General features: G+C 44.9%; 3 protein-coding genes across 9 annotated transcripts; 2 read left to right on the forward strand and 1 right to left on the reverse strand.

Moving 5' to 3' along the window:
- The first annotated feature begins 10,473 nt into the window (after positions 1 to 10,473).
- LOC123582701 (cytochrome c oxidase subunit 5A, mitochondrial) lies at positions 10,474 to 24,324 on the forward strand. Its single transcript, XM_045449055.1, has 5 exons — positions 10,474 to 10,668; positions 16,611 to 16,727; positions 19,066 to 19,187; positions 20,371 to 20,493; positions 24,158 to 24,324. Exons 1-4 carry the CDS (start codon positions 10,563 to 10,565, stop codon positions 20,482 to 20,484), a joined length of 459 nt encoding a protein of 152 aa, XP_045305011.1. The 5' UTR covers positions 10,474 to 10,562; the 3' UTR covers positions 20,485 to 20,493; positions 24,158 to 24,324.
- Positions 24,325 to 38,221: 13,897 nt separating this feature from the next.
- On the forward strand, positions 38,222 to 44,158 carry FAM219B (family with sequence similarity 219 member B). 4 transcript variants are annotated; one of them, XM_045449064.1, is made up of 5 exons: positions 38,222 to 38,623; positions 38,836 to 38,923; positions 39,619 to 39,696; positions 40,083 to 40,241; positions 41,642 to 44,158. In XM_045449064.1, the coding sequence occupies exons 1-5, from the start codon at positions 38,410 to 38,412 to the stop codon at positions 41,643 to 41,645; spliced, it is 543 nt and encodes a 180-aa protein (XP_045305020.1). In that variant the 5' UTR covers positions 38,222 to 38,409; the 3' UTR covers positions 41,646 to 44,158. The 4 variants fall into 4 exon arrangements, with proteins under 4 accessions (XP_045305020.1, XP_045305019.1, XP_045305018.1 ...); XM_045449063.1 differs by having other exon boundaries at positions 38,223 to 38,623; positions 41,639 to 44,158; XM_045449062.1 differs by having other exon boundaries at positions 38,335 to 38,623; positions 40,083 to 40,131.
- Positions 44,159 to 44,454: 296 nt separating this feature from the next.
- MPI (mannose phosphate isomerase) lies at positions 44,455 to 52,813 on the reverse strand. 4 transcript variants are annotated; one of them, XM_045449056.1, is made up of 8 exons: positions 52,709 to 52,813; positions 52,102 to 52,229; positions 51,196 to 51,396; positions 50,391 to 50,532; positions 49,649 to 49,831; positions 47,465 to 47,638; positions 46,492 to 46,694; positions 44,455 to 45,958 (listed from the first exon to the last, which is right to left on the reverse strand). In XM_045449056.1, exons 1-8 carry the CDS (start codon positions 52,722 to 52,724, stop codon positions 45,740 to 45,742), a joined length of 1,266 nt encoding a protein of 421 aa, XP_045305012.1. In that variant the 5' UTR covers positions 52,725 to 52,813; the 3' UTR covers positions 44,455 to 45,739. The 4 variants fall into 4 exon arrangements, with proteins under 4 accessions (XP_045305012.1, XP_045305013.1, XP_045305014.1 ...); XM_045449057.1 differs by having other exon boundaries at positions 52,633 to 52,753; XM_045449058.1 differs by lacking the exon at positions 52,102 to 52,229 and having other exon boundaries at positions 52,709 to 52,756.
- Positions 52,814 to 57,204: the final 4,391 nt, after the last annotated feature.

Consider the following 57,204-nt stretch of genomic DNA (forward strand, 5'->3'; position numbering starts at 1 on the left):
CTCAAAATGGAGCAAGAGGTCCAGTTTCTGGCTTCTCCCTCTCCCAGCCTTCCCTGGCTGGCTCTAGCCTCAGGGGCTTGTGGCCAGAAGGGGGCCTTTGTCCCTTGATGCATTACCTCTGAGAGTTGGTGCATTACCACATTGCTTTTCTGAGAAGGGAAGGAAGGCAAGCACCAATGAACTCTCCTGAGGGTCACTGCCAAGGGAAGCATACCCCACTGGGTTCCCTAAACCTGCAGCCTCCTGCCAATTGACAGCCTTATCCAGAAAACTGGCACAAAACCCCTCATCACCATCGGTAGGATCTCCCCTTCACTGCTCTCTCTCTCTCTCAGAAAGGACAGCACACCCTTGGGAGAGGGGGAGGAGTGAGAGTGAGGAGAAAGAATGAGCACAAATCCACTGCTGGAAATTACTATTCAGCAGAGAAGCTGGAACTTGGGCTGTGAATCACTGCAGGCTCCCTGATAAGCTGCTGCCTCCAGCCCTGCACAGCTGTCTGTTGAGAGATAACAGCCTCATAAGCCATTCTGCCCAACTCATAGTTGGGTGGGGGGAGGGATGCTGTGCACAGAAGGACTCTAGCAGGTGAGGGTGGGGGCGGCACAGAGCTCCAGGATCTCAGAAACAGACCCTACCACGTGCAACTCAACACCACCTCTGGAAAAGAGATGGGGAGAATATAAGTCAGTTCGCTGGCAGAATCCTGAATAAATTCTTCCGGTGACAAGAGGTGAGTTTCTGCAGCTGAGAGGAGGGGCTCTTCAGGTAGTTGTCCCCCACCTATATTTCTCCTTGAGCTTTGGATCAGTGAGCCCTGTCATCTAGACTCTGGCACGGTTTACCCTCCCCAATTTCTTGTTCTTGATGAGTCCCTGGGAAAGGCCAAGGGGTTTATGTGTACTTGTCTGACCCTCTCACAGGTGGTCCAAGAAAGCTGGAAAAAATGCACTAGGTGCCCTGGGCTGGTCCTGGGCTTTGTGCCTCTAAAGGAAATGATAAAACTTGGAGAGGCCCTGCATGGTAGAAGCTTACAGAAGACTGGTCTTGGTTCTGGAAAAGGGCCAACTTTCCAAAACCAGTATCTGAAGTCCTGATTGCCAGGTCACCAAGACTATGCAAGCAGAGGCTTGTCCGGGAGGGGAGGCTGCAGAGGCTTTCTTTTTTTTACGAAGTCCCTTTCCTGCCTAGAAACTCATCCTGTGGCATGGGGAGAGGGGCTTGTTTCCCCACCTTTAGGGCATTAACCTGCCCTGATGGTGGGCTGAGCTACGCCCCGTACCAGAAAGCAAGTAATGAAACACTTTCTTTTCTGCACCCCCACTCCACCCCAGCACATTCAGTTCCCAAGTTTTTGATAGGTGCTTATGGGTGCCAGTGGAACCCAGCACCCATGAGCACCCCATCCCCGCCTTACTGATCCTCTGGCCCTGCTGACCCAGGAGCAGGCTCCAAAGGAAGGTGACAGATATGCATATACACCCCCCCTCCCCCCCCTCCCCCCCCCCCCCCCCCCCCCGCCCCCAAGACTGAGGTGGGAACCTGAGAAGTGCTGGAATAAGGGGGGAGTGGCTACAGGAGCACTTCAGAGATGGCTCCCTGACTTGTGGCAGAACCAGAGGGAGCAGAAGCTCCTCTGAAAGACCCCATCTTTCCAACAGTGACCTCTATCCAGGAGCTTCCTGGGCCCTGGCTTGGGGCAGTTGGAGCTAGGGGTGGCAGTGAAGTCTCACATCCACAACATCATCAGGTCACACAGTCAAAATCCATTTGGGAACATAAATGTATATAATACAAGGACGGAGCATGTGGTCAATGGGCAGTGGACCTCCAGCTGGGCATTAAGGGACTTCATTATTGTTGTACCAGATCCCAGTCTAGGCACAGGGTGGGGCTAGGGCAGGGGGCTAGGGGAAAGAATCACAGTAAAATCAGACATTATTCCTGCCTCGAGGACGTCCCAGTTAGTGGAAAGAAAGAAAAGAAAGTTATAACACAATGCAATGGTAGTGGGAGAAGGTGGGAGCTCTGAGAAGGGGCACTTAATTCACCCACAGGTGCTGATGCAGCTGGTTCCCCAAAGACCAGAGGAGTTAGCCAGCTGAGTAGGACTGGTCTGGCAATTCCAGGCAGAGCACAGAGAGGTGATGCTCTGTCTCGTGTTGAGGCAGCCACAAGTATCTGAAGGATACAAGTATCTGAAGGATATCTGGTTTTGTTTGACATCTGCTGATTATCATAGATATTGTGGGTTGAAGTGTGTCTCCCCCGCCACCCCCCAAAAGATATTTTGAAGCCCTAATCCTGGTACCTGCGAATGTGACTATTTGGAAATAGGTCCTTACAGATGTAATTAATATGTAAGAAGGGGTCATACTGAAGTAGGATGGGTCCTTAATCCAATATGACTGGTGTCCTTATAAAAAGAGACAGACCTGCGGAGAGAAAAACAACATCTGAAGATGTAGTCAAAGATTGGAGTTACACAGCTGCAAGCCAAGGAATGCTGAGGATTGCCCGCAAACAATAGAAGCTAAGAAAAATGCATGGAAGATTCTTCCCCAGATCCTTCAGAGAGAGCATGGTCCTGCCGACAACTTGATTTTGGACTTCTAGCTTCCAGAACTATGAGAGAATAAATTTCTATTGTTTCAAGTCACCCTGTCTGTGGTAGTTTGTTACAGCAGACTTAGGAATCAAAAACAACAGGTATTCTCACCATATCCAGTGGAAACAGGGAAAAGGAATGTAGGGTGTTTGCCAAGGTCCTTGCTATCAGAATTCCCAGTCCTGCGTGGAGAGAGGCTCTCTATTCCGCAGGCCTGTGCTAGTAAATGTAATGCCTAGTGTCATATAGAACATACCATAGGCTTTGAAGAAAGTCAAGTTGACTGTGATTTGGGGCAACTTAATTCTTCACTGAGCCTCAGCTTTCTCCTCTGCAAAATGGGCCAGATTGCTGTGGAATAAAGGATATAATAATACCTTGCTTCCCAACCATGGTTCATCATCAGAATCACCTAAGGAAATTGTTAAAAAAATACAGAATGCCTGGGCCGAACTCCAAACCAACAGGGTCAGAATCTCCTACAAAGGACCTGGAAATAGGCATTGTAATAAGATCTTCATATGATTTTTGATGGTTAATCAGGTTGACTATTCCCTGAGCTAAAATGTAGAGAACAGCACTCACTGGTAGGAGAGACATGAAATTAAATCCTGTTTCTTTCCCTTCACATTCAGCCACAGTTTGAACCCTTTTCTGGGGAGAGAAACTTAACTGTTGAAGAACTGTTGTGAGCTGCCCCCTAGAGGTGGTTCTGGAAAAGAGAGACCAGGCTCAGAGAGCTGGGAGGTGGAGGGAGATCCCTGTTGAAGAGCAGGTAATGAATGGACTCAGAGCACAGGGCTCCCCTGCCGTAGGCCCTGTTTCCCAAAAGGAAATTGAGGGTGTGGGGCCCAGCTACAAAGACTGGGGCGCCTGGGTGGCTCAGTCCGTTGAGCATCCAACTTCAGCTCAGGTCATGATCTCACAGCTCGTGAGTTCGAGCCCCACGTCGGGCTCTGTGCTGACAGCTTGGAGCCTGGAGCCTGCTGTGGATTTTGTGCCTCCCTCTCTTTGCCCCAACCCACTTGCATTCTGTCTCTGTCTCTCTCAAAAATAAACATTAAAAAAAATTTTAAAACAGCTACAAAGACTTATCTTTTTTTGTAAACAAATAAATTATAAGGATGTAGAAAAACTGGAAACCTGCATACGTTGCTGGCGGGAATACAAAGTAGTACAGGCTACTTTGGAACAATTTGGTAATTCTTCAAAAAGTTAAACACAGAGTTACCACATGACCCATATCATACTACTAGATGTATACCCAAAAGAATTGAAAATATATGTCCATACAAAAACATCACAATGTTTTTACACAATATCCACAGCAGTCTTATTTATCATCGCCAAAAGGTAGAAACAACTCAAATGTCCATAAACTGATGAATGGGTAAACAAAATGTGGTATGTCCACCTAATGGAGTATAATTCTGCGATACTGAGGAATGAGGTACTGATTCATGTTACAACATGGATGAACCTTGAAAACATCATGTTAAGTGAAAGACCCCAGACACAAAAAAACCCACATAGCGTCTGATTCTATTTATATGACATGTCCAGAATAGGCAAATCCAGAGACAGAAGGTAGATTAGTAGTTGCTTAGGATGGGGTTGGTGGGTGCCACTGGGTAGAGAGATTCTTTTGGGGGTAATGAAAGTGTTCTGGAATTAGTGACAGTGATAACACAACATAGTGAATAAACTACAACTGAACTGCACACTTCAAAAGGGTGGATCTTGGGGAGCCTGGGTGGCTCAATTGGGTAAGCATCCAACTCTTGATTTCAGCTCAGGTCATGAACTCACACTTTTGTGAGTTCAAGCCCTGCATCAGGTTCTGTGCACTGACTTCACAGAGCCTGTTTGGGATTCTCCCTCTCTCCCTCTCTCTCTGCCCCTTCCCCACTCATGCTTTCTCTGTCTCTCTCAAAATAAATAAATAAATAAATAAATAAATAAATAAATAAATAAGGGGGGGGTGGGTCTTATGGTATATAAGTTATATCTCAATAAAAATTACATCTGATTATAAAAGTAATATTTTAGGGGACACCTGGATGGCTCAGTCAGTTAAGCATTGGACTTTGGTTCAGGTCATGATCTCGTGGTTTGTGGGTTCAAGCCCCACATTGGGCTCTGGGCTGACAGCTCAGAGCCTGGAGCCTGCTTTGGATCCTGTGTCTCCCTTTCTCTCTCTGTCCCTCCCCGATTTGTGCTCTCCCTCTCTCTCAAAAATAAATAACCATTAAAAATTTTTAAAGTAATATTTGAGGAAATTACATAATAGAAATAAGTAACTACATTGTGAAAAGGTACCACTAAAACCTCCTAATGGCAGCCTCACAGGATTACCTTTGAAGGCTATTTCCTTCCGCTACCCCTTCTCCCTGATTCTCAGGTGACCACGGTGGTGTATTTGTCCATATCACCTCCATGCCTTGTTACCCGTATCACAACCTGCCCTGCCCTGGGAAAAGAACTATAATTTTACAATAGGAAAATACTTTTTCTAGTTGCCATTTATTGAGCCCTTATTGGGTGCCAGCCAGGACAGTGTTTCACATGCATTATCTTATGTAATCTTCCCAATCTATTAGGTAGGTTCCATTATTATTCCCATTTTATAGATGAGGAAGCTATGGTTCAAGAAGTTGAAGTAACTTGTCTAAGGGCATGTGGCAGAGCTATAATTCAATAGCAGCAAGAATGTCACAGTCTCAGGCGCCTTCCCTTGTTCATCCCCAGCCCCCTAGTAGTGAGATCCTCATCACTGGAGGTGCTCAAGAAGGACCCAAGGAAATGGAAACAATGTGCAATTGGTGAGACTAATGGCCACAAGGGTGACTTCCAGCCTTGAAAGCATTCATTTCTTTTTCCAGTACATGCTTCATTCCCATCAGAGAAAACAAGAGCTCTTCTGGACTGTGATCTTCCCTTTACTAGACATTCACATGGTGGAACACTGCCTCTATCCTCACAAACTCCTCAATCGCCTCATCCCCCCTTCTCTGCACACATCAGAAGTGCCTTATCACAGCTCTTCCAGGATGAAGGCTCTGGGCTGCAGCAGGAAGCTGACAGGCTGGTGACTGACACCCTTGAGGCAACAGAAATCCAGCAGCTGCTTCTCCAGAGGGGCAGAAAAGGATTCAGGGCAAATGATGGTAGTAAGAGACAAAAGACTCTGATGGCTTGAGCAAGAGCCAGGATGTCTGGCCTCAACCTTTCTGGGAAGGAGCACCCACCAGAAGCAGCAGAATGGATTGGGGGCCTGGGAACATAGCTGGACGCAAACTTGGGAACAAGCAGCCCCCGTCAAGTGATGTGGTAGGCTGAATAGAATCTTACCTCGCCCCCTGATGTATATGCCTTGTATAATTGGGGCGGAATCTGTGAATGTTGATGGGGTATCATTTCCAAGATGAGGCTACTAATCCATTTACTTTGACTTAAAAGAAGAGGTTACTCTGGATGTACCTGACCTAATCAGAGGAGGTCTTTAAAAGAAAGTAAAGTATTAGAGACCCTCTCCTGCTGGCTTGAAGATACAAGCAGTGGTACTGTGAGAAGGCCTATGGAGAGGCCACGTAGTAAGGCCCTGAGGGTGGCCTCTCATAGCTGAGAGTGGTTCTATGCTAACAGTTAACAAGAAAAAACAGGGGCACTCAGTCCTACAACTGTGAGGAATTGAATTCTGCTAACCACCTGAACAAGCTCAGAAGAGGATTCTGAGCTCCAGATGAGACCACAGACCTAACTAACATCTTGATTTCAGTCTTCAGAGACCCTGAGCAGAGCACCAGTCATGCCATGCCTGGACTCCTGACCTACAGAAACTGGGGAATAATAAATGGGTATTGTTTTAAACTGCTTAGTTTGTGGTAAATTGCTATGCATCAATAAAAATCTAGTATAGGTGATGAGGGCTGAGAGCAGTCCTCAAGGTAGCAGGGGCTTCAGAATTCACTGAGAAGCCATCAAAGCCTCCCTTCAGGGGTGGTGGGTGAAAAAAAACCCACAACTTCTAGAATCAGACAAACCTGGGCTCGAATCTAAGCAGTACTATTTATTAGCTGTGTGATTCTTGGCCAAGCGCCCTTTGAGTCTATTCCTTTATCCATAAAATAGGGATAAGTACTTCTCTCACAAGGTTGTTATGAGACTTAGATGGGATAATAGTTTGCAGGAGTGCCTGGCTGGCTCTGTCAGTAGAGTGTGGGACTCTTGATCTCAGAACCTTAAGTTCGATGGGAATGCAAACTGGTGCAGCCACTCTGGAAAACAGTATGGAGGTTCCTCAAAAAATTAAAAATAGAACTACCCTACCACCCAGCAATTGCACTATTAGGTATTTATCCAAGGGACACAGGTGTGCTGTTTCAAACGGGCACATGCACCCCAATGTTTATAGCAGAGCTATCGACAATAGCCAAAGTATGGAAAGAGCCCAAATGTCCATCAACAGATGAATGGATAAAGAAGATGTGGTATATATATACAATGGAATATTACTCGGCAATCAAAAAGAATTAAATCTTGCCATTTGCAACTATGTGGACAGAACTAGCAGGTATTAGGTTAAGCGAAATTAGTCAGAGAAAGACAAATATATGACTTCACTCCTATGAGGAATCTAAGATACAAAATAGATGAACATAAGGGAAGGGAAGCAAAAATAATATAAAAACAAGGAGGGGGACAAAACATAAGAGACTCTTAAATATAGAGAACAAACTAAGGGTTGCTAAGGGGTTGTGGGGAGGGGGATGGGCTAAAATGGGTAAGGGGCATTAAGGAAGACACTTGCTGGGATGAGCACTGGGTGTTATACATAGGGGATGAATCACTGGAATCTACTCCTGAAATCACTATTGCACTACATGCTAACTAACTTGGATGTAAATTTAAATAAATGAATAAATAAATAAATAAAATTTTTAAAAATAAAAAACAAAGATGTTAATCACACATTGTTCTGAAGCCAGAAAATGACTCTATGTCAAAAAAAAAAACAAAAACATGAGTTTGCGCCCCACATTGGGGGTAGAGCTTACTTTAAAACACAAATAAAAAGGGGCACCTGGGTAGCTCAGTCAGTTAAGCATCTGACTTCAGCTCAGGTCATGATCTCACAGTTCGTGAGTTTGAGCTCCGCATCGGGCTCTGTGCTGACAGCTTAGAGCCTGGAGCCTGCTTCAAATTCTATGTCTCCCTCTCTCTCTGCTCCTCCCCTGCTCATGCTCTGTCTCTCCTTCAAAAATAAATAAAAACATTAAAAAAATTTTTTTTAAACACAAAAAAAAGTTTGCAGCATGCAGTGACACATAATAAATCATAACCATAATTGTATTAAACAACAATGCTCCATAGCCGATCCAAGGCACTGTAAGCAATGTGGAGAGACCGCCAGCAGAGAGACCAGTTGGGCCTAAGACTTTCTTAACTATGAGAGTCCCGACCTCATCCTGCGTTTCCAGCCCTTGGAGATTTGAAGAATACGAATTAAAACGCAAAGAGGTCAAAGCTTTTCCAAGTATCCTTTGGTTAGGCTGGTGGGAGAAGGTGAGGGCAGATGCTTTGAAAAGAAAAGCTTTTTTATCCTTTTGCCAGCCAGGTTCATACCCCCTAAAACCACACTGCTAGGGAGGGAAAAGAGAATGGTAGATGCTTCCGCCCTGAAGAAAGGGCCAGAGTGAGCAAGAGGAGCCTCAGTGTCCGTCTTTTCTTTCCTCAGTGAGTCCAGGGATAGAGCGTGAAGGATACCAAGAGACTATCTTATTGACTCTGGGTGGCGGCACAGTAATTCAGGCCTGGGGAAGTGGCCCAGACCACATGCTATGTCAGGATGTAGTCAGTAAGTCCATATTAGATGTTAAGAGCCTTGGAATTTAATCAACCCCATTTCAGAGCAGTCTGCTGTCGAAACCCTACTGTAGGGATTGGGGGCAGGCGTCTGGCCAGAGATATTGTTTTGTTTGAGGCATGCTCAGAGACTGGGACTGTCTTCGCCAACAATTTACTTAGCACAGGTTCACTGTTAGTTATAATATATAATAATAATATTTCATAAGCCAGTAGCATACAGGATAATGTCTTCCAAAGAGTCAATAAGAAATAACACACTCCAAACCAGTGACAGATTAATTACACTATTATTCCAGACAAACTGGAGATGAAAGAAACAAAGTCCATATTTAGTTGAGGTGTACCTTTTTATGAGTTCTTGGTAGAGTCTGTCCTTCCAACTAAAAGCTGGGTATCAGCTGCCTGCCTAGATCCCTCACTATTGGAGCACATAGTAAGCAGGCCGAGGCACTGCAAGGTAGGCTGCTCTAAAGGTTACTACTCCAGGGACAATTACATGGCTTGTGACACTGCCTACAAGGAGTGGCCTTGCCAAGGCAGGAACAGATGTCCCTTATCTACCTAAAACTGCTGTGTGCTTTAATACCACTGCCAGCCAAGAGCAGCCAGCCTGGCCACGGCAGAAGCAAGTGTCTCAAGTTCTTCCAAGAACAACAGAGGGTAGTGTTGTTCAGACACTCTGGTAAGTCCTCACAGATCCTTTTTTTTTTTTTTTTTTTTTTTAAGTTTATTATTTTGAGAGGGAGAGTGAGTGAGAGCACTCAAGTGGAGGAGGGGCAGCAAGAAAGAGGCAGAGAGAGAATCCCAAGCAGATTCTGCACTGTCAGCGTGGAACCCCGATGCAGGCCTTGAACTCAGAAACCGTGAGATCATGACCTGAGCCCAAAGTTGGACGCTTAACCAACTAAGCCACCCAGGCGCCCCCTCACAAATTCTCTATATTCAGAGTTTAAAAGTCCATCATGCCCTCACCGTGCTGCCAATGACCTAAGGGTCCCCTCCGCTCCAGGTGCCATTGCTCATTCCAAAGTCTTAATATCTGGGGCGCCTGGGTGGCTCAGTCAGTTAAGCATCTGCCTTCAGCTCAGGTCATGATCTCATGGTTCATGAGTTCAAGCCCCATATCCAGCTTTCTGCTCTAAGTGCAGAGCCCACCTAGGATCTTGTATCTCTCTCTCTGCCCCCGCCCCATCTCTCTCAAAATAAACATTAAAAAAAAGTCTTAATATCCAACTTCAAAGAAATTTCAACAAAATAAGTTATTCTAAACAGATTGAAACCGCAAACAACTTTGTCTAAAACAAACTTTCAAAACATGGATTTGAAATCGTTAAATCGGTACGCAACAAACACCCAGGTGAAGTCCTCAGAACTGGGGATTTGAGAGCCTTGATTGCCAACAAACAACCTACTTTCTGAGCTTATTTCTTAATCTGTAGTGAAGTGGCTGAACTCATTTTTTAATGCTTGCGGGTTTGTGATATAAGAATAGTTACTAATAAGATCCCTTATATGTAAGCAGTTGTGTTTTTTCCCATTCTCTTATTTTAGGCTCAAACGGGGACGTTAAACAAAGAAGGTCTTTTTATTACAACTTGACAATGTTATTATCGTTATCGGTTCCTTTTTTTTTTTCTTAAGTAATCCCTAAAACCAAAGTGGGGCTCAAACTCATGACCCTGAGACTCACGCTCGACTGACTAAGAAGGCCAGGAGCCCCTTATTGTTCCCATCTTGACGTGATGAAATCGCTTCCTGAGCGGACTTGAATCAGGATACCATCTACTGCCCACCGCTCACCTTCCTTACATCCTGGCTCCCGGAAGGCCGCTGCAAACAGAAACGCGGCAGCGCGGGACAGGACACAGCGTTGGAAATGGTTTGTCCTTAGCGCGCCGCCGTAGCCTCCCAACATCCTCGTGGTACCCCGCCCTCCCGCCAAGGCGCGAGCGGCTCAGTGGGCGGGACCTCACGCTCCGCCCTCCGTGCGTCGGTGCGTGAGTCCGGCCCCCACGAGCTCCCGAGCGGCCCTTGAGTTCACACCCGGCTTCCCTTCAGCCTTAGACTGCGCGCCGCCATAGCCGTCATGCTCGGCGCCGCTCTCCGCCGTTGCGCTGTAGCAGCAGCCGCAGCCCCCCGTGCCAGCCCCCGAGGCCTCCTGTACCCAGCTCCGGGTCCCGGCTCCGCCGCCGGTAAGGCCCCCGCCGCCGCTGTTCGCGCCCGCGTGTCCTTGCGGTGACCTGGGTCCCCGCCGCCACTCGAGGGCAGGCTCGCCCAGCGGCCTAGCCCCTGCCCTGCGGGCGTGCGGCGGAACCTGGTGACCGTTGGCAGCTCTCTGTGCGGCCTCCAGTTGTGGGGGACTGGAAGACGCGGTCCCCAGGCCCCCTGCCCCCGCCCCCAGCGCGACTTCCTGGTGCGGGCACCGCGGACCAGTCTGGTGTAGACCTGCTGCGGGCCCCAGTGAGGGGGCGCAGCGCACCTCTCATGCCCACTGGGACCCCTTCGGTCCCTGGGCTGTGACCGTTCCCTGGCGCTGACCCCTGCAGCCATCTGACTGGGAGTGTCCGCCGCTGGCCTACAGCGCTTCGGCGAAGGTGACATTGAGCCTCTAGGCGCGTCTCAGTGTAGGAGCAGGGGGTGGCCCTTCCGGAGACCCCAGCATGGATACTCACAGTGTCTTCTGCGAGCACTATATGCTTACTTGTAGGACACAATATACTTTTTTTTTATCAGGCCTTTCTCGGTTAGAGCTTTGTATGTCACCTTCACTGACCGTTCTGTCATTTTAGAGACTGCTATGCTACGTTTTAATTCCGTTTTTACGATGGATCGTTATGTATGGCTGCTTCTTGAGCTGTGGAAGAGAGCCTGAATATTGATAGGTCTTATGATAAGAATATTACTCTTTCTGGGCGCCTTGGTGGCTCAGTGGGTTAAACGTCCGACTTCAGCTCAGGTCATGATCTCAGGGTCTGTGGGTTTGAGCCAGGCCCTAATGCTGACAGCTCAGAGCCTGGAGCCTGCTTTGGATTCTGTGTCTCCCTCTTTCTGCCCCCCCCCCCCCCCCCCCCCCCGCTTGTGCTCTCTTTCTCTCTCAAAAATGAATAAATATTAAACAAATTTTTAATTAAAGAAGATAAAAAAATAAAAAATATTACTCTTTCGAAAATTGAGTACCACAGACTCAGGAATACTGTGTTCTGCAAACATAAGGGAACCTTTATTCCGTACTTCCAATTGGAAGTCTGATTGCTGGAGTATGAGATGTGCTGCTAATTCCTGTCTCTTATTTTGCCTTCCCCTTATGTGTTTGGGGAGATTTTGTGTCCAGCACTGTACTTTTACTTAGTGTAACTGCACTTTAATCTTGGTCCATGATGATTGTATATGCTGCATTATGAAATTTAGCCCCTAAGCATGCATATTTAAACATGAATTCAAACTCAAAACTAATAAGGTTGTTCTCTTGATTCTTGAGTGTTCTAACTAGACTCTTCAGAACCTAAGAAATGTATTTCTGTTCATTCAATTTAGACTTTATCTTCTCTCGTTTATAATAGGACAGAAAGGCTGGCATGCACTTTATGAAGACTATCTTATAGAGGAGGAAATTGAGGCCCAACTTGGAAAACAGATTCTTTTATTAGTGGTGGAACTGTTTCTGTTTCTTAGCCATAGTTACCTTTGGCCCATCCTGATGTTTGTCAGATTTTGTGTTTTTTTAATTTTTTCGTTACCTAAATGTTAAAGTACTACAATTTTTTCATATAGATACCTTTTAGGGAGTTTTCTTGTGGCCTCTTGAAAAGGATTGCTACCTTTTTTTTTAACGTTTATTTTTTGTTTTTGAGAGGGGGAAGGGACAGACAGTGGGGGGACAGAGGATCTGAAAACGGGCTCTGCACTGACAGCAGAGAGCCCGAGGTAGGGCTCAAACCCACAAACCATGAGATCATAACCTGAGCTGGTCAGAAGTTAAAGGAACTCAGCCACCCAGGTGCCCCAAGAATTGTTGCATTTTGTGGCACGCTGGGGAAGAGGCAGAGATTTTTGGCAGACTAGGTTAAGGGGATTCATCTTAGTAAGTTTGGGTATGTTGGTTTTTCTTCTAGGCATTCTATTCCCACACTTGACTATAATTTATAAACAAAAATCTTTATTTTAGGTGTCTGTCCCATAGACAACCTAAATATTTGCCACAAGGAGGTAGTATTGGTTACTTTTATGTTAGCTACTTTCTAGTTGCATGACCTTGGACATGTTAATTAACATAAAGACCCAAGTTGGCCATGGCGCACCTGGCTGGCTCAATGGGTAGAGCACTCAGACTCTTGATCTCAGTGGATGACTGACTATTGATCTCTGACTCTTGATCTCGGGGTGGGGGTGGTGAGTTTTGGCTCCACGTTGGGCGTGGATCCTACTTTAAAGGAAAAAGACTCAATTGCCTCATCTCTAAAATCAGGATATTTGGCAGTTGTGAGGTTTAAATGAAATAATGTAACTCTTAGCACCTTGCCTGGCACAAACAATATGCCTTTGCTTTATTATAGGGGATTTCATTTTTGCAAATTATACATCAGGGTTTGTTATTAGTATGAAACCAAACCAAACAGGTTGTATAAAATGAAAGTCAAAAGGATTAACATTATGGATGGGACTATTCAAGGTCAAATGAGAGCATACTTCAAAGAGCTCTGGAAGGGTTAACATGAGGGGCTTCAAGTTTGCTCTAGTTAAATGGCACCCTGAATTCCAGAAGCCTCCAACTTGAAACAATCGTTTTCCAGTAACTGCTGAATTAAAATGTTTTAAATAGTGGTTAGATTCTTTTAGTCAACCCTTAAAACTTAACACAACCCTAGCTCCTATAACCCTACCCTGATAACGTAGGAAAGTGAGTTTCTTGGCATAGGGCTGAATTGAGGTAGCGCTTATTTTTTAAGTTTATTTTGAGAAAGAGAGAGAGAGAGCGCACCTGCACTAATTGGGGGGGGGGGGTGCAGAGAGAGAATCCCAAGCAGGCTCTGCATTGTCAGTGCAGAGCCCAATTCAGGGCTCCATCCCACAACCATGAGATCATGATCTGAGCTGAAGTCCAGTGGTTCACCAACTGAGTCCCCCAGGCGCCCCTAGGTAGCATTTTTAATCACTTTCCAACCTTCTTTTCAGCACTGTTCCCACACTTCTAGATTTCCAGCCTTTGAGTCCCAAAGTCCATGCTGTTCTTCAGCCTTGCACCTCAACAACGCCACCTTTGAGCTTGTTCTAGTGCCCTTTGCCATTATTCGTTTCTTTCCATTTCTCCTAGAATTACCACCACCAAAATGTCCATTTTGGGGGCTTTATCCAAGCTGACTAGTTATTAGTGGAAAGCTATCTGATTTAACTAAATTTAAACTAAAGGGATTAATTTTTCTGAATATGTTAGCTTTTTTTTTCTTTTAAATAGCGTGCTTAACTGAATGCCAAAAAGTAGTGTTAGAAATACCTTTTTAGACTGAGTTTGTAGAAATGTCTCAGTTTTCAGGTACGTGCTTCTCTTTTCCTACTCTGGAACCTTCAGGTTGTATGAAAGCACTGCACAGTTGTTTTCCAAAATACTTTGCCTTGCAAACCTCAAACCTAAGTGGAAATGTTGTACGAAAGTTGGGTTAGTAGGGGAAGGAAAGAATGCCTATATAGTTTACTTAAAAATCAAAATGTTAAACATATGATAGGCATGTCCACAGTGAGGAGAATAGATCCTACTCCTACCCATTACTGAAATTAGGAATACAGTCTATTATTTATGTATGTATGTATGTATGTATGTATGTATGTATGTATGTACGTATTTATACATACTTCGAGAGGAATACAATTTAAACCATGTGGGAGAACCTGATTTTGCCATGCTAGAAGGGGGATGTATGTTCGCAGTGTGTGTTTGGTATTATAAATAGTTGTTACCCGTAAGGTTTTTTGGGAATACAACCAGTTTGTAATTTGGGACTTCCAGAAGGACGGTGAACAAATTATTGAAGGTGATCCATTGTTCTCCTTGACTAGGATGTGTAGTTGCTGATCATCTTTTTCTTTTGTTAGAAAACAAAACAAAGCTGCCAGCCATCTAGTGAAATCATGCCCAGCAGTGAGCAAAAGGAATTGATTATCATGAAACACTTCTGGGTGGTTGGAAAGGTACTTGTAATAATTACCTCCGGGGAAGGAATAGATATATTTCATTTGTCTTGAGTAAGTACTTAGAAATAGATTTACTAGGTGGTATGGTGAGTGTATTTAACTTGTCTTCCAAAGTGGTTGTAACATTTTATACTTGTGCTTTAAGTATTCAGCTAAGGATAATTTTAGTTTTTGAAAAAGATAGCTTCTAAATTTTTGATAACAGTGAGTTAGAGGATTGTTGTGACCTATACATTCTGATATATTAAATGTGAATATTAGTACTGTAAGAGTTATTAAGTATCCACATACTTTTGATGATGAAATGTTTGCACTTATCAAATATATTTAGGTCTAGAGATACATTATTTTTTCTTGTCATAGAAGTTAAAGCGTGGCCAATTCCAACCCATTTATATACATGTCCTACTTCATTCTGGGCTTGGATAATGGAGATATTTAGGTCTCTGGGAAGATTGGAACTTGTGCTGTGGTCCTCTGTGACTAATGGCAAGTATTTTGCTATAGGCTCAAATGGTAATTTAAGTGAGAATCTTTTCACTTGATATAGCAGTGACAGTCCCATCTCCAGAACTAGCTAGTCGTTCATATCTTCATCTTTTTCTGTTTTCTTTTATTTTTCTCTGCTTTCTCTGGCCATTTATTGCATTAAGGATGTATAGGAATAGGGGCCCCTGGCTGGTACAGTCCATAGAGCATGTTACTTGGGGTTGTGAGTTCAAACAACATATTGGGCATAGAGTTTACTTTAAAAAAAAAAAAAAATGTTCAAGATGTTCCTTACATTTGGGGTGCCTGGGTGGCTTAGTCTGTTAAGCATCCAACTCTTTGAGCTCAGGTCATGATCTCACAGTTTGTGAGATCAAGCTCCACTTCAGTTAATAAACGTCTGACTCTTGATTTCGGCCCAGGTCATAGTCGAGCCCTGCATCGTGCTATGCACTGACAGCATGGAGCCTGCTTGGGATTCTTTCTTTGCCCCTCTCCTGGTTGCACTTGTACTTTCTCTCTATACATAAATAAATTAAAAAAAAAAAAGAATTGGAATGGGCATCTTTTAAAATTAGGAATTAATACTGTGCTTATCATAAAAATTCAGACATTGTGGAAGTGTATAAAGAAATAGTTTTTCCTGGGGTGCCTGGGTGGTTAAGCATCTGACTCTTGATCTCAGTTCAGGTCGTGTGTGATCTCACAGTTTGTAAGTTCGAGCCCTGCATTGCTGACAGTGCAGAGCCCACTTGGGATTCTCTCTCTGCCCCCTCTCCTGATCTTTCTCTCTCTCTCTCTCTCTCTCTCTCTCTCTCTCTCTCCCCCCCCCCCCTCCCTCTCCCTCTCCCTCTCTCCCTCCCCCCTCCCCCCCAAAATAAATAAATAAACACAAAATAGTTTTTCCTTCCAAAGAACCACTTTTAGCAATTTGAAGCCAGCATTACACATTAGAGGGAAAAGATTTTTTTCATATCAATATATAAAATTGTTTCCAAATGTTTATTTTTGAGAGAGAGAGCAAGCACACAAGCAGGGGAGGGGTAGAGAAAGGGGGAGACAGGATCTAAAGCAGGTTCTGTACTGACAACAGAGCCCGATATGGGGCTTGAACTTGAGAACCTCGAGATCATGACCTGAGCCAAAGTCAGATGCTTAACTGACTGAGCCACCCAAATGCCCCATCGTATCAGTATAGAAGATTTGTTTCATTTGACCTGCTGAGTAATTGTCCTACCATAATGTATATACTTGATTCAGAATTTAATGCATTGAATATATTTACCACCACTGAACTGTGCACTTAAAAGTGGTTAAAATGGTAAATTTTTTGTATATATTTCAACACAATTTAAAAAAGAAAACCACCACCAACAAAAAAAACCCCAGTGTATTAACAGGATACATCAAGTAGTGTTTCTTTCTGAACATTGAACTCATTGCTCTTTTTTCATTGCAGCTGTCCAGTCAGTTCGCTGCTACTCCCATGGGTCACATGAAACAGATGAGGAGTTTGATGCTCGCTGGGTGACATACTTCAACAAGCCAGATATTGACGCCTGGGAATTGCGTAAAGGTAATTGGAACATAGGCATATTTGTCTACTTTGGCATAGAATTGGGAAATACTTCATAGTGTTTGACTACTCTGTTGAAAACAACTATTTGGAATATATGCATCATGTAAGCATAGGTATTATGCAGCTTTCAGTTGGGAAAGTTTATGACTTTTGGGGCCAGATAATTCTTTGTTGCAAGGGCTGTCCTTCGCATTATAGGATGTTTAGCAGCATCCTTGGCAACTGTCTGCTGGGAGACAAAATCACCCCTGATTGAAAGTCACTGTTAGGGGCGCCTGGGTGGCGCAGTCGGTTAAGCGTCCGACTTCAGCCAGGTCACGATCTCGCGGTCCGTGAGTTCGAGCCCCGCGTCAGGCTCTGGGCTGATGGCTCAGAGCCTGGAGCCTGTTTCCGATTCTGTGTCTCCCTCTCTCTCTGCCCCTCCCCCATTCATGCTCTGTCTCTCTCTGTCCCAAAAATAAATAAACATTGAAAAAAAAATTTAAAAAAAAAAAAAAAAAGAAAGTCACTGTTAAATGATAGGTCAATGTGAACAAGAGTTAACACTTTTGTCCTTTTTTTTTTTTTTAATTTTTTTTTTTTAACGTTTATTATTTTTGAGACAGAGAGAGACAGAGCATGAACGGGGGAGGGTCACAGAGAGAGGGAGACACAGAATCTGAAACAGGCTCCGGGCTCTGAGCTGTCAGCACAGAGCCCGATGCGGGGCTCGAACCCACGGACCATGAGATCATGACCTGAGCCGAAGTCGGACGCTTAACCGACTGCGCCACCCAGGCGCCCCAACACTTTTGTCCTTTATAGATAATTTAAGGAAGTAGTTATTTGGTTCTCCTCCCATCTCGGTAATAGTTTGGTTTTTTTGTTATTTTCTTCTAAGTTATGATTTGTCTCTTGCCCAGAATAAGTATTCAGTCTAAGTAAGCTAGAACTTGTTTTTCCTAATTGTAGATGTGTACTGAACACAAGTAGGTAACATTAATGATAACTAGTCTAATAGGTAGCTAAGTAATTTTAAGAATAGGTAATTTAGTTCAGTTTCCTGACCATATTCTTTTTTTTCTTTTTTGTTTTTAAGAGAGAGAGAGAGAGAGAGAGCACGCTTAAGTGAGAGAAGAGCAGAGAGGGGAGAGAGAGAAGTGGGGCTCATCCGAAATGGGGCTCATGCTCACCTGAAGCAGGGCTCACCCAATACAGGACTTGAACTCAGGAACGCTGAAATCACATGCTTAACTGACTGAGCCACCCAGGTGCCCCTCCGTGACTATATTCTACCATTGTAGTCACTGTGTCTTTTGTTTACGTATTTCAAAACAATTAAAAGCGAGAAACCTAAGTGATTCACACTTATCCACAGGAATAATAATCCTTATTTTGCTGCAACCAGGAAAATCCTTACTGAATAATCTTGAGTAGCAGTAATGAAAAGAACAGCAGTTCTGCACTCCCATTTAGAGAATCTTAAATTTTATTATGTGTCATTTTGTGCAAAGCTGAAAGTAATTATGCCCAGTCATTTTCTGGTTGAATGTGCACTAATGCTTCTCTGTATCTGCTTAATGTCCTCATTTGAGCTTCATTAACTCTCCCTAAGCATTTCTCTGGTTGTTTTTAGATTATTTTCCAACCAAATCTATCTGAAAGAACAAAAGTACATACACTGTGTAAGAGTTAAGGATATGAGTTGAAAATGACTCTTGGGGCGTCTGTTTGTGAGATTGAGCTGCCGTTGGGCTCTGTGCTGACACTGCAAAGCCTACTTGGGATTCTCTCTTTGCCTAGCTCTCTTTCAAAATAAATAATTAAAGAAAAAAATGACCCTCTTGTTTGAAAAGAAACCAGCTAATTATGAAAATTGTATTTGCATGTAAGAAGACTCTTGGTTTTTGGTTGTTTTTTGTTTTTTTCTTTAATCTGTATGCTATTGCATAGTTCTTTCACTGTGGAAGATCCACTGTGGTCTTACTATCTAGAATTTATTAAAGGTAGGTTCTCTTTTTTTATTTTATTTTATTTTTTATTTATTTATTTTTTTTGAGAGAGAGAGAAGGAGACAGAGAATCACAAGTAGACTCTGAGCTGTTAGCACAGAGCCTGAAGCGGAGCTCAAACTCACAAACCGTGAGATCATGACCTGAGCCAAAATCAAGAGTTGGATGCTCAACCCAGTGAGCCACCCAGGCAACCCTAGATTCTCTTATTTTTATAGATAAAAGAATAGAGGCCCAAACAGACAAGATCATGTGTCTTTGACTCAGTAAAAATATAAATAAGTATATTGTAATTTCTATGAGGATATCTCAGGTTGATACGGCTCTTGTTTTTAATTTGACAGGAATGAACACGCTTGTTGGCTACGATCTGGTTCCAGAACCTAAAATCATTGATGCTGCTTTGCGGGCATGCAGACGGTTAAATGATTTTGCTAGTGCAGTTCGCATCCTAGAGGTTGTTAAGGTCAGTGAAGTAACGATGCTAAATAAAGTTGTTCTGGAAGTGGGTGGGCTGTTGTTAAGTATCAGCATATTCTCTGTTTTTGAATTTGTTGAAATAACCTAAAATTAGTTCTGATATAGCTAGAGGAAATGTAGATTGCAGCTAACAGTCTTTCTGGGGGGCAGTTGGCAGAATTTATGCAAGGTTTTAGAAATTGTGCTTGATACCCATTTGTTCAGCATTTGAGAATTTATCTTAAGGAAATAATTAAGGATGTACAAAAGTTTAACTATAGTTTATCTTTGTTCTATTTGTGATATGAAGTTAAATATTAGTGGTTTCTTAAGATGAGACTTTTCAAGAGGTTATCTATTAATAGTGTGGAAATGTATTTAACATTAAACATTCATAGTATATTAATTGAAGAAACTTCAATTTTTGTGGTGTGACCTCATACATAGTTCATTTGATACATATGATCAAATGATTACATTTTAAACAAGAATTTTATAATTTAAAAAAATACAATTAAGGAGACCTAGAATTTGTTAAAGGCAGAAGAATAACAGCTTGTTATTGTCTTAGTTCATTTGACTTTTTAATATTTGTCCTTGAGGAACTTTGTGAAAATACAGGTATAATTATATATTATGGTGAGTATTTGTCAAAACTCTTTTGCCCTGGAAATTGGTAGTCTTTTCAAGTCTGTAAGAGGGAAAGTGTGACATAACTTTATCTACAATGGGTAAAATAATTAAGGGTTCTGTAGGCTATCAATCCATTCAGCACCAGTACTTAATTTAGTTAAGGTCTCAAATTGGAGGCAAATTTAAAAACTTTTTCTTGTGTTAACTTAATTATTCCTGTAGCCTGCTGGGCATGTTTAATTATCTTTACAAAATTCTGTCATCACCACCTTTTCTTGTAACTCAAGGCTTTATCCAGGCTTTAAAATGTTATGTTTTATTTTGTTTTGTTTCTGGATTTAGCCTAATGGTCTTAGTTTTTCTCAAGGTGCTTTAAAGCCTACCTTGAATAGCATCTACATAGCTTGTTCTCTTTATCGGACTAATAAGTTAAGAGTATGTGACTTGTATTCTCTGCTCTTAGCCTCTGCATACATGATTAAAAGCATTCTCAAGTTCATTTTTTTAATAGAAACAGCTTTTCAGAAAGCTAAATGTGAATATTTTCTTTGCATCAGGACAAAGCAGGACCTCATAAGGAAATCTACCCCTATGTCATCCAGGAACTTAGACCAACTTTAAATGAACTGGGAATCTCCACTCCAGAGGAACTGGGCCTTGACAAAGTGTAAACCCCATGGGTAAGCAACACACTGCTGAATAAAGGCAGGAAATGAATCCAGGAAGGGGGAGTCAATGACATTTCAGTGTTCTCAGAGTAAGACCTTTTTAATGGCCTCCTTAGAGGCCATGAACATAGAGATTTAGAGAGTACTAATGATAGGTTTAAGGAGCTAGAATTGTTATTTTTAGTTGTTATAATTGTTCTTTTACTGTTGTAATGGCAAGAAGACGCCTCTGTAATTAAAAATCCGTATAAAATATTTTAAACGTAAAGAATAGCATATGGGGTGCCTGGGTGGCTCAGTCATTTAAGTGGCTGACTTTTGATTTTGGCTCAGGTCATGATCTCATGGTTCCTGGGATCAAGCCCTGCCTCAGGCTATTTGCTGACAGCCAGAGCCTGCTTGGAATTCTCTCTCTTCCTCTCTCTCCCACTCATGCGTGTGCACTCTCTCTCTCACAAAATAAATCAACATTAAAAAAAAAAAGAATAGCATATACAATAAATGTAATCACACCCAGATCTTTCAGATATTAATATTTTGCCATAGTTGCTTCATTTTCCCTCCAAGAAATGACTGGTTTCACAGAGTTGAAACCCTCTGTGCACCCTTCCCTAATTCCAGCCCTTTTACCTCCCCCAAACTAAAGGTAATCCACTGCATATAAGGTATTTGTTACGCATGTTTTTGTACATCTGTTTATTTTTAACGACAGAGTTTTATTAATTTGATACATTTGTTTTTGCCCAAGTTAGAATTTAATAGTCAAGTAAATATTCACTAATAAAAAACCTTATTTGATGGGGCGTGTGGGTGGCTCAGTCGGTAAGCATCCAACTTCGGCTCAGGTCATGATCTCACACTCTGTGGGTTTGAGCCCCGCGTCAGGCTCTGTGCTGACAGCTCAGAGCCTGGAACCTGCTTCAGATTCTGTGTCTCCCTTTCTCTCTGCACCTCCCCCACTCATGCTCTCTCTGTTTCTCTCTCTCTCAAAAATAAACATTAAAAAAAAACTTATTTGATACCTTGTTCTCTGTGGGAAGGCAGGTAATAAAAACAGCCACAAGATTGTCTAGGTAGTGAGGAATGTGCAGAAAATCTTTTGTTTTACAAAGGATTTTGTAAAGCAGGAACTCAATTTTATTTAATAAACATACATAGTGTATATAACTCTTACTATGTCAGGTGCTGTTTTAAGTGCTCTATAAATATTCTTTTTCTTCTTTTCTTTTTTTAAGTAGTGAAGCCCAATGCAGGGCTCTCATGACTCAGATCAAGTCCTGAGCTAAGATCAAGAGTCAGACACTTTACTGATAAGTCATGGAGGTGCCCCAATATTAACTCATTTAATCTTCATAAACTGTCCCATGAGACAGTACTATCATTTATTTATTTATTTTTATTTTTTGGGAGAGAGAGAGAGAGAGAGAGAGAGCGCGAGCACAAGCGGGGAAGGGGCAGAGAGAGAAGGAGACACAGAATCCGAAGCAGGCTCCAGGCTCTGAGCTGTCAGCACAGAGCCTGACACGGGGCTTGAACTCACAAACCGTGAGATCATGACCTGAGCCGAAGTCTGACGCTTAACGAACTGAACCACTCAGGCGCCCCGAGGTAGTACTATCGTTAGAATTATTCTCCTTTTCCTATTTTACTGATGAGGAAACTGAGACACCTTGTCCAAAGTCATATAGCTAGTACTGGAACTCACACTTAAACCTAGGCAGTCCAGCTCCAGAGTCCATTGCTCTTACTGTGCTGCACATCCTGTTTAGGCATTTACTAAGGCCATATTCATTCCTCAGAGGTAAACAATGAGGCTTAAATAGAGAATTTGCTTCCTAAGACATTTATTTTTAAAATAGTGGAACTAAACTGTCTTATAAAAGTGCACCCAAGGGATCCCCACTTGGCTCAGTCAATGGAGCATACAGTTCTTAATCTCACAGTCATGAGTTCAAGCCCCACGTTGGGCATGGAGCCTACTTTAAGAAGAGAGAGCAAAAAGTGCACCCAAAATTATTGAAGGAGCTAATGTCAGATCCCTCAAAAGATAAAGATCCTTTGAGCTCAGTTAAACGTTTTAGAGCAGGAGTCTTAATTTTATCTTTGTCCACTCCCATACTACTACTACTGCCACTACTAACTACTACCACCATCACCACCACCACTAACACCACTACCACCACCACCACCACCACCACCACCACCACCACCACCACCACCACCAGCAGCGCTTCCTCCTCCTCCTCCTCCTCCTCTTCTTCCTCCTCCTCCTCCTCTTCCTCCTCCTCCCCCCTCCCTCCTGAACTCAGATAGCTCATCTTTGTAATAAATGGAAATGTTTTTAATGTGTGTACTAATGATTTCTATGAAAAAATGAGGCATTCGGAATAGAATATTTCCTACTTACATTTTTGAAGCTCTTGTCTGTTGTTCATATTACGTAATGGACTCTTACAAGGTTGTCTAAACACTTTAGCTTAATTTTTATTTTATCAAGTAGTATTCCAAGGAGTCTAGAAGATCTTTGTTATTATATAGGATATATTCCAGCTGTGATGATATTCTTTCTTTTTTAACATATTTTTTAAAAAATTTGTTTAGTATTTTTATTATTATTTTTTAATGTTTTATTTATTTTTGAAAGAGTGAGAGAGAGCACACACACTCCTGCGGGGGAAGAGCAGAGAGTGAGGGGGACAGAGGATCCAAAGCAGGTTCTGTGCTAACAGCAGAGAGACCGATACAGGGCTTAAGCTCAGGAACTGTGAGATTATGACCTGAGCCAAAGTCAGGGGTTAACTGACTGAGCCACCCAGGTGCCCCTAAAAATTTTTTTGAAGGGCAATTCCCTAGCATTTTTCTGACTGGAAAAGAGGACTACCCCAGTAAGTACTAGGTGTATAAACAACAAAAAGGCGCAGAGCCAGTCCCTTGTGAGTTGGGTATAGGCAGGAGTAAGTAAGAACAGAAAAGGCTACACAGAACAGTGATTTCCCTGGACCATTGCTCTAAAGGAGGTTAATTTTAGGGCACCTGACTGGCTCAGTTGGAAGAGCATACAACTTTTTTTTTTTTTTTATGTTTTATTTATTTTTGAGAGAGAGAAACCAAGCACGAGTGGGGGAGGGGCAGAGAGAGAGGAAGACAGAATCCAAAGCAGGCTCCAGACTCTGAGCTGTCAGCACAGAGCCCGATGCGGAGCTCGAACCCACGAACCATGAGATCATGACCTGAGCCGAAGTTGGATGCTTAACCGACTGAGCCACCCAGGTGCCCCGCAACTCTTGATCTCAAAGTCATAAGTTTGAGCCCCGTGTTGGGTGTAGAGGTTACTTAGATAAAAAACTTTTTTTTTTTTTTTTTTTTTTTTTAATTTTTTTTTTTTCAACGTTTATTTATTTTTGGGACAGAGAGAGACAGAGCATGAACGGGGGAGGGGCAGAGAGAAAGGGAGACACAGAATCGGAAACAGGCTCCAGGCTCCGAGCCATCAGCCCAGAGCCCGACGCGGGGCTCGAACTCCCGGACCGCGAGATCGTGACCTGGCTGAAGTCGGACGCTTAACCGACTGCGCCACCCAGGCGCCCCAAAAAACTTTTTTAAAAAAGGTTATTTTTAGTAAGATTTCTACACTTCCTTTGTTTTTCTAGCTAATTCTTCCTGTTTTCTCTTACAGATGGGCTTCTCAAGGATTTATTCATAATGCTACTTGATTGTAAACAATCACCTGGAAATACTGATGATAACATATTACCTTATTTGAACAAGTTTTCCTTTATTGAGTACCAAACCATGTAATGATAACTTGGACTTTAATAAAAGGGAAATGAGTTTGAACTGAAATTAGGTATTCCATGGGTTTGCTTTGAAAAGCAGAAAATGAACTATCATAGAGCCATTGATTTCATGGGTTTTTTGCCACTGTATGCTGAGAAAACTTCTTAACTGGCTATGATAGATTTGGAGGCTTTCAGTGCTTAAAGAGCTAATAAATAGGTTTACCTCTTGAGAGAATTAATAAAATACACAAATCCCATCTTACTTCGGAAGCCACATAATATTGGAGACCCAGCTGTTGGAGAACCAGACTTATAGGTCTGAGGGATTTCTAGGATAGCCATTCAGACTACAGTTTCAGAGGAATGGGATTAATACTAGGTTGAGGTTAAAGCTAAGGAAATGTTAGTAAAATTCATTTTGGTAAGTGATCAACACAAATAACCTTTTATGAAAGACTGATTCCCCACCAAAAAGCTCCCCTCCCCTTTTTAAAAAAGAAGAAAGGTAAATAAACAAAAACAGCCACATATGTTTATTTAATTGCATGGTTGGTAGGTATGGTTCTTAGCTTTGACCTCTCTGTGGGCTAGCTCTTTCCCCTTCGTTCCATGTAGTATAATGTCCCAGTCACACTGCTCTGTTTTTCCTCCAAATTCTCTTCCTGTTGCTTCCCCCTAGAAATGATATGAACCATCAATGTAGGTCTGCCCTCTCAAATCCTAGAGGTGGAGAGGGGGTGGAGCAATCACATATATAAAGACCTCACAGCAGGTTTTTTTGTTTTTTTTTGTTTTTTTTTTTTTTTAATTTTTTTTTTTAACATTTATTTATTTTTGAGACAGAGAGAGACAGAGCATGAACGGGGGGAGGGCCAGAGAGAGAGGGAGACACAGAATCTGAAGCAGGCTCCAGGCTCTGAGCTGTCAGCACAGAGCCTGATGCGGGGCTCGAACTCACGGACCGTGAGATTGTGACCTGAGCGAAGTCGGACGCTCAACTGACTGAGCCACCCAGGCGCCCCTCACAGCAGGTTTTAAAAGTTCTGTGAACATAGGGGCACCTGGAAGTGTCTGACTTCAGCTCAAGTCATGATCTCACAGTTTGTGGGTTCAAGCCCCGCATCAGGCACTCTGCTATCAGCACAGAGCCCACTTGAGATCCTCATTCTGCCCCTCCCCCCCCCGTGTGCTCTCTCTTGCGCACGTGCTCTCTCTGTCAAAAATAAACTTTTTTTTTTTTTTTTTTTTTTTTAATTAAAAAAATAGGGGCCCCTGGGTGGCTCAGTTGGTTGAGCATCCGACTTCAGCTTAGGTCATGATCTTGCAGTCTGTGAGTTCGAGCCCCACATTGGGCTCTATGCTGACAACTCATAGCCTGGAGCCTGCTTCAGATTCTGTTTCTCCCTCTCTCTCTGCCCCTCCAACACTCATGCTCTCTGTCTCTCTCTGTCAAAAATAAATAATTAAAAAAAAAATACTGGACAGGAACATTTAAAAAAAAAGTTAAAAAACCTAAGTTTTGTGAACTTATATATGGGACCTGTGAGAGAGGAAATGACATTTAAGTTGAAGCCTAAAGAATTGGGAGTGTTTATCCACAGCTTTATCTAAAAGTTAATTTCATTTATTATATGACATGTTTGGCCTTTGCACCATTGGAATGGGGAGGAGGGATTTTTTTTTTTTTGACAGCTCCCATATGTGCATACATAATCACAGACAAAAGTCTGCTTTTTCAGTTCCCCAGATCTAAAGGATTTACTATAACTAGATGAAAAAGGACCGTTTCAGTATCATGGGCTCTTAACATATAGGAGGAATGCAAAATGATGGAAATGGCTTCTGTTAAGATCATGGGAGGGGCCTGAGTAGGGAACATAGGTTTATAACTATTTACAAGGATAAGAAATAGTGCTATGTGAGTTTTCACACCACAAACATTTTTTGAATACCTACCGTATACCAAGCATTGTGCCGATTATTGATAATAGAGCCATGAATAGGAGATTGGAGATTTGGAGTTTGGAGAAACTGGAGTTAGGGTCCCCAGTACAGGAAATTATACAGTGTAGTTGTAACTTAATAAGGATTTTGAATTAGGATGGTAGTAGTAGGAATGGGAAAAGATGAATATTTTTTTTTAAGTTTATTCGTTTATCTTTGAAAGAGAGCGAGTGCACATGAGCATGAGCCACTGAGGGGCAGAGAGAATCCCAAGCATGCTGCATGCTCTCAGCACAGAGCCTGACATGGGGCTCGAATCCACGATCTGGGAGATCATAACCCAAGATGAAATCAAGAGTCTGATGCTTAACCAACTGAGCCACCCAGGCGCTCCTGGAAGAGACTAATTTTGAGAGTCATGTGATTTAGGTGTAGTTACTAATTTGGTGAGGGGGAATGAGAACTCTGAGAAGGGCCATTTTACAGATTTGAGTGATGGTACTTACCATTCATGGGAAAATTGGAGTCAGCAAAACCAGGAGCTTGGTGCAGGGTCAAGAAAGTACTGCATTTGGGGCACCTGCCTGGTTCAGTTGGTAGAGCATGCTACTCTTGACCTCAGGGTTGGGAGTTCAGGCCCCACATTGGGTGTCAAGATTACTTAAAATCTAAAAGTAAGTACTACATTTGATCCTGGACCTGTCAAATTTCAGGCATCAGTGAGGGTTAGGCCTAGAGCTTTGAAAAGAGCTTGAGACTAGAGAAGAATTTAAGGTTTGAAACAGCAAAAGGGGAGTTTTCTAAGGCCATTTGGAGACAGATGTAATGTAGGCTAATGGCTGAAATTACAGGAGCAGGTCCATTTAGAGGGAAAGGAATTTTTTCAAAAATTTCAAACATTACAAAGATAGACTATTATTTCTTAAGTTTCCATGTACTCATCACTCTACTTTAGCAATTAATAATTTATGGCCACACTTTATATCCTCTCATTTACCCCCACTCCACATATTTTCAGTCAAATCTCAAATATCCTATCATTTCATCTGTAAATAAGTATTTTGGAATATCTCCATTTTGTGTGTGTGTGTGTGTGTGTGTGTGTGTGTGTGTGTGTATTTAACCACAATAAAGACTTAAACTTTTTTTTAATGTTTATTTTTGAGAGACTGCAAGTGGGGGGAGGGGGAGAGAGCAGCAGACAGATCTGAAGCAGGCTCTTTGCTGACAGCAGTATGTAGGGCTTGAACTCCCGAACCATGAGATGACCTGAGCCCAAGTCAAATGCTCAACTGACTGAGCCACCAGGTGCCAGCCCCCCTTTATAAAAAGGAATTTTTGGTGATCTTTTTTATTTCAAATAAAAATATCTATTACTGGGGGCACCTGAGTGGCTTAGTCAGTTGAGCATCCAACTCTAGATTACAGCTCGGGTCATGATCCCATGGTTCATGGGTTTGAGCCCTGCCTCGTTGGGCTGTGTGCTGACAGCACAGAGCCTGCTTGGGATTCTCTCTCCCCCTCTCTCTCTGCTCCTCCCTTGAGAACACATGCACTCTCTCTCAAATAGATGAACATTAAGAAAAAAAATAGATCTTTACTGGATTTTCTCATTTTAAGCATGATACATGTTCATGAAACAATCCAGAAAAGTACAAGAATAAAACACCTGAAATTCCCCTATCCAGTTACAACCATGACTAGTATTTTGGTGACCATCTTTCCAGATGTGCATGTGTATATGCTTTTGCATGCTGTAATACAAACCTGTTTATCTCCTCCTTGCTAGGTCAAGACTATTGTAAACCATTTTCTATATTGATTAATGTACCTCTGTCTTCTGCTTTTTAGTGGGACCTAATATTCCATGGTTTAGGTGTTTCACCTTGAGTGATGGCTTTTCTAATGACCTTGAGGATGAATTATAGGTGAAGAAGAAGTGATTCTAGGCAATGAGGTAGTAGGGAGGAGTCCTGAAGAATGATTAAGTCCCAAGAAGGTGATTGGAAAGATGGCGATAGTTAAAGTGTTAGGACTTCTCTGACATTCTAGAGATTTCGTATGGAGCTGGAAAGAATTGACTGGAAGTTACTGTTTCCTTTGCATCTTAAGTTCTGTTGATATTTCAAAATTTAGTTTTTGCCTAAGTCATTTGTGCTATTAGAAACAGATGGGTATTCTGATAACTTTATTGTAAATGCTAACTTTTAAGGCCCTTGAAGTTTGCTACAATAGTACCTTTGCAGAAATAAGCACTGCCTTTTAAATAGCTCTCATTTTGTATCACCTTTATCTCCAAGATGAGGGTGGCAAACTATGGCCCTGGACCAAATCCAGGCCATCAACTGTTTTTCTACTGCCCATAAGATAAGAATTGTTTTTTACACTCTTAAATGGTTGAAAATCAATAAAAATAAGATTTTGTGATATGAGAAAAGTATATGAAATTCAAAATCCATTGTCCATAAACAAGATTTTATTGGAACACTGCCACACATTTTATTTCTTCTGAGAGAGAGAGAGAAAGAGCCCGTGCAAAAGGGGCAGAGAGAGAATCCCAAGCAGGCTCTGCGCTATCCATGTAGAGCCCAATGCAGGGCTCCATCTCACGAATCCTGAGATCGTGACCTGAGCCGAAATCAAGAGTCAGATGCTTAATCGACTGAGCCACCGAGGTGCCCCACGGAATGTACAGTTCCGAGGCATTAAGTACATTGACATTGTTGTGAAGCATCTATGGCTGCTTTTGCAATACAGTGGCAGAGCTGAGTAGTTGGGATGGATATTACATGGTCTCCAAAGTCAAAAATATTTTCTTTCTGACCATTTATAGGAAAAATTTGCCAACCCCTAGTCTAAAATAATAGATATTATTTTCAAAGCAAGCAAGCTTTTAAGTCCTAGGCCTATTACTAAGAGGCAAAAGTGACTAGATACATTTACTGATAAATTTCTTATTCCCACCAAATGCCTGTTTTGTCATGTCAATCCCCACATTGTCTGTAAGTCAAATTTGACTCCTTTGCTATGCTTGAGAATATAGGTACATCTGCATGCGTGCTCTTGCTTTCTCTCTATTTCTGTCTCACGCTCTCAAAAATAAACATTTAAAAAAATAAAATCTTTTTTAAAAAATTTTTTTTAACTTTTTTTTTTTGAGAGAGACAGAGACAGAATGCAAGTGGGTTAGGGGCAGAGAGAGAGGGGTACAGAATTGGAAGCAGGCTCCAGGCTCTGAGCTGTCAGCACAGAGCCTGACGCAGGGCTTGAACTCACGAGCTGTGAGATCATGACCTGAGCTGAAGTCAGACGCTCAATCAACTGAGCCACCCAGGTGCCCCTAAAATAAAATCTTAAAAAAAAAAAAAAAAAAAGGAGCCTAGTTCTACCTGACTGGTACAAAAAGAGGAGAGGCTTTTGAAGCAGGTAAGGATTCAATCCTCACCTCTACAACTTCGTGGTCTTTCACAGATCAGTTAATCCCTGTGACCATCACTTTGCTTTCCTTATACATATGTGAAGTGGGTATGACAGTGACACATAAGGATGTGAGGATTGGGAAATATATCTTCCCAATGAGTTAATGTGGGGATGAAAGTAGAGCTGGTGACCTGGGACCCCAAAAAGACCTGTAGATTCATGGTATCCATCTGTCAATTATCTGCTCTACCAATAATGGGAAAAGTCAAAGGCTAGAGTCTGAAACCTGTGAGATGGGAAAAGAATTTCAGAGGGAAATAGGATAACAAATTCACTCTTGATGAACATGATGCAAAAATACTCAACAAAATATTAGCAAACTGAATTCAACAATACATTAAAAGGATCATACTCCATAATCAAGTGAGATTTATTCTAGGGATGCAAAGAGGTTCAACGTCTGCAAATCAATGTGTTGTACACAACATTAACAAAATTAAGGATAAAAACTATGTGATCATCTCACTAGATGCAGTAAAAGCATCTGACAAAATTTAAGATCCATTTATGATAAAACCTCAACAAAGGGAGTATAGAGTGAACATACCTCAACATAATAGAGGCCATGAATGACAAGCCCACAGCTAACATCATACTCAAAAGTGAAAAGCTGAAAGTAAGATTAGGAGCAAGACAAGCATGCCCACTCTCACCACTTTTATTTAACATAGTATTGGAAGTCTTAGAGTAACAATAAAAGGCATCCATATTGAAAAGGAACAAGTAAAACTATTTGCAGATGACATGTTATATAAAGAAAACCCTAAAAACTCCAACAAAAAATGGTTAGAACTAATAAATTTGGTAAAGTTGCAGGATACAAAGTCAATATATAAAAATCTGTTGCTTCTATATACTAACAATGAACTATCAGAAAGAGATTAAGAAAACAATCCCATTTACTATTACTTCAAAAACAAAATACCTGGGAATAAATTTAACCAAGGAGGTGAAAGCCCTCTGAAAACTCTAAGACATTGATTAAAGAAATTGAATAAGATAGGAAGGGGAAGATATACCATGCTCATGGATTGGAAAATTAATATTGTTAAAATGTCCATACTACCCAAAGCAATCTATAGATTCAATGCAATCCCTACCAAAATCCCAGTGGCATTTTTCACAGAAATAGAAACAAGAATCCAAAAATGTGTATGAAACCACAAAAGACCCTGAATAGGTAAAGCAATCTTTGAGAAAGAACAAAGTTGGAGGCATCATGCTTCCTGATTTTGAACTATATTTCAGTGCTGTAGAATCAAAACAGTATGGTATTGGCATAAAAACATACAGATCAATAGGACAAAACAGAGAGTCCAGAAATAAACGCACACATATATGGTCAATGAATTTACAACAAAGGAGGCAAGAATATACAGTGGGGAAAGGACAGTCTCTTCAATAAATGGTGTTGAGAAAACAAAATGGAAGGCAACCTATGGAATGGGAAAAAACCTTTGCGAATCATTTATCTGACAAGGGGTGAATATCCAAAATATATAAAGAACTCCTACAATTTAATAGCAAAAAAAGAAGGGTGGGGGGGAAAGGAGCCTTGGTCACTCAGTTGGTTAAGTGTCCAATTCTTAACTTCGGCTCAAGTCATGGTCTCATGGTTCATGAGTTCAAGCCCCGTATCGGGGTCTTTGCTGACAGCTCAGAGCCTGGAGCCTGCTTCCAAATCTGTCTCCCTCTCTCCCTGCCCCTTCCGTGCTCACACTCTGCCTCTCTCTCAAAAAATAAAATAAAATAAAAACATTAAAAAATATTTTTTTAATGGGCAGAGGACCCGAATATACATTTTTCCAAAGAAGACACACAGATGGCCAATAGGCATATGAAAAAGTGCTCAAAGTCACTCGTAAGTGAAAATCAAAACCATAATGAGATACCACCTCATACCTATTAGAATGATTATTATCAAAGAGACAAGAAACAACAAGTGTTGGCAAGGATGTGGAGAAAAGGGAACCCTCAGGTACTATTGATGGGAATACAAACTGGTGCAGCCACTATGAAAAACAGTATGGAGTTTTCCTCAAAAAATTAAAAATAGAATTACTTTATGATCCAGGAATTCCACTTTTGGGTATTTATCAAAAGACAATGGAAACACTAATCTGAAAAGATATGTGCACCTCCCAGGTTCACTGCAGCGTTATTTACAACAGCCAAGATATGTAAACAACCTGAATGTCCATCGATGGATGGATAAATAAAATATGGAATACATATACAATGGAATACTATTAGCCAGAAAAAGAACAAAATTTTGCCATATGCAACAACAGGGATAGACCCTGAAGGCATTATGCTAAGTGAAATAAGTCAGAGAAAGACAAATGCCATATGATCTCACATATATGTGGAATCTATAAAAAAACAAACAGGGGCAGGGGCGCCTGGGTGGCTCAGTCAGTTAAGCATCCGACTTCAGCTCAGGTCATGATCTCACAGTCCGTGAGTTCGAGCCCTGCGTCGGGCTCCGTGCGACAGCTCAGAGCCTGGAGCCTGCTTCTGTGTCTCCCTCTCTCTCTGCCCCTAACCCACTCACATTCTGTCTCTGTCTCTCTCAAAAATAAACAAACATTTTTAAAAATTTAATTAATTAATTAATTAATTAATTTAAAAAATAAAAAAAAAAAACAAACAGGGGCACCTGTCTGGCTCAGTCAATAGAGCATGCAACTCTTGATCTCAGGGTTCTAAGTTTGAGCTCCACATTGCATATAGAGATTATATTAAAAAAAATAAAATCTTAAAAAATAAAAACAAAAAATGGGGCGCCTGGGTGGCTCAGTTCATTAAGCATCCAGTTCTTGATTTCAGCTCAGGTCATGATCTCACTGTTCGTGGGATCCAACCCAGCACAGAACCTGCTTGGGAATCTCTCTGCCCCTCCTCCACTTGTGCGCGTGTGCTCTCTCTCAAATAAATTTTTAAAATTAAATAAAAATAAAAAAAACACCAAGCTCCAAGCTTGTAGATAGAGACAACAGATTGGTGGTTGCTGGTGGTGGGTGGTTGATGGTGGCAAATGAGTGAAAGGGATCAAAAGGTACAAACTTTCAGCTATAAAGTCATGGGCACACTCAAATGAGAAATTTAAGATACAAAACAGATGAACATAAGGAAAGGGAAGCAAAAATAATATAAAAACAGGGAGAGAGGGATAAAACATAAGAGATTCTTAAATATAGAAAACAGAGGGTTGCTAGAGGGGTTGTGGGAGGGGGGATGGGATAAATGGGCAAGGGGCATTAAGGAATCTACTCCTGAAATCATTATTGCACTGTATGCTAACTAACTTGGATGTAAATTAAAGGTTAATTAATTAATTAATTAATTTTTAAAAAAGAAAACAAAATAAGTCATGGGATGTAATGTACTACATGGTGACTGTAGTTTATACTGTATTGCATATTTGAAAGTTACTAAGAGAATAGACCTTTAAAATCCTCATCACAAGAAAAGAAATTTTGGGGGCACCTGGGTGGCTCAGTCTGTTGGGCCTGTGACTTCGGCTCAGATCATGATCTTGCACTCTGTGAGTTTGAGCCCCACATCAAGGTCCGTGCTGACAGCTCAGAGCCTGGAGCCTGCTTCGGATTCTGTGTTTCCTTCTCTCTCTGCCCCTCCACCTCTCATGCTCTCTCTCTCTCTCTCTCTCTCTCTCTCTCTCTCTCTCTCTGTGTTTCTCTTTCTCTCTCAAAAATAAACATTAAAAAAATTTTTAATAAATAATTTTTAAAAAAAGAAAAATTTACTTGTAACTATGTATGGTGATGGATATTAACTAGACTTAACTGTGGTAATTATTTTGCAATGTATACAACCTGAAATGAATATAGTATTATAGGTCAATTATACCTCTCAATTAAAAAAAAAAAACAAACCTTCACAACTGTCCCCTTTCCCTTCCTATGTCTAATCCCAAATACTTGCCTAGATAAAGGAATTCAGCTCCAGTGGAGAGCAGAACCAGAATTTTCAACAGATGATGAAGATTCATCTGTCCCAGGACCATGAAAAGTTAGGGAATGGGTGAGATTCCCATTACCTGGAGTCAGGGATAAAGTGACTACACAGTGAGGTCAAGAGAGCCTGAAAGCCAGGGTGGAACTCCTTGCTCCTAACAGCCAAGAATTTACCCATCACCGACCACAATGAAGAATAAAGTAAGTCTGAGAATCAGAGACAAGGAGGTACCTTATCTGCTCTGTTCATCATTAGATCTGCAAGGCCTGGGATAGCACTGCCCCACATTAGATGAATGAAGTTTTGCTGACTGCAGGAGCTAAGGATCCCCAGGCCCAGCAGGGGAGCCAGCACAGTCACTCTGGGGCTTTGTGTCCTGTGCACTGTGGAAGTTCTCGCCCTGAGGACTCATCCTCTGACAACCTAGGTTTTATTCTTTGTTGTTTCTTTTGGGGAATGGGGAGTCATTTATTTTTTTCTTAGGTTCCTAGTGAACATGATATATTAAGCGGAAAGGAGAATTGCTCACACCCAGGCAAGGACAGTTGGGCAATCACAGCTTCTTCATTAATAAAATGAGTTTGGACTGTATAATTTCTAACATCCCTCCCAGCCCCAAAGTTCTATGATTCTAAACTAACTAAAATTTAAGAGAAAGATATGATATTCAACAAATATGAATTACTAGGACTTTGTGCTAAAGACAGGAGTTACAAAAGAAACAAGCTAGTCTGCCCTTTGGGAGTGTAAAGCCAAGTGAGAGAATGAACACTAAGTTTCTAGAACACTAAACTCTTTAAAGGTTACATTTTTTAAAAAAGATTTTATTTTTAAGTAATTTCTGTACCCAATGTGGGGCTCAAAGTTACATCCCCGAGATCAAGAGTCGTATGCTCCATTCTCTGAGCCAGCCAGGTGCCCCCATAAGGTTACATTTCTTGAGTCTTATGAGGTGCCGTTCCAAGCACTTGACAATTTAACCTCACAATTCTTTTAGATACGTACTCGTATTATCCCCATTTCTCTGCTAAAGAAACTGAGACGTAAAGAAGTTAAATACCCTGCCAGTAAGTGGTAGAACACATAATCAAGATTCAAGGTCCATGTTCAATCACTTAGCAGTTAACTGAGCACTAATGATGGAAGATCCAGGAGGGGTATGGGGGAGGGCACTCCCACTCTTGCTACAAGTCCCTGGAGATTTTGTGACGTCACGTGGGTTCTGACATTTTCTTTGGCCCTTAGTGAAGTCCCCATCAGTTTAACAGGCAGCACAGCTGATGTGGGAAACAAAGGCAAAAGAAAATTTAAATTTTCTTACAATTTACAGCCCATGAGACAGGCAGAGTGACCTTCCTCTAGGAACTCAGCTGCCTCAATGTTAATGATGAGGGACCATAAGGCAAGCTGAGGGCCAAGCACAAGCTAGCACAACCCCCACCACCCAGGTGGGATATGTGTGATATTCCTCAGGCACTCCTGGCTGCCCAAGAACAAGAGAAAGAACAGGAAACAAATGGTTAAACTGATAGAGTCTCCATCTGTTTACAAATATCTTAGTAATATTACAAGAAAAGGGCAATCTTATCAATAGCCTAATCTCTAGGAACTCCCTACTGTCTTAATGATGATGCTTTGCTAGAGGGCAAAACAATTTTGACAATAATTAGGCCTCCAGTAATCTGTTTCTTCTTTAGCATATGGAAATCCTTTTAAGAAACTTCCTCTTGGGGTGCCTGCATGGCTCAGTTGGTTAAGCATCTGACTTCAGCTCAGATCATGATCTCACAGTTCGTGAGTTCAAGCCCCGTGTCAGGCTCTGTGCCGAAAACTCAGAGCCTGGATCCTGCTTCTGATTCTGTGTCTGCACCTCCCCCACTCGCACTCTCTCTCTCAAAAATAAATAAATGTTAAAAAATTTTTTTAAAAATAGAAACTTCCTCTTGACTTTACCTCCCCAACTCCACAGTCACTCTGAACAACCCAAGTGCAGCTCTTTCTGCCTACCCTGTGCTCTAATAAAATCGCCTTTTTGCACCAAAGATGTCTTTGAGAATTTTTTCTTGGCCATTGCCTCTGAACCCCCACCACCACTCCAAAAACCCATCAATAATACTTTGCTAAGGGCAAAAGGCAATCTTAGCTTAACATTATCCGACCTCCAGGATCCTGTAAGTCTCCTTTAACATATAAAAATTTCTTTGGAAACTTACTTTATATCCCAAGACACATGTTAGCAATCATCCTCCAAGCATATGGCCCTCTGACATACATCTGAAGGGTCTCCTAAGGTTTTATTAGACAGTAATAAATGAACTTTTCGTAACAAAGCTAGTCCCCTCAAGGTCCTGGAAACCTTGCCTCCAAATTCCTTAGAAACGTATGCTATTCCTAACCCCTTTCCAACTTGGAAGTATATAATCAATTGCTCCTCATAATCCCAGTGCAGCTCTTGCTGCCCATGGGTCCTGTCCCCATGCTATAATAAAATCACCTTTTTGCACTGAAAACATCTCAAGGATTCTTTCTTAGTCATTTGCTCATGAACCCAATTTCGTAATTTCATCATCATGAGAATTAAATACAAAGTTGAGCCATACGAAGTTGTTTCTAGACATCAAAAACGGGTGGAACCTACCAAAATAGTTAACATTCCTCCGTGCTTCAGATTTTTCAAAAACTCCAGTCCTAAATTCCTTTATTCCTGTCCTAAAGCACGGTTCCTCTCAACTGTTAGGGCGGCCCTGGGGATTCAAAATTGCGTATTGTTGATCTACCCTGTGGAGGCCAATCAATTAGCCTCATGGCAGCCTCATGAGATCTGGCAATTCCTACATGGATCTGGAGCTTCTTTCCAGCAAAGCATAAGCACATCCCTTGGGGGCCAGAGAAGCCAAGAGCCATGACAGCTCCGTGCCCTGCTACACAGAGAGTCAGTGCACTTTCACCCTTCTTTCCACAGCCTATTTTGCATTATTTGTTGCTGTACGACGGGTAGCGACGTTTGGTTCCATTTTAAAATATGGAAACTGGGGCGCCTGGGCGGCTCAGTTAGTTAAGTGTCTGACTCTTGATTTAGGCTCAGGTCATGATCTCACAGTTCATGGGTTCAAGCCCCACATTGGACTCTGCATTGATGGGTGAGGACCCTGCTTGGGATCCTGTCTCCCTCTCTCTCTGCCCCTCCCCTGCTTTCTCTCTCTCTCAAGATAAAAACATTAAAAAAACATTTTTTTTAAATGATAAAGTAAAATGTGGAAACCGACAAGGGAGCCACAGGCAAGCTGAGGGCAAAGCACAAGTTAACAACCTCCTCTCCCTGCAGGTGAGATATGAGTGATATTCCTCAGGCACTCCTGGCTGCCCAAGAACTAAGGAAGGGGGAAAACAAAAGGTTAACTGATAGAGATCACAGCCAGGACACAAGTCTCCATCTGTTTACAAATGTCTTAGTAAACTACAAGAAAAACGCAATCTTATCAATAGCCAAACCTCCAGAAACCCATAGTCTCAGTTTCCTGGAGCCCTAACATCACCCTTCCCTCCACAGTGATGTGGGGAACAAAGGCAAGAAGGAAATGGTTAACCGGTAGCCCATTGGCAAATACTTGAGGCAGGCAGAGTAACATTTCTCCCTGAACTCCCTACTGCCTTAATATTAACGCTTTGCTAGTGGGAAAAACCACCTTAGCTTGAAGACAGCCAGGCCTCCAGTATCTGAGTTCTCTTTAGCATATGAAAACCCTTTTGAAAACCTCCCTTTTTTTGAAAAAAAAATTTTTTTTCAGTCTATCTATTTGTTTTTTGAGGCTCTGTGCTGTCAGCTCAGAGTTCCACATGGGGCTTGAACTCAGAAACAGCCTTGCACTCACAAAGTGAGATCATGACCTGAGCCAAGATTAAGAGTTGGGAGGCTCAACCAACTAAGTCACCCAGGCGCCCCTGGAAACCTTCCCTTTGCCTTTATCTCCCCCAACTCCATAGTATAACATCAGTCACTCCTCAGAACTGCAGTGCAGCTCTTTCTGCCCACGAGTCCTGTCCTCATGCTTTAATAGTCACCTTTTTGCTCCAAAGCGGTCTTAAGAATTCTTTTTTGGCCTTCAGCTCCGCACTCCCCTCCCTCTCCGCCCCACTCCAAAACCGCATCAGAAAGCGATGTCTAGAGAGGGTTTAGTACCAAGTAGTATTAGAAATAACATGGGTTTGAAGTTAGATGGATCAGTCCAGGCACTGCCCTTAGTGTGTGACCTCCTCAACGTCCTTGAACCTCTCTCTCGACCTTCTGGAGAAGGGCGTTAATATCTCCCTTTCTCATACAGCTCTTTTCAGTTCAACCCAGACTCTCCATTACCGGGTGAGACGCAGAGAGAACCCCACGAGGAGGCACTGCGGTAAGTGCTGGTGCGCTAGGGGGTGAAGAGCCCCGCCCAGCGAGCGTACAGCCGGGGCTTTCCACAAATATAATACTTTGCTTCCACTGAAGACAGAATTGGCCTCGACATGCCCAGGTTCAGGTGGCCGACAAGTACCGCAATGTGTCCCAAAACCCGGAACTGACCCTAACCAGTTCCCCAGGGTGCGGTGCAATTGTGCCAGCCCACAGCAAGCGGGGCCAGAAGTCTGGGGCGGCTGCGGCCTGCGCCTGCGCGCCGCCATCTTGTTCGGAAGAGACCGCCTCCCTGCCCGCCCAGGACTCGAAAGCCAGGAGGCGGGGCTGTGCGTCGCGGCGGGCCGTGGCCGGGCCATGGCGAGCGCGGAGCCCAGCACGCCCGGGATGCGGGCTTCTACCCCGGGACCCCGGCCCGGCGGGACCCCTGACTGCGCACCGGGCGCCACGAGGCTGCCCTTCGGGCGAAGCGGCAGCGGAGTCCCCCGACTCGGGGAGCGGCCCCGGGCGGTTGTGGAGAAGAGGGGACCGTACATGGTGACGCGCGCGCCTTCCATTCAGGCCAAGCTGCGTGAGTGCGGCCCGATTGGGGCGGGGGCGTTCTGCCTGGGCGGGCTACCTGGTCCCCTGGGCGGGCTCCGGAGCCCTGCTGGGGATACCCTGGAGGGGCAGCTGCAGCCAGCTCCCGTCTCGAGAATGTGTTCGGAGAGAGCGGGCTCCTGGCGTTTGGGAGACACGGCGGAGTGGGGAAAACCCCGCTGACCCGGGCCCTTTGACTTCCAGAGAAGCACCGGGACCTGGCCAAGGCCGTTCTGCGGAGAAAAGGCATGCTGGGGGCCTCGCCGAACCGCCCCGATTCTTCAGGGAAAAGGTCTCAGCAGGCGCCATCTCCTCTGTGCCAGCAGTTTCCAGAGAAGGCCTTACTCCTCACGCTGGGAGACAGTTCTCACGCTTTAAGACCGAGCTAGTGATTCACCTGGCACCAACCCATTTAGTTTACTATTTTAAAATGGGAAGAGGAATGACCTTTTCTTTTCCTTTAAGGATGTGATGATGTCAGGGAAATGGCTTTGGAATAACAGTTTTGTCCGTGCTTAGGTTTGTTCACTGTGAGTGTCAAGCTAGGCAGGAACACAGTGGCTGGGGGAGGTCTCCAGGAGTGAGGATAGCAGTGTGGGAACAGTCAGTCCTGTATTTCTTTTGAACAGAACGGTAAACTCTGAGGGCTGGATGGGACCTTATCCAGTGCATCTTACAGTTAAGAGCTAAAACTCAAGAGAGGGGAAGAGAGATTTGCCCAAGGACTTGCAGTTGGTTGGTGAGGAGGGGGAGCTTTCCCAGTTCTGGAAAGAGTAGCTGTGGTTTTCCTCAGGAGCAGTAGGGGGAGTGGTGTGGGGAACTGCATATTCTGAGGAGCTGTAGCAGGCAGTGGTGGCTGTGTGACCAGGTAGAAGGCAAGACCGTACTGCAGCCAGTTCTTTTTTCCATAAGGGCAAAGACTCTTGACTTTCCCTGGGAAATGTTGGTGCTTCATCTATGCCTGGTCTCTTCCCCATCTCCCCTCAGGTCAGTGAAGTTTAACAAGGGCTACACTGCCCTTAGTCAGAGTCCAGATGAAAACCTGGTGTCCCTCGACTCTGACAGGTGAGTGCTGTCTTTGGAACTATCCCTTGGGGGAGTGATATGGGTAAAACAGCAGATCTCTTCCAAGAACCTTCATGCATGTTCCAGGGCTGTCTTCAGAGCATTGTCCCTTCCCAGGATAGTTTGGTTAGAGCACTCAGGCGATCATGCTGTTCTTGGATTTGGAGTACCAACCTTGTGTGGGGGAATCATCCTCCCCTGTTATGTCTTCAGTGTTAGTGACAGTGACCCCGTCCCTGCTTGAGCCCATGGAAAGAGCCACTGGTACTCATGACAGATTCTGGGTTTCAGTTCTCTGATGTGTGGTCTTCGTTTCACAAGTCCTCCAGACCCCCTTGCATGCTCTCCACAGGCATCCCCCTGAACTAACTGTTTTCCTCTTCTAGTGATGGGGAGCTGGAATCCAGATACTCCTCCGGGTATTCCTCTGCAGAGGCAAGTCCAGAGCGCCTTTCTGCACGGGGCCAGGCTGCAGGCAGCGTCACCACCACTGCCAAATGCTTGTCTTGTGCCTGCTGTATGCACGGCACTGTGCCAGACTTACGGTCTGTTCTCCAATCTTCTACTCTGTCTTAGTCCCCCAGCAGAGGTATAGGTGTCTGAGGAGGGCTGTTGAAAATTCAGGAGACCATAGGGCTGAAAAGGACCTCACAAATCTTCTAGTGCTGGTCACCACTTAGAAAAATCCTTTTGGGAGGTAGGGGAGAATAAAAAAAGAGAGAAAGAGAAAAGGAATCCTCTTGCCAAACCCTGCCTAAGTGTTCGCCAGCCTCTGCTTGCTTGTGCCTGGGTACTCACTATCTCCAGGAAGCTTTCCCACCTGCCCTTCCTCTAAAACAGACACATACACACACATTCCTTTTTCAGGTAGCTCTTAGATAAGGCAATATTATTAACTTGAAATGTCTCCTGCACGCTGGACTCAGTGGTCCTAGGCCTGCCTTCCAGTGTCACCCAGTAATTCTGGTTTCCCTTCCTTTGATTGCCTTTTATCTGAGATCAGCATTCCTGTCCCTCCCTTGGCCATCCTCCACCAAGGTTACTTTCTTCCAGGCCAAACAACTTCAGTTGTTCCATCTATGGGAACTCAGACTAAGATACTACTGGGCTGGCCTTTTGGACATGTTTCCAGAGTGACAGCCCCAGACACACAAGGACTGTGTCTGTTTTGGCATGTGCAGCTTTCTGCCTTAGAGGTGAAGTGCTGGAGACATGACTATATGCCCCCGGTATTTTTCCTTTGTTCTCCTGGAAACCCTTGGCCACTCCCTGAGTTTCTGCCAAAGAGAATAGAGGCAGTCTGTAATTTTTATCCTTGACTACCTGGGTGCCTAACATTGTTAAACCTAAGAAAAGAAAAATTAGCCAAGAGTCAGGGAAAGTTCTATGCCATTCTCAGCAGAACTGGTAAAGCTAGGCTGACAGGTTCTGCTTTGCAGGGAAGGATCTCTGCTAGCATGGAAGGCTAACATGTCTAACCAGCAGTGCAGACAAAGCTGCTCCCCACTTCGTTTCAACGTAACTCATGTTCTATTCTACCCCATTGTTCTGGTATCATTGTCCCATATTCTTCAGCCTTCACAAGGACCAGTCTCGGTTCCCAGTGGGAGCGGTCAGGCCATTGACTTTCAAACATAATCTGGAATCTGATATTTACGTCAGATGCTTTGGGATTCTTTAGTGGGAACAGCTCCCCTGGGGGTTATTGACATTGCAGCCTGTACAGTATTGGCTCAGGGCACTTGGGGCCCCTCACTGTTGGGTGAGGCACAGGTAGAAAAAGGTAGCACTTCCTCACATAGTCCAGTGATGTGTGGAGTTGGCCTAAGTAAGGGTGGAGCATGAACAGGAAGTTCTGGTAAGGAAATGTAGGTCTGCCTTTGGGCAGCAGTTATTTTTGCTTTACTGCCTGGCTTAAAGTTTTCTCCTCTCCTGCTCTTAGCAGGTGAACCAGGAAGTGAGCCGGCAGCTGCTCCAGGATGGGTATCACCTGGATGAGATTCCAGATGATGAGGACTTGGATCTCATCCCTCCCAAGCCTATGGCCTCTTCAACATGTTCCTGCTGCTGGTGCTGTCTTGGGGACTCTTCCTCCTGTACCCTCCAATAGACATAAGCCCCCAAGATGGGCCCTGCTCACCATGCCTGCAGAGCCCTTTTGGCCCTTCTTAGGTCACAGAGTGCAGTGGGGACTGCTGTCAGCCTCAGAATCACTGGAGGCACTGACCCTCTGGGAAGGTCAATGACCTATAGTTACCCCTTACCTGGTGCTTCTCAGGCCAGAGGCCCCCATCTGGGCCATAGGGTGATAGGTGGAATTCTGCAGTTTTCCTCTGCTATTGGAGCAGAGTTTGGAGAAACCACCTTTATAAGGGCAGGAACAGATGAATTCTGGTTCTTGCGGTCAGTGACAAAGCTGGCTAAGGAAAAATTGCAAACATCTTGACAGGTATTTGTCATGCTCTTTGGAGGGAGAAAGCGTTTGTGCCCAGCCTATGCTGGATGGTGTATGGAAGCAGAAAATAGCACTTTATGGCTTTCAGTTTGGGAGTCTGAAAAAGAGTAACTATATGGGACCAGTTTAAGAAATTGCATATGCTCTCCTCTTCCTGGCTCCATGATGGGTTACGGGCTTGACACTCAAGAAAGCATAAAGCAGGGCCCTTTGGCTCTCTTCCCTTGTGCCTGTTTGGCTATGGCAGGGAGTACAGCAGGTTGCTTGATGGCACAGCAGGATCAAGACGTTCAGAATTCCTGGATCCAGAGCATCTCCAACTGGCTCAAACTGTCTGGGTAGGTTTAGTGACTGTGGTCAGCCCACCCTAGTTAGAGAAAAATTGCTCCATTATGTACATATTTATTTATTTGTCTTTCCTTGGTGGCCATTCTTTGCCTTGTTGTTAGCTAGTTCAATACACTTTTGAGTGTAAAGGTCAGGTGAAGGGCCTGGAGCTTGCCCTAGAAGCCTGCAGGTTTGGGTTACCAGCAGAGGGAGCTGCAGGGAGCAGTCAGGTGCCTTCCTATTGAGCTTTTTAAACTTGAGAATAGCGATGGGTGAGTAGTATAGTCGTACAGTTGTGTGGGATGTGATGTAGTCAGAAGCTCACAGGATGGAGAGGAGGGACCCGTGGCAGCTTCCGAGAGCCTGCCTGAGGAGATAATATGCCATTGCAGAGGGTTTCCCTTCATCCAGCATGGGCCTCACGGCAGATACAGAGGATTGGGCTTCACGGTAAACCTCTGGTGCCACACAACCCTCAGAGTACACAGCTGGGACAGGCCTAATCTCCCCAGTGAACACGCTGGCCCCCTGCCCCCAGTATCTCATGCATCTCATCATCTCTTGCCATCCCAGTCCTCTCTAGAATTTAGTTTTCAATGCTTTTTCTTTTCTTTTTCCTTTTCTTTTTTTTGGCCTCACCTAGAGCCCCGGTGAGGATTGAACGAGAGTGGACACAGTTCCCAGCCCAAGGGACATGATGGTCAGGATTGGGGTGTGGGCCCACATGGGAAAGTACCTGGTCTGTTACTTCATTTGATGTCTTGTGGCCTCTAGAGGTATGAGGAATGACATGGACTCTTGCTCTACCACATGAGGTGATCGGACGGCTGAGAAGGTCCTTATTTGTTAGGTGTAATCTAGTAGCATCACAGCAGGAGGGAGATGGGACAGATGCCAGACGCACCTCGAGGTAGGGTCTGGAGGATAGGGGACACAGATGCTCCCGAACGGGACAGGGCGATGTCACACAGGTGCCTCACATTCTGATAGCTTTGTGCAAATGCCCACAGGCATTTGAAGATGTGAGAACATCCTCATCCTGAACCCTTTGCCCATCCACCAAAGACTATTCAGGCCTTTCTGGTTTCTGCAGAGACACATGAAGAGAGGCCCCGATGTAGGGCAGTGTAAAGAAACTGGCGGTGGCAGGAAACCCAGTGGGGGCCAGAAAGTGCTGTGGAAGCCCAGTGGGGCCACATTTCTGTGGGGGAATTGGTTAGGAGAGGGTAGCTGAGCATTTGGCAACAGCTGTGGTGAAGGCAGCAGGGCCTTAAGATGGACCTCCAGCTGGTAGTTACCGTAAATCAACACTGATGTATTTGCCTGCATCTGTTCCTGGAGAGGATGTTCCGGAGCTGGTTACTCCGTGTAGAAGGCATTACCTTTGAAGTTTTGGGAATAGGGTAGCAAGGCAGGGTAGAAACAGTCTACTGTTTGGGGCCAGAGGTCCCAGGCTAAAATGTCACCAATAAAGGCACCAAGGTGCCTAGAGCCAAACTGCCTTAATTCAGAGTGCTGGATATTCTGCAGGTGACAGTGCCCTGGGGAGAGAGGGGTGTATTTGCACTTACCTCACAGAGGGGAGTATGTGTATGGTGTTTACAGAGTACTCTACAGAACTTTTGGCTTAGGCTTCTACAGCTCTGGGGGTTTCTAAGAATAAACACAATCATGCTAGTAGTTAAGCCGTCTCTGTGTTACAATAGGATTTTAAAGAAAGCCCTAGACCATAGCCTTCTGAAATGAAGAAACAGCCTAATAGCCCCAACTGTGACCATTCCTCCTAGGACCTCTTGTTCCTACTATTCCCAATGGGCATCATTTTCAGGCCTGTGTCATTGGAGACCATGGATGGAACAGGCCTTTGCACAGCACTTCTCTTTAGACTGCGTTCCCTTTGACAGACCTTTTCTTCCCAGGTCATTTTTGGGTTTTAGCTGAAGAAAACTTGGAGGCCAAAAAAAAGACACCCCAGAACAGATTGGCCAGAACTTTTTTGAAGGTAGTTTCCTAGATTTCCATTGTATAGGAGGTCTAGTGTGGGCAGTAGCCCAAGAAGATCCTTTTGTGCCTGTCTAAACCCTTACCCCACAGGAAGGAGCCAACAGCCTGGCTCTCTGCTAAGTCTGAGGTGACAGGATCTCGGACTGCAGTCAGGTACTTCAGTGGCAGAACAGACAGCTGTGCCACCTCTTGCAGACTAGAGGGTAGGCACGGGAAGAGCAGACGCCCTATGTATTTCCTGCCAGTTTAGAAAAAGTAGCTAGGTTTCTCTTCACAACACGAATTGGATTGCCCTGACCCCAAATCCCTGTGTATACAGTGACTGAATGTGCTCTAGAGAAGTGGCTGACAAACTCGGAAGGGTTGGTCCGTATGTCTGGTGTTGCAGGCCCTACAGTCTGGTGCATTTACTAAATTTTGCCACTGTAGCCTGAAAGCAGCTGGATGGTATGTAAATGACAAGTGTGGCCAGGTCCAGTCTGCTGGCCTTAACATGCTGATCCTGGCCCTAAGGCCAACTAACATTGGAGAGGAGAATCTTACACTGACAGTACCTGTCTTTAGATCCACCTTCCCCATATGTAGGACTCAAGGCCTGCCTGCAAGCTCTGCATCTAAGGCTGAAGCCGGCTGCCCTTCCTATAAAAGGGCCCTGAAGTCCAGCCTGCCCTCCACAGGGAGCTCTTAGAAGCAGAAATTAAAGCAAAAACTGGACATCCAGAAAGGGCTCTATCCTGGAACACTAAAGGTTGACTGCTCTACGTCAGCCTCAACACAGTGATCTTTAATTGCTTTGACAGAGTCAGAGGGTGGCAATGAGCAATGAGTCCATAGGCCTACTCTTTTCCCTCCTTTGCGTTTGAGGAAACAGGCAGTCCCAGGGCCAGAACCCTGTTCTTAGAAATGGCCTATCCTTCTGCTGTGAGTGATGCTGAAATAGTACTAGATTTTAGCAGCCTGCTTAATGCCATAGGCTGGAACAGCTGCTGCCTCCTGCCTTGAGGAGAGCCTGGCTGAGGTATGGTGAGAATACAAGGGGAGTGTCTGCTCTTAGTTCTCATCGGGGTCCTTCTCCCAAGAGAAAGATGATGGTTTGTCCTAGGCTTGCTCAGGAGGCACTACCTTCAAGCTTGCTACTCTACCCCAGCTCTTCCAGCGCACACCCAAGTCCAGAACAGGGAAGGGTTTGAGCTGGGCCTGAGAGGCTGGCTAGGATTTAGGGTAACTGTCAGAGGAGAGCCAGACAGGCTGTGGTCTCTACAGCAGGCAGCAGGCTCGGAACATCAGCAGGTCATCGGGCACAGTGAGCTTCAGTGAGACGCTCTCATTGGCCCCAATGAAGAGCACCCCACCACGCTGCAGGGGGATTGGTGTCTGGGCTGTGGGAGTGCTGGCTGTCACTCTTCCCTGTACTATCAGGAGGATGCTGGCCGAGTCCACTGCCAAGACCTTGTATTCAGTGATGGAGCCAGGGACCTGGGCAAAACAAACAGCAGGATGATGCGCTTCACTTTCTGTTCCTATCGGCTCACAGTGGGCCCAGGACAACCCCAAAGACAGTGAGAGGAGTTAGTTATCTTCTTCCCCACTGCTCAGGCTCTTGTCAGCATGGAGGCCCACATCCGGTCTCTGGTACAAAGAAGAGTGGGTAGGTCCCGTGGCTATGCCTCCCATACCCCCCACCAAGTGAGCTTAACAGAAAGGAAAACCAGCCCCAGGTACACTCCACATTGTGGACCTTGCCAGGGTTTTTTTGTTTTGTTTTTTTTTTAATGTTTATTTTAGAGAGAGAGCATGAGCAGGGGTGGGTGGCAGAGAGAGACAGAATCCAAAGCAGGCTCCACACTGTCTGCACAAAGCCTGATGTGGGGCATGAACCATGAGATCACCACCTGAGCTGAAGTCCAATGCTCAACTGACTAAGCCACCCAGGCGCCCCTTGCCAGGCTTTTTCATGCCACACAAAGACACCCATCATAGCTGCCACCATCCCCACCCTCCCCACTCACCTCCATCTTCATGACAGTGAAGTCTGGCACAGGGGGGTTATAGATAGAGAGGTAGGGGTCTTCTTGACTCTGTGTTGGAAGAAAGAGCCTGTCCTTGCTGGGGGTATAGTTGAGCATTTCACACAGAGTTGGCACATCGATGAACTTGGGTGTCAGGCCAGCACGAACAGTATTGTCTGAACACGCCATGCACTCCACGCAGTCTAGGGACAGACAGTTGTCATGCACTAACCTGATGAAGGATGCCTTGAATTTAGACTCTCCAGGGCTGGGCCTCCTAACGTTGGGTAAAACGTGTGAAATGTATAATCTGGGAGAATGGGCTAAGATATGAGATACTAAATACAGGTGGTAGGTCACCTGCATATCGTCAGTCACGTTAGCCCCTGGGGGAGCCCCAACCCTCCTCAGACTATTCTACCACAGAATCCTGTCCATGAGTGGACAAATAGCCAAGAGTCAAAATGTGACACCTTTCTGTGAGAATGTATTTTCGCATAAAAATCTCTGGGTAAAGACACATGTAAAGGTAGCATAATGTAGGGGAGAGAACAGCAGCCTTATCCAATATACCCTGGGTTCAAATTGTTAACCACACATGCACACAAGACTCAGCGTGAGAGTACTGGGACCGCAAAGGGTGTGAAGAGTCAAGCAGTATATAACCCAAAGCTGTCATTCTCCATCCCTACTGGTTACTTCCCTGCCCACCCCAGGAACCCTGGGAGGTCAGAGCTGGATGGGACCTTAAAGGTCTCTCCTTGACCACCCTCTCCCCCTTTTATCTAAATGAGGAAGCAAGGCTTGGTAGGCTTGGTAGACTCACTGCTAAAATGTTGCTCATCTAGGGGCGCCTGACTGGCTCAGTTGGTGGAACGTGCAACTTTCGGCCTTAGGGTTGTGAGTTTGCGCCCCACATTGGGTGTAGAGATTATTTAAAAAAAAAAAATCTTTAAAAAAAAATGTGACTCACCTCCTTTCAGGTAGGCATGGGGCACATTGGCCTCCAGAAACATGGCCTCTCCTGGCTTCAGGGTAAGCAGGTTCAGGAAGTAGATGGCAAAGCATCCAATATCACCCGGATACTGCTGATGCAGCTGCAGCAAGAGCTCCCCATTGATGTCCTCCATGTTGTTTCCAGCAGCCACTGAGGGTCACAGAGTGCCCCAAGGCCATTTAGGAACCCCCAGTGGTGTTTACAGCCCCACCCCGGCCACCAAGTCCTGGGGAAGTCCCTACCCTCAGAAATTTAGAAACTGGTGGGTGTGTCTGTCTAGCCACATCCCCACCCTTTGTGGGCTGGCCTTCCTTGATCTTCCAGCCCACAGATGTGCCATTTTCCCTTGTTCTGACCATCTATATGCTCAGCACTACCCTAGCCACTGGAAGAGCTAAGGTTTGGGGCCAGATAATCCTTTGTTGTGGAGGCTGTCCTGTGCATTGCAGTATGCTTAGCAGCATCCTTGGCCTCTACAACCAAGATAGCACTAGCACCCCAATCCATGTTTTGAAACAAAAAATGCTCTAGACAGTTGCCAGTGTCCCCTAATTGAGAACCACTGCTGTAGAATCTCAAATCTATTTAAGGGATAACCCAAGAGTTCCATGTGGAGTGACCACCTGTCCCAGTTGGCCCAGGCCTTTCCATTTCACAGCACTGAACATAACATGTCTCAGAAAAAGTCCCAGACAAACCAAGATGGTTGATTACCCCAGAGAGCAAGAGGCAGAATGAGCCCAGGGCCAAAACTGTGTCCTGGAGACTGACCAGGGGAGGGAGACCTCAGCCTGGGCTAGATTAGTGAGGGAAGTCTTGGAAATTGGGGCAGGGGAGGGTGGTGAGCTGAGATTTCTTGAGTGTGCAGAGAAGTGGGGAGGGCATGAGTAAGTAAAAGCTGAATATGTCAGTGTCACAGTGAAGGAACTGGCTGCTCTGGATTGGAGGGTGGTTCTGAGCCTTCATACACAGACATGCTGAATGTCTGTTCTGTGCTAAGCACTGGGAACACAGTCTCAAGGAGACAGATTCCTGGCCTGGAGAAAACCCAGGTGATGCATGTGGTGATATAGACTCACAGGTGCTACACCTCACATATGAACAGGGTGTCCTGGGAGCTCCCAGCAAGAGTATCCCATTCTGCCGTGAGTGCCACTTGGAGCACTCTGAATGCCTCTCACACCCTCCAGTGATCAGCAGCCCAGAGGCTTACCGCCCGCAATCTTGGGTCTCAGTATTCATTCATTCGGTCCTTCACAGGACACAGATTTGCTGAGAACCAGCAAAATATCGCGGGCTGTTCTAAGGGCTGGTGATGATCCAAGAACAAGATAAGGATCCCTCTCCCTTTGTAGAGTTTACATTCTGGTGAAGGGAGAATGGGCAAATAGGTATAAAGGGAAGGCATGCAAGCAGAAACACCAAAAGCAAAAGAATCGAAAGAAAACAGTATGTTTGGGTAAAAGAGCTCCCTATGGCTCAGAGGTGACAGGAGAAATGTGTAGAGAGCCAGAAGAGCTCTGGGGTCGCCTGGAGAAGGGGCTGGGGCCTCATCATGTGTGTCACATAAGCTCAGAGCTGGAATCCACTCTGCCTTGTTTTATACTGCTTGTACTAACCTCCAGACCCAAATGTGACAGCCACACCCATCAGTTATTTCCTGAACCCTCCTTAGTTAGCACAAGGTTGGGCACGGAGCAGCTATTTAAGGAAATATATCTCTATCTATGTATCTATCTATCTATCTATCTATCTATCTATATCTATATCTATATATGTAATTAAAAAAAGATCTGATTGAAAGCTCTGGGCTTCAGGCCTTTGGAGAAGAGGAGGATGAGCATACCCATGTCCCCTTCCTACTTTCTAGGCCCAAAGTAGAAATCCATCCATGGAGAACAACTGTAAGGCTGGGGAAATCTCAGAATGCCTAGGTGGAAGACCTCCGAAAAGTCCTCCAGGCCACTCTGTCTCCAGCCGTCTAGAGAAACAAAGACTAGGAAAGAAACGCTCAGTTACTAACAGGCCATCGAAGCCATCTAAGGCCCATTTTGGTGATGCACTTTGAGCAGAGAGGTTGAGAACCCTGTCCTCCTCAGTGCCTGGTGCCCATGCTGGGGCAGTGCAGGCCGGGGGCACTGCACCGCCTACAACACCCACCTTGCTGGGAGATCCGCTTCACCAACAGGTTGAGCTGCTCCATCACCACCTTCTTCTCGCTCTTCATCAGGTGGGAGAAACAGCTCTGCAGAGCAGAGGCCACACACTGGGAGTCACTGCTCAGGCTCTGCTTCAGCTGTGTTGCTGCATTATCTCCAATAAGAAACTGGAACTCAGGCACCTCTGCAGGAAGGCCATGCCAGGGCCCGTATCAGGAATGGCAAGGTGGAACCCGCACGAGTGGGAAGTCGGAAGAGGCCTCCCTATCCCATCCCTAACCAAGGAGCCAGGCAATGCTAAGCAAACTTTGAGGTGAAAACCAACTGCTTGCCACCAGCCCTACCAACCATGCCTGAGCCTGGTCTCACAGGTCCACCCCAGTGGCTTTAAGAATTCATAGGGCCAGGGGCGCCTGAGTGGCTCAGTTGGTTAAGCATCCGACTTCGGCTCAGGTCGTGATCTCACGGCTCGTAGGTTCGAGCCCCACATCAGGCTCTGTGCTGACAGCTCAGAGCCTGGAGCCCGCTTCAGATTCTGTGTCTCCTCTCTGCCCCTCCCCTGCTCAGGCTCTCTCTCCTTCAAAATAAATAAACATTAAAAAAAAAAAAAAAATTCATAGGGCTAAGCAGCCCCTCAATTACTGTGACACTTAGCCTCTGTTCTCTGCCACTATTCCAGCTCTGCCCTGGGTTGCCTATGCACCGTAGGCCCAATATGCATGTTCTATTTTGCCCAGTCTTACTTGTCAGAAACGTCACAATTTCCTCAACAGGCCGGAAGCCACATAAACCCTGGAAGGAGGTGAGGGCAATGGCTATCTCTGGCTTATGGTTGGCATCGGGGTAGTGCTGTGGAGCCTGGAGGTGCAATTTCTCTGCCAGCTCCTGTGGGATGGTGAAGGGAAGAGGAGGATGGTCAAGGTGCAGTCATCACACCTAGCAGGACACCAGTCCCACCCAGCCCTTGCTCTCTACCTGCCCTGGTCGCCAGATAGCAGTGGCTTCATACTTTTGGCAATGAGCCCAGTCAGGGCATAATGCAGAAACTCAGGGCCTGGACTGCAAATCAGGAAACCCCAATACCAAGTCAAGCTCAGACACTAACAAGCTGTGCAAGTTTGGTTAAATCCCTGTCTTCTCTGGGTCTTACTCTGCCCATCTAGAAATGAGAAATTTGGACACACAAATGCCTAGGAGTTGGGGCAATAGTTAGGGTGCCTGCCTTGCCCTGGAAGGCAAACTTTCTGAGAGAGCCAGGTGGGAAAACAGCAGATAGAGTAGTCCTGGGCTGGATGAGGGGAACCCAGGAAAGAGCATGGAGAAACTCCCTGGGCACAGGCTGGTCAGCTGTCCGCTTAGACTTAGCTGCCAGCATGTGTCACCAGCATCTGGCCTTCCAGAGCTAAATTGGGAGTCGTCAAGCCTGAATTTAGCTTTGGGCTGGAGTGTGGCACGTGGGTGGGGTAAAAGCAGCAGTAAAAGTAGTGGGAGGGCCTTGACCTGAGTTCTTCTGTACCCCGACCTCTGCACTCTACTCTAATCCTGTACCTTGTTAGGGTGTGCCTGGATGGACAGGGCAGTTTCAACCGAGAGCACTTTGAAGAGGAAGGGCAGCTTGCCATTAAAGGTGTCCTTGACCTTTGAGCCCAAGCAGTCCTGGTTGTCAGCGATCCACTGGCCTAGGGTCTTCTGTGAGATGCGATTGTCAAGGATCTTGGCATCTCCCCGGGGATGGCACCCCATCCACAACTGGAAAAACATAAAACTTGGGAGGGAAAAAGGAAAAACCGGACACCACCAACCTGAATCCTAAGACAGGCCTCCCAGGACTGGGCATAAATGCTCATGCCATCACAGACATACAGGAAGGCAGCAGACCCCAGCATACCATGAGTCAGGAGACCCAATTCAGGCTCTGCCCCCAACCGGCTGTGGAAGCCTGGGTTGGTTATTTCTGATCTCTTGGTCTCGATTTTCTCATCTGTCCAATCAGGAGAATGATACCTGCACTGTCAAGGTCACTAAAAAGCTCTCAAATGCCTCTGGGAAGGGTTAACATTCATTTATTCCAATCTCAGAAGTAGAGGCCTTTGGCCTTATACTTTGGCTTTATCTCACCTAAATGGGCAGGAAAAACACATATTTTAGGTTATTAAGATGTAAAAGTCAAAGTTTTAATTGTCAAAGAGGGCTGAATTAAAATTCAGTAAGTGCTGGTAGTTCTTGGGGGAAGGAAGATACCAGAAATCCCAGCCAATTATGACAAAACCTCTCTTCTTTTGGTGCTACCATCTGGATTCATTGCCTGCCCAGATCTGAAGAGCCAAGAGGGCTTCCCTCCCTCTTTGCTGCCTCCCTCTCCCAGCTGACCTAAATGATTTGCCCCAGGCCCTCTGAGTGAAGGAATCCCTTGGTCTCACCTGCTGGTAAAGTCAAACACAACCCAGGTCTCACCTCTGCATATGGCTTGTCCTCTGAGATCTGGGCCAGCGGGTCACTGCTGGCCAGCAGCCGAGCCACTTCACTGTTAGAACCTGTCTTCCCCCAGGCATACTGCTGCACCACACCGGAAAGGGGGAATACTGGGGGCATAGAGAGTGGGTCAGCTTCCACCCCACTCCTGAGGCCTGACCCTACTGTCTTGGGGAAACTAGACACAAGCTGAGGGTTTTGTCTGGGGGACAGTCATATAAGGGGTTTGTAGGTCGTTAGTTGAGACCCTTCTCCGCAGGCCTCGATGTTCCCATCTGTAAAGCGGGCAGTAAGGCTTTTCCGCGGACATGAGTCAGGTAGATGCGCTGAGGTGACGAGGAGGAAGCGGGAGGAACCTATTGGACAGCACCCCGTCTCGAAGTGACCCATGCGCGGCCCCTCCCCGCCAGACCCTCCTTCGAGCGCTGAAATGGCTCAATCCCCATCGCAGGTGCCCCCTCCTCTGCCCAGAGCCCATCCATCTTTCCGCGGAGCCGCAAGCCTGGGCTCCACCTGGCATTTCAGGTCGGGAAGGTTCCCCGCGACGCGATCCTCCCCAGTGTCCTCAGCAACACAGCCGACAGCCCACCTTGCTGAACTGCCATCCTCGCGGTACCGGACCTGGCTTCTGGCACGTATGCACTTCCCGACAGCACCCACAACGCCCCTGACCCAGAGCTTCCTGGGAAATGTAGTTCCTCGAGTGCCTCCTTGGAGGGCCGTTTGCCGGGGGTGGCCACTGGGAGCAGTCTCAATGCCTCTCACACCTTCCAGCGATCAGCAGCCCAGAGGCTTACCGCCCGCAATCTTGGGTCTCAGTATTCATTCATTCGGTCCTTCGGTCCTTCACAGGACACAGATTTACTGAGAACCGGCAAAATATCGCGGGCTGTTCTAAGGGCTGGTGATGATCCAAGAACACGATAAGGATCCCTTTCCCTTTGTGGAGCTTACATTCTGGTGAAGGGAGAACGGGCAAATAGGTATAATAAATAAGCAAGTCATATAGGAGGTTGAGAGATCAGTGCTACAAAAAGTGGGGGTGGGAGTAGGAAGCACTTTGCAGAATTTAAAATATCTAGGGAAGTCTTATTGAGGAGAGGAGGTTTGAGCACAGACTTGGAGGTGAGGAGGAATATTCTGACAGAAGAAACTGCTTGAGCAAAGACTACGGTGGGAACATGGGAACGTGTCTGTTATATTTTGGAATAAATAGCAGAGAAGCCAATGTGGCTGGAGCAGTGAGCATGTGTGTATATGTGTGTGTGTGTGGGGGGGTGGTACACGTGAGGTGGTCAGAGAGGAAAGGCAGTGCACAGAACTTTGCAGGCTATTGTTAGAACCTCAGGTTTTACTGAGTAGCTCAGTCAGTAGCAAAGAATTGCTGTGATCTAAGAAGGAACTCAGTGATGCTTGATGATGTCAAATGTCACATGCAAGGCCCTTAACCTGAGCTTCAGTTTCGTCCTCTATGAAAGGGAGATAATAATGCCAGCCTAACAGGTATGTTGGAAGGTGAGATGAGATGATGTGGGATGCAGGAAGGCAGTCAGCGCTCCATGCTCCTTTGATCCTCCCTGCCTTAAGTACTGCAGGACACAAAACCCCAGCCCCTCCTCCAGGCTGAGCTGCTCACATGTCAAACACACGGAAGTCAGGGAGAATCACCAGGAGCTCGGCATGGTGAAGGCTGGGCTGGGCCTTGTTTGTGGAGTAATCATGGGGCACCTGGGTGACTCAGTCAGTTAAGCGTCCAACTTCGGCTCAGGTCATGATCTCACGGTTCATGAGTTCCAGACCCGTGTCAGGCTCTGTGCTGACAGCTCAGAGCCTGGAACGTGCTTCGCATACTGTGTCTCCTTCTCTCTCTGACTCTCCCTCACTCACTCTCTGTCTCTCTCTCAAAAATAAACATTAAACATTTTTTTTTTTCGGGGCGCCTGGGTAGCGCAGTCGGTTAAGCGTCCGACTTCAGCCAGGTCACGATCTCGCGGTCCGTGAGTTCGAGTCCCGTGTTGGGCTCTGTGCTGACAGCTGAGAGCCTGGAGCCTGCTTCGGATTCTGTGCCTCCCTGTCTCTCTCTACCCCTCCTCTGCTCATGCTGTCTCTCTCTGTCTCAAAAATAAATGAACATTAAAAAAAAATTTTTTTAAATAAATCCTCTGGAAAAAGTTTCCGACATCCGGACCTCACTCAGCAGCCCAGGAGGAGGGCCGCCAGCTGGGGCACCTGGAATGAGAGCTACAGTCCTGACTCTGCTTCCCCACCCCACCACTAATTCCCACAGCTTGTACCTCACATGCCCAGGGGGAAAAGGGGGTGCTCTTTTCCCTGCCCAGCTGTGGACATTGACCTCTCCTGGGGTCCCCTGGCTCAGATAAATCAGCCTGCGTTTCAAAAGAAGCTTCACCATATACTGAGGAATAATAAAATGGAAAACACAAGAATCCTACAAACAGCACATCTCACATACCTCCTACCTTTGAATACCTTTCCTTTACCTCGTTCCAGCTCCTCCAGCTTTATGAACCTTCCAGTGTAAGAATGAAGGATTAGTTTAGGCACGGAGGTGGGGTGGGCAGTGTTCTTGGAGCACCTCCCCCACTACCACCACTGAAGCCAGAGTTAGAGTCACTCCTTCATAGTATCTCTACACAGGGAAGAAAGAACTTAGATCTTTGGGACAGATAGAGCCCCACCCCACTCCACTCTTACCTTCCTTACACACAGAAAAATCTATCTGCAAGGGAGACTGGTATGTTTGGAGACCCTAGAACCTTTCACCCTTACCTCTTGCTTGTCTCTCTAGTAGAACTGATCATGCTTTATTATCTAGTGATGATCTTCTTTCTTTTCTCTTTTCCCTACTAGACCTTATATGTAATTCAGCTTCATATTTATGCCAGTACCCAGCTATAGCTCAAGCTATAACAGCAGCTGACATTTATTTTGCTATGTACTAAATACTGTGCTAAGCCCTTTTCGAAAATTGTCTCATTTCATTCTCAACATAGCCTATGAGATAGGTAGTGCCCTTAGCCCCATTTTAGAGATGAGAAAGATAGGTCTTGGAGAAGTGAAGTAACTGCTCTAAGAGTACAGAGTTCCAATATGCTATACCTCTTCCCCTGTTGAATAAGTGAATGAGTAAATAGTTGCATGATGTCTCTTCCACAGAGAAGTGGATGGATCCCAGAGGTCTTTAGAGACAGATGGGTAGGCAAGCTCCACATTGGTGACACCAAGTTCCATTCTTTCTTCATCAGCCCAGCATTGTACTAGGCTGAGCAGACAAGGAGGAAGCAGGCTTGCTTCATGTTCTGTGGCCTGTTCTTTCAGGCTGCAGACAGCAAAGATCTCTATGCTGCCTATGATGATGTTGTGGTAAAATGAGTTCCTGGCCAGAGCCCCTAAAACCTTTGTAATGTCCTAAGCAATCAAAGTGTTAGAGACATCTTTTGTTTCAATATTTGGCCTTTGACCCCAGTTCCTGACACGGAGCTCCTAAATCCTTTGGAATTTCCTGGGTGACCACAGCAACTTTGGTCCTAAGGAGGCACCTCTTAGTGGGCTCCTGGATAGCTTTCAGGATGGAAGACCAAGCCATGAGTAGAAGCTTGGGAACTTCAGCCCTGCCTCTCCCATCCTCTGTCCCCTGGGGAGGGAGAGGGGAGAGATTAAATTAACAATCAATCATGCCTACATGATGAAGCCTCCATTAAAAAAAAAAAAAAATCCCTGAACTAAAGGGCTTGGAGAGCTTCTGGGTGGGTGATCACATCCATATGCCAGAAGGGTGGCACGCCCAACTCCACAGGGAGGAGCTCCTGTGTATCTCTTCAACTGGTTGCTCATCTGTATATCCTTTATCATACAACAAACCAGTAAATGTTCCCTGAGATCTGGAAGCCAGTCTAGCCAATTATCGAACCTAAAGAGGGGGTCATGGGAACCCTGGTTTATAGAAGTACAGGTGACAACCTGGGGCTTGGTATTGGCATCTGAAGTGGGGACAATCTTGTGGAATGAGCTCTTACTTAACCTGTGGGTTCTGATGTTAACTTCAGGTAGACAGTGTCCGAGCTGAAATGAATGCTACTGAGCTAGTGCCAGAAAATTGGTTAATGTGAGGAAAAGGAAACCCACGTTTGGTTACAGAAGTGTTTTGTGTGAATATCAAAGGAGAAACCCAAGAGTGTTTCTCTACACTGCCCTCAGAGGAGTGGTCGTGGGGGGTTAGAGGTAGATAATTTCTAAGGGCACACAAACGTGGACTCTTTTGCTTTCTCTTGCTTGAGGACATTTCCCTGGAGAAAAGTTGAATAGGGCCGTAAAGGATAGTTGGAATTTAGACAGGAAAGAGGAAGGTAAGAAAAGTGAATGATGGTAAGAATAAATATTTACTAAATGCCTATCATGTGCTCAGTACACTGCTAGTGCCAGAACACCAACAGTGAGCAGAACAGAGCCTACTCCTGCCCTTCTGGAGCTTACAGTCTAGCGGGAGGGAGAGAAATAAACAAATAACCACCTATACAAGTGTATACTTATAATTCGCAATACGTATTGTGAAACGAAACTATAGGGTTATATAAGCATTTGTTGTGGGGGAAGCAGCTGATCTAACCTATTGAGTAGAGAGGCAACTCCTGAAGAAGAGGCTTCTGAGCTTGGGTAAAAGGATAAATTGGGGTTAACTAGCCAACGATGATGAAGGCATGGACTAAAGAGCATACCAGGAAGAGGGAACATCATGGGCAAAGGCCCGCAGGCAGGAGGAAACAAGGAATGTTTGAGAAACTGAAAAGCCACTAGGAAGGCCCGAATGCATGAGGGTGGGCACAGGAAGGAGTGGGAATAATAGATAGTTGGGGGGCAGATCCTATAGGACCTAGAGGCCACACCAAGAACTTGGGCCTTTATGGAAAATAAGTGAATGACTTTAAGCAGAAACGTTTATAATAATATATTGTTTTAGAGGAATATTTGTATAATAATATTTTGTTTGTTTATTTATTTATTTATTTATAATAAAGAGATAGAGCATGAGTAGGGGGAGGAGCAGAGAAAGAGGAAGACAGAATT

This window comes from Leopardus geoffroyi, chromosome B3 (genome assembly GCF_018350155.1).
Source record: "Leopardus geoffroyi isolate Oge1 chromosome B3, O.geoffroyi_Oge1_pat1.0, whole genome shotgun sequence".
Classification (NCBI taxonomy): Eukaryota; Metazoa; Chordata; class Mammalia; order Carnivora; family Felidae; genus Leopardus; species Leopardus geoffroyi.

Coding starts and splice junctions, on each gene's coding strand:
- FAM219B (XM_045449060.1), top strand. CDS start 38,410: ATGGCGAGCGCGGAGCCCAGCACGCCCGGGATGCGGGCTTCTACCCCG. Junction 38,624..38,835: donor TTCCATTCAGGCCAAGCTGC/GTGAGTGCGGCC, acceptor TTTGACTTCCAG/AGAAGCACCGGGACCTGGCC. Junction 40,132..41,638: donor CCGGGTATTCCTCTGCAGAG/GCAAGTCCAGAG, acceptor TCCTGCTCTTAG/CAGGTGAACCAGGAAGTGAG.
- LOC123582701 (XM_045449055.1), top strand. CDS start 10,563: ATGCTCGGCGCCGCTCTCCGCCGTTGCGCTGTAGCAGCAGCCGCAGCC. Junction 10,669..16,610: donor GGGTCCCGGCTCCGCCGCCG/GTAAGGCCCCCG, acceptor TTTTCATTGCAG/CTGTCCAGTCAGTTCGCTGC. Junction 16,728..19,065: donor CGCCTGGGAATTGCGTAAAG/GTAATTGGAACA, acceptor TTAATTTGACAG/GAATGAACACGCTTGTTGGC.
- MPI (XM_045449056.1), bottom strand. Junction 50,533..51,195: donor TCCAGGCACACCCTAACAAG/GTACAGGATTAG, acceptor ACCATCCCACAG/GAGCTGGCAGAGAAATTGCA. Junction 49,832..50,390: donor AATTGTGACGTTTCTGACAA/GTAAGACTGGGC, acceptor GCCTTCCTGCAG/AGGTGCCTGAGTTCCAGTTT.